The sequence below is a fragment of the Bos indicus x Bos taurus genome, chromosome 6 (assembly GCF_003369695.1).
Source record: "Bos indicus x Bos taurus breed Angus x Brahman F1 hybrid chromosome 6, Bos_hybrid_MaternalHap_v2.0, whole genome shotgun sequence".
In the NCBI taxonomy this organism is placed as follows: Eukaryota; Metazoa; Chordata; class Mammalia; order Artiodactyla; family Bovidae; genus Bos; species Bos indicus x Bos taurus.
Window position 1 is genome coordinate 5,538,456 of NC_040081.1, and position 72,089 is coordinate 5,610,544.

At 38.1% G+C, this 72,089-nt stretch overlaps 1 pseudogene; it reads left to right on the plus strand.

The window, feature by feature from the left end:
- The first annotated feature begins 14,201 nt into the window (after nucleotides 1-14,201).
- Nucleotides 14,202-45,932, plus strand: LOC113894776 (annotated as a pseudogene).
- Nucleotides 45,933-72,089: the final 26,157 nt, after the last annotated feature.

Genomic DNA, 72,089 nt, shown 5'->3' on the forward strand with positions numbered 1-72,089 from the left:
AAAAGACTACAAGCAATAAATGCTGGAGTGGTTGTGGAGAAAAGGGAACCCTCTTACACTGTTGGTGGGAATGCAAACTAGTACAGCCACTATGGAGAACAGTGTGGAGATTCCTTAAAAAACTGGAAATAGAACTGCCTTATGACCCAGCAATCCCACTGCTGGGCATACACACCGAGGAAACCAGAAGGGAAAGAGACACGTGTACCCCAATGTTCATCGCAGCACTGTTTATAATAGCCAGGACATGGAAGCAACCTAGATGCCCATCAGCAGATGAATGGATAAGAAAGCTGTGGTACATATACACAATGGAGTATTATTCACCCATTAAAAAGAATACATTTGAATCAGTTCTAATGAGGTGGATGAAACTGGAGCCTATTATACAGAGTGAAGTAAGCCAGAAAGAAAAACACCAATGCAGTATACTAACGCATATATATGGAATTTAGAAAGATGGTGACGATAACCCTGTATGTGAGACAGCAAAAGAGACATAGATGTATAGAACAGTCTTTTGGACTCTGTGGGAGAGGGAGAGGGTGGGATGATTTGGGAGAATGGCATTGAAACATGTATAACATCATATGTGAAATGAATCGCCAGTCCAGGTTCGATGCAGGATACAGGATGCTCGGGGCTGGTGCACTGGGATGACCCAGAGGGATGGTACGGGGAGGGAGGTGGGAGGGGCGTTCAGGATGGGGAACAGTGTACACCCATGGTGGATTCATGTTGATGTATGGCAAAACCATACAATATTGTAAAGTAATTAGCCTCCAATTAAAATAAATAAATTTAAATTAAAAAAAAGAAAAAAAACCCAAATAAACCAAAAAAAAAAGTCAAAGCTATGGTTTTTCCACTAGTCATGCATGGATGTGAGAGTTGGACTATAAAGAAAGCTGAGCACAGAAGAATTGAGGCTTTTGAACTGTGGTGTTGGAGAAGACTCTTGAGAGTCCCTTGGACATCAAAGAGATCAAACCAATCAATCCTAAAGGAAATCAGTCCTGAATATTCATTGGAAGGACTGATGCTGAAGCTAAAACTCCAATACTTTGGCCACCTGATGCGAAGAACTGACTTATTGGAAAAGACCCTGATGCTGGGAAAGACTGAAGGCAGGAGGAGAAGGGGACAACAAAGGATGAGATGGTTAAATGGCATCTCTTACTCAATGGACATGAGTTTGAGCAAGCTCTGGGAGTTGGTGATGGACAGGGAGGCCTGGCATGCTGCAGTCCATGGGGTTTCAAAGAGTCAGACATGACTGAGCGACTGCACTGAACTGAGTTTCAACCCATGTAATAGGCACATTAGGTGCTTTTATGTATAATACTTAATCTTTCCAGCAGAGCTGTCAGTTATACATTTTATTGTTCTTTTTCAGATGAGGCAATTGAGATTTAGAGAAAGCAAGAAAGCACCTGAGGCCAATGAGCTAGCAAATGATACAGCTGGTAATCAAACCCCATCTTTCAGTAGCCAAAGCTACTATAAACCCTTAAAATGTATCAGCCCATTTTGGGTGATTGTAGATCCACTGAATCTCTGTAAAGTCCTCAGAAAATCTTTAGAACATTTTCTCAAAATGTCACTTCATATATGGCACCATTCATGGATAGCACATAACTGAGACCATAGTGGCCTCTGGAGCTTTGTGGCTAAGTTCACTGTGAGAAGATGCACCAATGGTAAGAAACAACCATATTTGAGAAGGCTCAACCTAGTAAATCCAATTCCAGAAAATATATTTTTCTGCAAGAAAATAATAAAGTAGTTTCATGGGAAAATTTTGCAGTAGAAATTGAAAAGTCTCTGGAAAATTTTAGGTTTCTTCATTTTTGAATTAAGCATGTAGTATAACGTCCATACTTTATACTGACATGTCAAAGATAAGCAGAATTCTTTGCTATGATTTCACTCCACCAAAAACGTTTAACCTGCATACCAGATGAATCAAAGTTATGTAAGACTTCTAAAAATCTTTTTATGGGTTCATGCCCTACTGGTATTACATACTAATTTTCCAAATCTGTAATTCTGAAAAGACATATTTCCAAGAAGACCCACAAATTCCCAGAAAATAATATCTTGAACTTTAGATTATAACAAAAGATAAGTGGTAATTCTTATTGGCATTAGCATCTTCAGTATTTAACCTCCAATTAGTTTGAATATGGTCAAATATTACAAAGATCTTCATCAAGGCAGAATAGTAAAAATTTCACTCAAGATTGCCTCTGAATATCGATGCCTTTTTATTGTGCCTGGAAATATAAATATGTGTGTGTGTGTGTATACATACATATTCCCTTTAAAACTAGATTTTTATGAGCATGGAAATATTTTCTTCTACGACTCTCTAACAACATGGCATTTGTTTTCCCAAATTTGTAAGTTTTTCCTAACAATTTCAAGCCGTCTTGAATATTTAAAATATATATACAGTATCATCTTAATGATGTATGCTTATTACTATTATTATAAAACTATACATTAATAATAATGCTGTATTACATTAGAATCATAGTATCATTTTCCTGAATAAAACAAGCTTTATTATTTGAATGAAAGGTTTAATTTTTTAAAGATTCACATTATGAATTATATATTTGTTTTAGTATATATTATGTTTGATTGTATAATACAAGTGAAGGGTTAACCTTAAGCCAAATAAAAATTTTCAAGATTATCTGACAAGTATTTTAAAAGTTGCAACTTGGTTGATATCACAAAATACATGTTAGAAATATGAAGAAAAATAAAACTAAAAAGTGCTTGGATTTTTGAAACACAAAGCAAAATATTAAAATTATAAATGATTAGCTGTTATCTCTTTTCTTTGCTTATCCCAAGTAAATACACTGTTTATTACTCATTGACTTCCACTCTGTGTCTATCTCCCACATTTGTTTCTTCATATCTTTTTATTCTTGTATCTCTCCTGAGCAGTTAGTCAGAGATTTTAAAGAGAGCAAAGGAGACAGAAGCAATTTGAAGTTTCTAGGTGGACTTCATCAGTGACATTCTGTACCTCTTACTACAACTCAGTGAGAGCGCCTGGAGATGCTAAACGGCCTTAGACAGTCTGACATTTAACATCAACCAAAGCATGTAGGATAGCCATTCTGACCATAAGACTGTATTTTACCCTTAGAAACAATGTTCTGCATATAGGCCGTCAATATTCATTGCTAGTGAAGTCAAGGTATTTTCTTAGTCTTTGTATGTCTCTCTTTTAGATCTCAATAATCAGGATTTAAATTCCCATGTGACACTAGTGCTAAAGAACTGGTCTGCCAATGCAGGAGACATAGGAGACGCGGGTCTGATCTCTGTATTGGGAAGATCCCCCTGCAGGAAGGCATGGCAGTCCACTGGAGTATTCCTGCCTGGAGAATCCCATGGACAGAGGAGCCTGGCGCCCGCCTACAGCCCAAAAGTTCGCAGAGTCGGACAAGATAGAAGTAACTTAGCACACACACACAGGAGACATGGTTTAAATAAATATATAAATAAATATTTATATGATATACTATAATATAATTATATTAATTATGTTAGTAATTATAAGTAATTATATATAACTATATATAATGTTATATATAGTAATAATGATATATATTATATATAATATATATAATAAATATAATATATGAATATAATTATATATTTGGATATATAATTATACTATATTAGAATACTGTATAACATATATATAACATGTTTTATATATATACATATGCATAATATGTATTATATAATATACATAACATATGCAATAATATGATATATTATATATTTATATTAAGATATTATTATGTTAATGTGATATTATGTTATTTATTATATAATTATTCATATATTTGAATCGATATATAATAATTATATGATATTATTAACATTAATAATTAAGTATATTAGAATAATAATTAATAATACTAATAAGTAATGCTGATAATTTTAATATAATATATTATAATTAATATACTATATTATGTATTTATAATTACATATTTATATTTTAAATATATATTTATATTTAAATATTGATATATATTTATATACATTATATAATTATAATTTATAATTATATTATATTATATCATATTATTATTATATTCATTATTATTATCATTATCATTCTTATTATATTATATAATGATATAATTATAATTTATATTATATATAGTATATATTTAATGTTAAAGTATGCATTTAACTAATATTAAGAATATATTCGAATTATATATATTTAATATATAAATAAATATTTATAGTTATGTATTTATATTTAAATATATATTTGTATTTATATTCATATTTAAATATGTCTATAGTCATTATATTTATAAAAATTATAAATATAAATATATTTATAATCTAACCTAATATAAATAATATAATTAATAACAATATTGATAATATTAATTATTTATATGATATATAATGTATAATATAATATATGATATATAATACAATTATATAATATATATTATTTTTATATATTATATACTATGTATTATATATTGCATATTAAAAAGCAGAGACATCACTTTGCTGACAAATCTCCATATAGTCAAAGCTATGGTTTTTTCAGTAGTCATGTACAGATGTGAGAGTTGAACCACAGAGAAGGTTGAGTGCAGAATTGATGCTTTCAATCTGTGCTTCTGAAGAAGGCTCTTTAGAGTCCCTTACACAGGAGATCAAACCAGTCAATGCTAAAGGAAATCAACCCTGAATACTCACTGGAAGGACTGATGCTGAAGCTGAAGCTCCAATACTTTGGCCTCCTGATGCGAAGAGCCTACTCACTGGAAAAGAAGATCAGGGTCTTCTACTCATGAAAGACTGAGGGCATGAGTAGAAAGGGGTGACAGAGGATGAGATGGTTGGATGACATCATCGACTCATTGCCCATGAGTCTGAACAAACTCCAGGCGGGAGTGAAGTACAGGGAAGCCTGACCTGCTGCAGTCCACGGGGTTGCAAAGAGTCAGACACGACTAAGGGACTGAACAACATGAATTTTCTCCAGCACTATTGGCTACCACCTCTTCTTTCCCTTTTCCTTTGCCTTCCTTGACCACACCTGAACAGAACATTTGAAAACATGCCCTCCCTGGAGCTGAGCAGCACTTTTGGCCTGCTTAATTCCCAGAGAAAGGCTGCTTCATTCTCAGAGAAAGCTGGAGGTCCACATGTCAGTTTAAGATATAAAAAAAGCCACTCAACTGCTATATCAGGCTGGAGATACTCTGCAGTAAAACTCGTCTCAATTTTTTTGTATCTTTTCTTTTCTTCTATTTATTTCATCTATTCTGCTCCATATATTAAAAGACATGTTCACTATTCTTTTACCAATCTGTTTCTCTCTAAACTGAAGCACACATATTGGCTTCAAGAGATCATTCCTTTGGTTTCTTTTTCCTGAACCATTTTTTCCAGTTGAAAGGATTTACTGAGGGACATCTTAATCCAGTCAAAAGCTTTTGTGCACATGCCAATAATTTGGGCTTTGTCCCTAAACTGAGTCTTAATCTGAGTCTTAATTAGCCTTTGTGACTCAAAGTGTTTCTATTTTAACCAGTTAGAGATGAGAAAGAGTTTGATTTTCTAACTCTGTGAATCCTGTAGCTTCTCATTTTAATTTCCTGTTCATCCTAAACAAGTCACTTATGCTTGAGATCGTTTTCCTTCTTGTGTTATCGTATCAAACACAGCTTCTAACAATCGAGTAATATTAGCAATATTTCAAATCTTCTTTATAGAAAGCCTTGAGAACATGATATTCATGTTTGCCTTCCAAGTTACCTCAGGTAACGTTTTACCAAATATTTATTTATTGAATAAAAAGTGTCACCGATTTTCCAGCCTCCATCAAGTTTCCTCATGGCTAGGTCTCCTGCTCCCAGAATCAGGGCCACATATTTTAAGTTTTTATATGGGAATACTCCTTGTCTAAGTATCAGATTCTGTACTTTTCAACTTTTCTGCATAACAGCTGTAAAATCTCATGAGCTTACAAAAACAAGCATCTCGTTCTTCTTAATGATTCAAAGAGGCAGCGGCTGGATGGATGCAGCTGCAGTGGCTCTGCTTGCTTGGCTCTGTGGGTCTTGTTGGAAGGTTTGGGCCTGAGATTGAAACCTTTATGTGGAGCATACCATTTTTCAAACTAACATTTTGAAAAGCAAAAGGCTTTTTCCTTAGAATTTCATTTAAAGCTTCTAACTGTATATAGTGTAGTCATATCTGTTCACATTCCAACGACCAGAGAAAATTGCATGGCTAAATTCAAAATCAGTGGAGAAGGAAGGAAAATATATATTCCCCACAATAGGAAGTATGCAAGCCCCATGGCAACAGGTTGGAAGACATAAACTGATATGAGGAAGGGGTACATTGTATAACTGTGCATAGAAATACAACCTACCAAATGCAGTTTCAGTTCAGTTCAGTCGCTCAGTTGTGTCCGACTCTTTGCAACCCCATGAATCGCAGCACGCCAGGCCTCCCTGTCCATCACCAACTCCCGGAGTTCATTCAAACTCATGTCCATTGAGACGGTGATGCCATCCAGCTATCTCATCCTCTGTCATCCCCTTCTCCTCCTGCCCCAATCCCTACAGCATCAGGGTCTTTTCCAATGAGTCAACTCTTTGCATGAGGTGGCCAAAGTATTGGAGTTTCAGCTTCAACATCAGTCCTTCCAATGAACACCCAGGACTTATCTCCTTTAGATTTCCTTGCAGTCCAAGGGACTCTCAAGAGTCTTCTCCAACACCACAGTTCAAAAGCATCAATTCTTCAGCGCTCAGCTTTCTTCACAGTCCAACTCTCACATCCATACATGACCACTGGAAAAACCATAGCCTTGACTCGACGGACCTTTGTTGGCAAAGTAATGTCTCTGCTTTTGAATATGCTATCTAGGTTGGTCATAACTTTCCTTCCAAGGAGTAAGCGTCTTTTAATTTCATGGCTGCAGTCACCATCTGCAGTGATTTATAGTTTAGCAGTTTCTTAACATGGTCTATCAGAGAAGGCAATGGCAACCCACTCCAGTACTCTTGCCTGGAGAATCCCAGGGATGGGGGAGCCTGGTGGGCTGCCATCTCTGGGGTCGCATAGAGTCAGACACAACTGAAGCGACTTAGCAGCAGCAGCAGCAGCAGCAGCAGCAACATGGTCTATGATGTAAACACCCCCAGTAAAAATAAGACTCATTCCACTTTCCCAGAAAATCAAATCATTTATGGAGCTTCAAACATAACCTCTGCTTTAAAAAATGGTATTGAACCTCGTTTTAGATTTCTCTCATTGGTAGGAACTGTTTAGGAAGTTATTTCACTGCTCAAGAAAACCTCCCATTCTACCTCAATTGGGCCAGATCAGAACAGCTGCAACTACAATTACCTTATTTACAATAATCTCTGGCACACTCCTGGAAGACGAGGGCCAACCAGCAGGAAAGAGAAAGGTGTTCAGGGGTCGTAACTTTGTCGTTCCTGTTCATTCAAATCTTTATGGCTATCACTGTCATTACCAATACGGGCACTGCAGTGAGACACGCCAGGACCTCGAGGCCAGCCAGTGGCCGGGGCATAACAGGCATTCTATCACCATTTGTTGAATGCTGTTAAATTATCTAACATTACCGGATAGAAATAGCACGTAAAACACTGACCAGCTTAAACTGGTTCTGCCTCTTTAAACAGGTGGATCTATTAATTAAACCTTCAGATATCTTACAGAGAAAGCACTGCACACGTGCAGGATAGGAACTGTATCTCCAGGATATCTTAAAGCCAAGAATTTTCTATCAGTCTATGGAACTCAAAGAAAAGAAATATTGCCATCAGAGCTCTTTAAGAACATTTGGCTTACAGCAGCAAAATTAGCTTATATGAACTGATTTCAGACTAGCTAATCAGTTTCCAAATTTGAAACTCCTCTAACTACTAAAAATTTCCCCCAAATCCTGGACCCAGAAGACAGATTTGAGACCCTTGCCTCTGTCTCCCAATAAAGCTCTTTCTTTTCTCAAAAGCTGATGCCATGGTTTTAGCTTCTATGCAGGTCAGATAAGATTACTGGCATAGAATCTTTACATGGTCCCCACCATTAGGCCTATCTGCTGAGTCTGAGCATACAAGCAACATAATTCCACTGTGGCCTCACTACCTTCTCTCTGGAACAACTGCCTTGGAACCTAATTATATATTGATGCTGTTTACTTTCAAAAATAATTTGTGTGAAGATGGACTTGATTTCATCCTTTCAAAAGATATTTTATTTTCAAAGAGGAAACATTTTTATTCAAAAGTTTTTTCTGGTAAGGGAAAACATGTTGAGAGAAAGCTGCTTTTCCCTCTCGGTTTCAGAGTTTTGTCCTGACAGCTTGCTACCTGCTCAGGGTATTCTTTTCTATCCCAGGGACACTGCACATGAGGTTCCTCCTAGAGCTTTTTCTTCCACACTCCACCCTTCCTTAAATAACTAATTCTTAATTATCTTATAAAGCTAAGCCGAGGAAAGATTTTCATGACCCTCTAGATTAGTCTTATCACCTTCTGATGTAGACTTTTCTAGAAACACATGCTTCTTGTTCCTAACACTGACCATATTTGAACATTTTAAATTATCCCTGTAATTGGTTAGTGATTGATTGTTTCTCCAGCTAGTTTTTATCTCCATAAGGGCAGAGACCACATCTGACTTCTTCACAACTGTATACCAGATGGTTATCCTATGTGGTTACCATCACATATCTGTCAAATATATGGCTGTGTGACTGAAAATATAAATGGGAATTTTATTATAAATTCTTGCTACACAATTCATTTTAGAAAGAGCAGCATCTTTCTACATAGCCTCCTGAAGGAGGAAAAATGGCAGAAAAGCTCCTAAGTGCTTTCTCACTTCCCCTCTGAATTCATCTACCCACTCTTGGTGGCCTCTTCCTGTTGGCTTACCTTAAATATTCCTTAGTATTTCCTGAACCTGTAGTACTTCATGACCACCCACAACCAAACATGTCTCAGAAATTCCGCTAGTTGCACAATTTCAAGGGGCACTGTTTGTATGTGTGAGTGTGCGTGCACATGTGTGTGATTTAGGAACTATGTCTTGCTTAAGACATGATTATGTAAGAGACACAAATTTTTTTTTAAAGCTATTGCATTTTTTTTTTTAATTGCAAGCTGGGAGGTACTGAAAATGATGTCATTCCCTAATGACCTCATTCATGATAGAATTGTGAAGTGGGTTATGACAATGAAAGCCTTACTGGGAGAGCTTCCAAACCCATCTGGCAAGCACAGGACATATATTTTAAAAGTGATCACTCAGTTTCCAAACATAATGTGCCAGGATTCAATGTTAACTCAGTGGGAAACTAAACATAAAAGACAGCAAGCATAAATGATTAGTATAGGCCCAAAGCAAGAGGAAATTTTACATTTTGTAAGGTGGTTATCAAGGTTTTTATATAGGAATATCATGAACACACATTTACTGGGTATTTCTGAATTATGCTTCAGGAACTTACATTATTCTACTCTAATAACTTTCAACCAGTTTTTCCAGATAATACATTTTTAATCAGCTTTATTAAAATATAAATCATATATAGTAAAATTCACCCAATTTTAAATATGTAATTCAATTATTTATAATGCAATTTTGACATATTTTTCCTTCAAAATAGAATTGTAAATTTTATGGAAAAGAAAAATTATATGAACTGTAATTTCACATATCAAAAATTTCTATTTAAAGTGACTTTTGAAAAGCACATAGGTCTTTTGCCCATTAAGAGCTTTACCTTAGAGAAATAGAAGATAAGACACATGGGGGAATTAAAAAAGAATTAAGCTAAAAAATTAAAATTAAAAACATTAATAAAGTGAACTTTCTGTATTGCTAAGCAATGAATGTGATATCATTCATTATGAAATCATTAATTTTTAAATCACTTTAGAAAAAAAATTATTTACTAACTCCAAGTCATCCAGGACATACAATTTATTAAACTTAATTTCTCATCCACTGAATTTCTCAGGTAAAGGTCAGAACCCAGTTCACTATGCCCAGCATATATCCAGTACTGAAATGTCTTTTCAAGGGGCTGTTCTCTCTCTCAAATGGGTATAAAAGGAAAAATCTCCATTCTTCCTACCCGCCAAGTTGGAAGAGTTATTACAGCATTTGGATACTTTCCTTTCAAATATTCCTCTTAATCTTTAACTCTCCTAAATATTTAATATTTTTGATAGAGGTGAGAAAACATTAAAATGGTTGATGACACATCCTTTGAAAATTTGGCATCAAGATTCTTCTGACTTCACTTGGAAAACAGTGTGTTCTCCAGTGCCTAAGCCAAAAATTTCAATCTAACTTTAATTGTTTTTGTACACAGTTGCAGCAAAACAACTTACTAAAGACTTCACTAGTAGGTTTTCTCCTAAGGACTTGACTTAAACTTTGTTTTTCAAAGGTACACAAGAAATTTCCCCTGACTATTTCTGGGATACCTGTAGTAAATTACTAATTGTTAACTCAAGGAGGTAGGAATGCAGGGGATTGGAGATTTCTACTTCCTTCCTATCCATATGTCTACATTTTTGTATTTTTCATGTGCCTCCAGGAACATACATTACTTCCGTAATTTAAAACATGTTGAATATTTGAAATACCAGTAAAACATAGATATAAAAAGTCTAAAAATAATACAGCAGAAAGTAAAAATTTTCCTAATAAGCATGGAATAAGGAGACAATTAGTAGAAGGGATATCTTTCTTCAGTCAAAATGACTGCATCAAAATGAATTTTTTAAATGGTTACATAGGATTTCCCTGGCGGTCCAGTGGTTTAAACTCCATGCTTCCACTGTAGTGGACACAGGTTCAATCCCTGGTCAAGGAACTAAGATCCTGCATGCTGTGGCATGGCCAGTAAAAAAAAAAAAAAATGGTTACAGTAGTTCCTCCTTATTCACAGTTTTTTTTATGATGTAGAGTTTCATCTTTATTCTTTTGCATTGAATATACAGTTATCCCACCACCATTTGTTACAAATTTTACAAAATGTTACAAAAATTACTTTTCACAATGGAACTATCTCCACGTCCTTGTTTAACAAGAATTGACCATATTTAGTTAAGCAGGATAAACAAGTCCTTCACAGTTTTGCTTTCTGAGGTTCCAGTACCCCACCCCCTGCCAATACACACACACACACACACACACACACACACACACACACACACGCCTGGAAATATTAACTGTAAAATTCCAGAAACAAACAATTCATTTTTAGCACCATTCGCATTGCAGGATCAACCATCCCACTCTGTTCTGCCCTGGATGCAAATCATTCCTTTGTCCAGTGTATCCCACGCATTAGTCACCCATTAGCTTCTCCGTTATCAGCTTGATCAATCAACAGTTGTGGTATCACAGTGCTTGTGTTCAAGTGGCCTTTATTTTACTTAATAATTGCACCAAAGCACAAGAGTAATGAGGCTGGCCATTCAGATATACCAAAGAGCTTCCTTAAAATGAAATGTCAAAGTTCTCAACATAATCAGGAAAGAAAATAATGTTAGTAGTAGGCTGAAGTTACTGAGATCTATGTAGGCATGAATCTTCCCCTGTGCAGGAAACTGTAAAGGGGAAAGAAACCTGCACTAGTTTTGATGTCTCAACTCAAACTGCAAAATTTACAGCCACGTTGCATGGTGAATGCTTAATGAGGACAGAAAAGACATTAAGGCTCTGGGTGAAGGACATAAACAGAAACATAGCCCAACTGACAGCAACATGTTGTTCCAGAAAGCACGGAAACTCTACAGAAACTTCAGCGAGGAATCCCCTGAAGTGAGTGACACCAAGCCATTAACTGCAAGTTACACAGATTCAGGAATAGGTTTAGACAAAGAAACACAAAAATTACTAGAGCGGCTACATCTGCAGATGAAGAAATCACCATGTCTGCAACAGAGTAGAAGAAGCTGATTGAGGAGAGAAAGGACTGTCACATAACTTTCATTATAGTACACAGTTATAATTTTTCTATTATATTACTGTGTATATGTGTGCTCAGTCATGTCCGACTCTTTGCAACCCCATGGGCTCTAGCCCTCCAGGCTCCTCTGTCTGTGGAATTTTCCAGGCAAGAATACTGGAGCAGATTGCCATTTCCTCCTCCAGAGGATCATCTTGACTCAGGGATCAAACCCACATCTCTTGCATTTCCTGCATTGGCAGGCAGATTCTTCACCATTGCCCCACCTGGGAAGCCCATGTTGTATTTTAGGTAGTTGTTAATCTCTTATATTGCCTAATTTATAAATTAAACTATATCAGTTCAGTTCAGTTCAGTCGCTCAGTCTTGTCCGACTCTTTGCAACCCCATGAATCACAGCACAGCAGGCCTCCCTGTCCATCACCAACTCCTGGAGTTCACCCAAACTCATGTCCATTGTGTCCGTAATGCCATCCAACCCTCTCACCCTCAGTTGTCCCCTTCTCCTCCTGCCCTCAATCTTTCCCAGCATCAGGGTCTTTTCAAATGAGTCAGCTCTTTGCATGAGGTGGCCGAAGAACTGGAGTTTCAGCTTCAACATCAGTCCCTCCAATGAGCACCCAGGACTGATCTCCTTTAGGATGGACTGGTTGGATCTTCTTGCAGTCCAAGGGACTCTCAAGAGTCTCCTCCAACACCACAGTTCAAAAGCATCAATTCTTCAGCACTCAGCTTTCTTCACAGTCCAACTCTCACATCCATACATGACCACTTGAAAAACCATAGCCTTGACTAGACAGACCTTTGTTGGCAAGTAATGCCTCTGCTTTTTAATATGCTATCTAGGTTGGTCATAACTTTCCTTCCAAGGTGCAAGCATCTTTTAATTTCATGTCTTCAATTACCATCTGCAGTGATTTTGGAGCCCCCAAAAATAAAGTCAGCCACTATTTCCCCATCTATTTCCCATGAAGTGATGGGACCAGATGCCATGATATTTGTTTTCTGAATGTTGAGCTTTAACCTAACTTTTTCACTCTCCTCTTTCACTTTCAAGAGGCTCTTTAGTTCTTCTTCACTTTCTGCCATAAGGGTGGTGTCATCTGCATATCTGAGGTTATTGATATTTCTCCTGGCAATCTGGATTCCAGCTTGTGCTTCCTCCAGCCCAGCATTTCTCATGATGTACTCTGCATATAAGTTAAAAAGCAGGGTGACAATATACAGCCTTGACGTACTCCCTTTCCTATTTGGAACCAGTCTGTTGTTCCATGTTCAGTTCTAACTGTTGCTTCCTCACCTGCATACAGATTTCTCAAGAGGCAGGTCAGGTGGTCTGGTATTCCCATCTCTTTCAGAATTTTCCACAGTTTATTGTGATCCACACAGTCAAAGGCTTTGGCATAGCCAAGAAAACAGAAATAGATGTTTTTCTGGAACTCTCTTACTTTTTCGATGATCCAGCTGATGTTGGCAATTTGATCTCTGGTTCCTTTGCCTTTTCTAAAACCAGCTTGAACATCTGGAAGTTCACGGTTAAACTGTATTAAACTGTATAACAGGTATGAATACAGAGGAAAAAATAATATATGTCCATATATAAATATAATAATATGTGTCAGTACTATCCGAGGTTTCAGAATCCACTGCGGATCTTCAAAGCTCCCTGTGGATGAGGGGGAACTACTGTAATCAGTGTCCTGCTTCCCTCACCATGGAGACCACGCATCACTTCCCGACTGGGAAAGTAGCACACACTTTGACTAGATTCTCAGAGCCATCCTTAACTACATAGCCTGCATCTCATAGTACCCACTCTGTTCCTTGATACAGATTTCACTTACCTCGTTAGGATTTGGTCTTGTCTGGTACCTAGCTACTCTTTCTGGAAACATATTTAGCTTGACCCTGATGCCAAAAAATCTATAATGTTGCTTCTCTATGAAAGTACTTCATGGTGTTCATCAAACTATCTCCTGAATCTTGAAATGTGAGCTTCCTCACCTGCTCCTTCGACTGTAAATAAATGGTCCCAGTCTTTCTAAAATTGCATCAGTCACTTTTCCAATTTTCCTCTACCTAGGTCAGGGTACCTTAAACGCTGTGCAAATTCCAGTGTCTTTTTCACAAAGCTACTAGTGCCACTAACATAGCATGCATGGTATGGGCCCCAAGTGCTGAAATAGCATTGCCCAGCATTGCCGCTTTCTGGCAGTTTACTGCTGTTAACACAGAAAGCATCATGGTGCTGGCAACCAGTGAAGACATTTCAGGTTAGACTTCAAATGCAAAGTGACCCCCACCAAAGGGGACTTTAAGTATCTCTCCCCTCACCATGGCTCTGCCACATATGAATCCTGACAGAGATCCACAACCTTCAAAGGTAACAGGCCATAATTAGAAACACAGGTGAGAGATCAAGAGCTCTCCTAACTGAACCACCGCAGAATTTACACATAAAAAGAGAACAACCAGACTGACAAAGGGTACTGGAAAAAAACACCACTCTCCTAGAAACAATTGATGAAGCTCAGAACTTAAAGCGGGAGAAGTCTATTCATAAAAATAACTGATGGGGTTCTATAACTTGAGACTTTACCAAGAATGTATAAACTTATGGTCTAATCTGAGAACTCCACTCAGTTAACTACACAAATGTGTATATACCACAAACTCTGCTGTAGTAGCCACTGTGCAGGGGAAAATATACCTTCTATTGCATTTTGTTAGGAAGTAAGACTTTTATGAAGAACAATCAAGTGCACAGGAGAATAAGTTGTGTTTTCTGATGACAATCACAAGTTGCTTTTTTACACTGAGAAGTTGGACTTTGTGTTGTTGTTGTTCAGTTGCTAAGTCATGTCCAACTCTGTGACCCCATGGACTGCATCACGGCAGGCTCCCCTGTCCTTTACTATCTCCTGGGCTCCCCTGGTGGCTCAGATGGTAAAGAATCCATCTGCAATGCAGGAGACCCTGGTTTGATCCCTGGGTCAGGAAGATCCCCTGGAGAAGGGAATGGAAATCTACTCCAGTATTCTTGCCTGGAGAATCCCATGGACAGAGGGGCCTGGTGGGCTACAGTCAATGGGTTTGCAAAGAGTTGGACATGACTGAGCAACTAACACTGATGGAGTCTGCTCAAACTCATGTCCAGTTGAGTCAGTGATGCCATCCAAACATCTCATCCTCTCCCACTCCCTTCTCCTCCTACCCTCAATCTTTCCCAGCATCACGGTCTTTTCCAGTGAGTTAGCTCTTTGCATCAAGTGGTCAAAGTACTGGAGCTTCAGCTTCATCCTCAGTGAGTTGTCAGTTAAATGAGATTAGAATTTCCATCTCATCCACACTTATTTCAGTGTGTTTCCTACTGAAGCCAGTTAGTACAAATACAGGTACACACACCACCCATTAGACTGCTTGCTGAGTCTCCAGAGTATCGTATTTCTCCAGTAGAATTGAAAGGGAAAAAAATTAATCTTAATCCAAGTATAGGAGTGAGGAGACTAATTAAAAAAAAAAAAGAGTCATTTACAAGGCTGAGTTAATTGAGTCCATTAAGCAGAATCCTAAACATACTCTTTATTTTCTCAAATATTTAAGATAAATCCAGAATGTTCAACTTGTCATCTTAGGAAGCCTAACTGCCTCCATATTCTGCAAACCATAACAACCAAAATTCTCCTTCAGTTCCATCTTCGACAGTTCCATCCGTTTGCCATTCCAGAGGAACATAGATGCATCACAGTATCACTTTAAGTCTACCAGGCTTTTTCAGCCAATAAAAATACCCAAGAATTTGGAAGCATCTGCTTTGGTGTCAATCCTGGACTCAATACCTATACCTCTCTCTCTCTTTCTCTCTAGGTATATATCTCACATAATCACCATAACCACCAGTGATATTTGGCCACTGTCGCTTTTAATTTTTAAATGTAAAATAAGATGAGAATAATAATGACTATGATGTAGATTTGTTGATCATCTGAGACATCATTTGATGCCAGTCAAGGTTTCATTTCCTACCTAGACAGCCTACTCTATTTGAAAGTGGAGTCTGGATTCATAATGAGGAGGGGGACATATATCTGGTGTGAGTCAGAGCATTTGATTTCCCCACTACTTCATGAGAAAGTAAATGTAAGTTAGCAGGGTCCCACCGGGGACTCTTCTGTTTGGTAAATATTTTCTGTTAGTGGCAAATGGCACTGTGTGTGTGATTTTTACTGCTTTGCTTTTATTTTATCTAGATATCCTTATTACTTGAGAACAATGTAACAAAACCTTTGTTTTCCTAAGAGCAGTTCGATCCTTCACTTTCAACAGCACTTAAGGGTCCTTCAAACATTTCAAAGGAAAATGTGCAGCCCAACAAATTATTCAGCTCACACATCCCACATAACACAGTGATCACAAAAGACAAATATTTCCTGGTATGATTAAATCCAGCAATTTATTTACAACAGCATGTCTAACAAGGCAAAACAGTCAATGTAAATAAAGAAAAGTGGTTCAATATAAATTATTCCTCTTTACAATCCACTGATAACACGTAAGTAACATGGCATCCAGTCCCATCACTTCATGGAAATAGATGGGGAAAAGTGGAAACAGTGACATATTTTATTTTCTTGGTCTCCAAAATCTCTGCAGACGGTGATCACAGCCATGAAATTAAAAGACGCTTGCTCCTTGAAAGAAAATCTATGACAAATCTAGACAGCATATTAAAAAGCAGAAACCTCACTTTGCCGACAAAGGTGCATGTAATCAAGGCTGTGGTTTTTCCAGTAATCAGGTATGTGTGTGAGAGTTGGACCATAAAGAAGGCTGAGCGCCAAAGAATTGATGCTTTCAAACTGTGGTACTGGAGAAAACTCTTGAGAGTCCCTTGGACAGCAAAGAGATCAAACCAGTCAATCCTAAAGGAAATCAACTCTGAATATTCATTGGGAGGACTGGTGCTGAAGCTGAAGTTTCCATATTTTGGCCACCTGATGCAAAGAGGTGACTCATTGGAAAATACCCTGATGCTGGGAAACATTGAGGCAGAAGGAGAAGAGGGTGACAGAGGATGAGATGGTTGGATGGTGTCACTGACCTAATGGACATGAGTTTGAGCAAGCTCCAGGAGACAGTGAAGAACAGAAAAGACTGGTGTGCTGTAGTTCACGGGGTCACAGAGTCAGATACGACTTAGCAACTGAACAGTAACAACTCCTCTATCACAAAGTAAACAAAGCCGAAACATTACATTTCAGAAATTTCATAAAAATGAAAAGTCACAATATCATAACTTAACAAAGAGTCAACCAAAAGGAGGAACTAACAGGGATATTTCTGTATTCTTTTTTTTTTTTTTAGTTAGCGAGGACTGAAAGTAGCACTTTTATAGATGAGTGGATATATGCCTTTAAAAAGGACCCTCTTTGAAATGATTATCAGTCAGTTCTCTCCTGATCTGAACTACTGGTTAAAATCCATAATGAAACATTGAAGCTGAAATAGCATGTATAATATACATGCCTAGTGGACATGAGTTTGAGCTGTAATATGCAGCTCATCTGTAATACACTACATAAGAAAAAAAGTAAGAAAAAAGAAGCAAAACTAAAGAAATAGTAATAAAAATGAGACAAAATATTTTACTATAGTTGGCTAAGCACTTGAGTTTGCAGTTTCAGGTTTTCTAAAGCTAATACTCAGTGTCAGTCTAAAACATCTGTGTATTGCCGTTTTTCCAGCTCATAGGGAATCATAAATTAGTTGTCTTCAACAGCACATTTGCCATAACAAGATTCCATAGACTGGGTAACAAAGAAAAGAAACCTATTTTCTCACAGCTTTGGAAGCTGGGGAGTCCAAGATCGAGGTGTGGGCCAAATGAGTTCTTGGTAAGAGCTCCCTTCCTGGCTTGCAGATGGTCTCTTTCTCACTGTCTCATGGTAGAGAGAGGGGGAAAGCAGGCTCTCTGCTGCCCCTTCTTATAAGGGTGCTAATCCCATCATGAAGGCCCCACCCTCATGACTTCATCTAAACTTAAGAAACTTCCCAAAGGCCTTATCTCCAAATACTATCACATTGGGGAGGGAGTGGTTAGGACTGTAGCATATGAATTAGGATTCTTGGGGGGTGGGGGGTGAGGGGGGAATGTCACCATTTAGTCTATAGCAAGCAGCCCACTCCATCTCTCCTCCAATCACACACACAGACATGCAGAAGGGTACAGCCCCAAGAGAGAGGACTAGAGTCAATGTCCCCCACCGTCATCATCCAGCAAGGTATACAGGCCCTTACCTTCCTTCTCCTGTCTTTACAGTGTCCTAGCTTGCTCTAAGAGGGTATGTTGGAATAGACTGTGGAAGATCTTCAGGTGCAGATGGGCAACACTCCATCTGGTCATCAAAAAAGGCCTAAAAATCATTAAGTGAAAAGTATATTCACTGGACATAGATTGAAAAAACAGTCCATCTACATAGTCCCTGGGCACAAGAAATGGACAGTATTTGGAGGCTGGAGAACAGCATAAGGAAATAATCAGAAATGCAGGCAAAGAATTATGTACCAGGATGTTCACAGAAGCATTACTTAAAATTGTAAAACAAGCCAAAAAAAGAAAAAAATATTGGACACAAACCAAATAGCACAAAATAGGGGATGGTTAAATAAGATTGACTGTTAAACAGACATTAAATAACATGTTTTCAGAATATACTTAATTAAATGGAAAAATACATATAATATATTGTAAAGTAAAAAAAAAAATACACAGCTATACATACAATATGTTTTACATCAGTGTCAAAAGTGCTATGTTCAAAATGAACTGAGGATTGTGAAAAATACTTAGGACAATATAAAGTACTTTTCCATCATATTTTAGGCAATGAGGAAAGAAAAGGCAGGAAAAGAGAGCAATTTGCTAACATTCAATAGAATTTCATTTTCCTCCAGCAACAAAAATGATCTTCAAGTTCTAAAAACAGAATATACAATGGAAGTATGTAGATTTCAGCTCCAAATGGTGAAAAAAGCTAGTTTATAAGCTGCTGCTGCTAAGTCACTTCAGTCGTGTCCGACTCTGTGCGACCCCATAGATGGCAGCCCACCAGGCTCCCCCGTCCCTAGGATTCTCCAGGCAAGAACACTGGAGTGGGCTGCCATTTCCCTCTCTGATGCATGAAAAGTGAAAAGTGAAAATGAAGTCTCTCAGTCGTGTCTGACTCCTAGCGATCCCATGGACTACAGCCTACCAGGCTCCTCCATCCATGGGATTTCCAGCAAGAGGACTGGAGTGGGGTGTCATTGCCTTCTCTGAGTTTATAAGCTAGGTAAGGATAAAACCCATATCCACTTCTGTGTACCACCATGTCTATAGCACCTGGCACGTCAGCACATCATGGTATCTCAGCTAAGGTAGTGACAAACATACGCATTTAGAAATGAATACACAATAATAAAGATAAGAGTGCTACCCGCGACTCGGTGAGACGGCCGGTGGGGGAATGGGGAGATACTGGTCAAAGCATACAAATGCCAGCTGTAAGATGAACTTAGAGGAGTTAAAGTACAGCACAGTGATTGTAACTAATTCTGTATGATACCCTGGAAAGTTTCTAAGAGCCTAGACCTTAAATGTTCTCACCACAAAAAAGAAATGGTAACTCTGTGACAGGATGGATGTGCTAGCCAAAGTTACGGTGGCAATCATTTTGCAATACATAAACATATTAAATCAACACACGCACCCCTTAAACTTACACCGTGTTATATGTCAATTATAGCTCAACGAAATTGGAAAAGAAATTAAAGCAGGATCAAGTACTTTAAAAGGACTCAGTGGCATCTCAAGCTGCTGACCAAATGTACAAGTATGTCCTTGAAGTATCTGTAGATAAGTTTAAAATAGTCAATGAGTGTTTTCAGAAGAGTGTGTAGAGATTTCCCAAGAATTGACTGGGGACACATCAAGATGGATATACTGATACATTCAATCCTGATGCTCAAGGAGAGTTTAAAGTAGACTGTCATACAAATGACTGGTGGGAAAGGAAATGTGATTCTTAAAGTCAAAATAATTTGATATCCTTTCATCAATCTGTGACACAGAACTAAGCTTCTGTTGGCAATTGCATTTTAATAGTTGGCAAAAAAAAATTAATTAAAAAAATAGGGAACCACTGGAGATTTTTAAACAGGGAAACTGTCAATTCTGTATCTAATACAATGGATATTGAAGAAACTGGAGGCCTAAAGATCAAGCATATGGCAAACTAAAATTTTCTAGGCTGAATGTGAAAGTGTTAGTTGCTCAGCTGTGTCTGACTTTTGCAACCCCATGGACTATAGCCCTCCAGGCTCCTCTGTCCATGGAATTCTCCAGGCAAGAATACTGCAGCGTGTTGCCATGCCCTCCTCCAAGGGATCTTCCTGACCCCAGTCTCCTGCATGGATCAAACACTGCTCTCCTGCACAGCAGGCAGATTTTTTACCATCTGAGCCACCAGGGAAGCCCCAAGAATATTAGGGTGGGTAAAGAATCTTCCCAACCCAGGGTATCTAGCAAGGTGATGCATATTGAAATTCTGTCAAAAACAGTGCAGTGACTCTCAGGGAGAGATGGAAAAAATAAAGGTGGGTCTGGCTTTCAGTATGATGCTGGGAAAGACTGGAGAACCAAGAGCTTAGAATCCCAGCTCATCTAGCAACAGAAGTCCACTGTTATTATTGCCGTGTTGATTTATATTACACTAAATATCTGATACACACACACAATAGTGCATGAGATAATGAAACCACCTGTCTGGAAAAAGCAAAATACATATCTGAGAGTCCCGTTTCTGGGGTCATAACAGACCCCTGGAGACCGAGGCCTCTGCGTTGGGCACACAGCCCAAGGGGCCAAAACACATCATCTGCTGTAACTGATATCCAGAATACCAAGTCTACAAAGAGCGAATGTTCATTCAGTGTTGAGTATAGTCCACTCTCAAGCTTCCCTTGTGGCTCAGCTGGTAAAGAATCCGCCCATTCCTCTTATCTCATTGTTCACTGTGTGCTAAAGACCCATCAACAAATAAGGTGGTTTCCCTCCTGTGATTGCCATGTGTGTGTGCTAGTCACTCAGTCATCTCCAACTCTTTGTGACCCCATGAACTATAGCTGCCAGGCTCTTATGTCCATGGAATTCTTCAGGCAAGAACACTGGAGTGGGTTGCCATTCCCTTCTCCAGGTGATCTTCCCAATCCAGGGGTCGAACCCCAGGTCTCCTGCATTGCAGGAAGATTCTTTACCATCTGAGCCACCAGGAAAGCCCAAGATTGCCATATAACACATATGTTTAAGGCTTCAATTTCCAGTACTCTTTGAAATAATACAAAGGTGTTTTGCAGAAATAGTTCTATCAGAAATAGTAAATTAAAATGTTAGGTTTGGCATTTACTTGTCTATGCCTCCACTATTTGAGAAGTTCACTGACATAAAATGATCTTTCTTGGACAATGCTAGGAAGATCAGGTGTCTCCTCATTGGTTTAGTGATATTAAATCATAGATTACATATAGATGGGCTTCCCAAGTGGTGCTAGTGACAAAGAAACCACCTGCCAATGCAGAACATGTAAGAGACACAGGGTTGTCCCTGGGTCAGGAAGATCCCCTGGAGAAGGAAATGGCAACCCATCCCAGTATTCTTGCCTGAAAAATCCCATGGACAGAGGAGCCTGGCGGGCTACAGTCCATGTCATCATAAAGAGTCAGATATGACTGAGCAACGTAGCATGCGTGCACATACATAGACAGTGAAGTGACTGAAAGGTAATTTTGATTTCCTCTTCAGGAAAAGGGATCAGAGAGATTTTTAAAAAAAAATAATCATCATCAAGTACCACAATGGCAAACATTCTCAAAATACTGAGTGTTGCAAGCTATTTATGATGTCTATTTCCTTTTAGGAAAGATAGTCAGTTGATACTGCAACCTCAAATATAAACATGCAGAGTGCTAAATCCTCTTCCAAAACAAACTTCAAAACCCTCAAAGATGATTGTCCACAATAAACAAGCCAAAATAGTTTACTTAGGACTCAGAATTAGATTTTTAAGTTTGCCTTTAAAGAACATATTTGGAAGTAGTTCTCAAAAAGAATGTTACTTATGAGAATGAAAAGCTATATTAAATCCTTTAAAAAATTTATTTTTAATTATCTTTGAGAAATGCTTTAATGACTCTTTTGATATGATATGATTCATAACACCCCTTTTAAAACACAGCAACAACAAAAACTTCTTTAAAATCAGCAATTCACAAACAAAATTTAGTAATTCAAAAATTCTATAATCCCACAATTAATATACATCTCAGAAACATAATACCAAATTGATTGTAAGGATGCTCTTACTTTATGTACCACAGAGATAAGAAAACAAATACTGCTATATAAGTAACAATACAAAGTTTTTGGTAACTCAGAACTTTCACTGCATACTTATTGATAAGGCTTTTTAATATTTATTAAGGTGTAGGTTTTTAATCTTATGTCATTCTTAAGCCTACATAAAAATGAAAATGCAAGAAAAACTAGTTGGTTAAAGAATTTCTACTGGAATGGACCTAACAGAAACAGAAGATATTAAGAAGAGGTGGCAAGAATACACAGAAGAACTATACAAAAAATATCTTCATGACCCAGATAGTCATGATAGTATGATCACTCACCTGGAGCCAGATATCCTGGAATGCAAAGTCAAGTGGGCTTTAGGAAGTGTCACTACGAACAAAGCTAGTGGAGGTGATGGAATTCCAGTTGAGCTATTTCAAACCCTGAAAGATGATGCTGTGAAAGTGCTGCATCAATATGCCAGCAAATTTGGAAAACTCAGCAGTGGCCACAGGACTAGAAAAAGTCAGTTTTCATTCCAATCCCAAAGAAAGGCAATGCCAAAGAATGCTCAAACTACCACACAATTGCACTCATCTCACCTGCTAGTAAAGTAATGCTCAAAATTCTCCAAGCCAGGCTTCAGCAATACGTGAACCGTGAACTTCCAGATGTTCAAGCTGGTTTTAGAAAAGGCAGAGGAACCAGAGATCAAATTGCCAATATATGTTGGATCATTGAAAAGCAAGAGAGTTCCAGAAAAACATCTATTTCTGCTTTATTGACTATGCCAAAACCTTTGACAGTGTGGATCACCACAAACTGTGGAAAATTCTTCAAGAGATGGGAATACCAGACCACCTGACCTGCCTCTTGTGAAATCTGTATGCAGGTCAGGAAGCCACAGTTAGAACAGGACATGGAACAACAGACTGCTTCCAAATAGGGAAAGGAGTACATCAAGGCTGTATATTGTCATCCTGCTTATTTAACTTTTATGCAGAGTACATCATGAGAAATGCTTGGCTGGATGAAGCACAAGCTGGAATCCAGATTGCCAGGAGAAATACCAATAACCTCAGATATGCAGATGACACCACCCTTATGGCAGAAAGCGAAGAACTAAAGAGCCTCTTGATGAAAGTGAGAGGAGAGTAAAAGAGTTGGCTTAAAGCTCAACATTCAGAAAACTAAGATCATGGCATCTGGTCCCATCACTTCGTGGCAAATAGATGGGTAAACAGTGGCAGACTTTATTTTCTTTGGCTCCAAAATCACTACAGATGGTGGCTGCAGCCATGAAACTAAAAGATGCTTGCTCCTTGGAAGAAAAGGAATATGCTCCATAGACAGCATATTAAAAAGCAGAGACATCACTTTGCCAACAAAGGTCCACCTAGTCAAAGCTATGGTTTTTCCAGTGGCATGTATGGATGTGAGAGTTGGACTATAAAGAAAGCTGAGTGCCGAAGAATTGATGCTTTTGAACTGTGGTGTTGGAGAAGACTCTTGAGAGTCCCTTGGACTGCAAGGAGATCCAACCAGTCCATCCCAAAGGAAATCAGTCCTGAATATTCATTGGAAGGACTAATGCTGAAGCTGAAACGCCAATACTTTGGCCACCTGATGTGAAGAACTGACTCATTTGAAAAGACCCTGATGCTGGGAAAGATTAAGGCAGGAGGAAAAGGGAATGACAGAGGATGACATGCTTGGATAGCATCACCAACTCAATGGACATGAATTTGAGTGAACTCCAGCAGTTGGTGATGGACAGGGAGGCCTGGCGTGCTGCAGTCCATTGGGTTGCAAAGCGTCGGACATGACTGAGTGACTGAACTGAAATGAAAGCTCACTCCCATTCGAAGTCCAGTCTTTCAAAATACATATAATTGAAAGTCACGGGGCACACGGGTGACCATGTTTTTCTGCACATACTGTCATCTATGCCATCAAATGTGCTGGTGATGCTGTACTCTCTCTAGAATTATATTGCAAGTTGCTGACACTCATTCTGCATGTTTTCGTGCACACAAACAAGCAAGGACAAATCCATCAGGACTACCACAAGATATACAACCTGTTTCCAGAGCTGTTAAAGCATGAGGAAAAAAATGTACATGTTAGAATCTTAGAATTGTGGTGTATCTTAAGTGCCGAGATTTGTAAAGAAATTTGGTGTACAGCTCCAGGTTCTTACAGGCATCTTGGAATTTCTTCACTGTTCATCTGAGCATGTAAATCTGGAATTTGAAAAACTTATCTTCACCTTAAAAGGGTTAAGTTAGAGCTTAAAAAAGTAAACAGCAGCCGTTCTACTGCTCCTGTTCCTGTAGTGATGATGTCAGCACTGGCACTTTTACCAGCTGAAGCAGAGCCATCGTTTTATCTGGGCTTCCATCTGAGGGGCTATGACGTCTACACAGAACTGAAATCATCCTATTCCCACACGCCCAAGATTCAAAAAAGTCCTTGCTTCTCAGTGGTTATAAGTAAATCTAAAAGAGATGGCTTTATTTTGAGAAAATATTGTCTTCTCATTTCAAATCAAGTTTATAGGCTGATTTCTGGAAATTAGGTTCAAATTTTCTGAAGCTATAAACACTGGGCCAAGCACATACTCCTGAAGTAAACATCCTAGGAGTCAGACTAGTATGATACATATGATTAAGGCACTGCTGTGTTCATTTTTGGAAGTTTATACTTAAACCAGAGAAAATCAGCTACAAGATGAATCTAAATAAATATTATGCCTGAATATATTACATACACTGAAGTTTTAATCTTTCAGCTTTCATAATAGCAGTAACAACACAGATCAACTTAGACATTTTTTTTAACTTACCAAAAATCCCATATAGCAGAAAACAGTGAAATAGTGAAATGTTTTCTAGAATTTACAGGTTAAAATGTGTTTAAAAGCTAAATTCTGATCTACGTACCACTGGGAAAATCACATATAACTGCATCTACATTTTGAGGTAAGGAGATTAGGAAAAAAGCAAACAGAAAATAATATGCTTTGCTAGACACTTTTCTTTATAAGTATATCATTTCTTTAAGATATCATCAATCTTTGATTAAAAGCATGAAAGGAAAGTAATCTGAAATGGGTCAACCAAAAAAAGAGAATCATAATAACTATAAAACATTAAAATAAAACTACATTAATGGTCTCCTTTATTTCGAATAGGAAAGCAGACATAGTTAGGAGTGATATTCAAAGTGTCTAATATCTACTGGGCACATACGTGCATGCTCAGTCACTTCAGTCGTGTCCAACTCTATGCGACCCTATGGACTGCAGCCCACCAGGCTCCTCTGTGCATGGGATTCTCCAGGCAAATACTGGAGCGGGTAGCCATGCCCTCCTCCAGGGGGTCATCCTGATCAGGGACTGAGCCCACGTCTCTTACGTCTCCTGCACTGGCAGGCAGGTTTTCACCTCTAGCGCCGCCTGGGAAGCCCACTACTCGGCACAGGCACCAGTTAATGACAGTGGCACTGCTGCCAAGAACCAAAACAAGCTTACCAGTGGCATCAACTGACACCAAGCCCACACCCACAGAGATGCTGCGCTGCGCTGAGTTGCTCAGTCGTGTCTGACTCTTTGTGACCCCAGCACTGTAGCCCGTGAGGCTCCTCTGTCCATGGGATTCTCCAGGTAAGAATACTGTAGTGGTTGCCATGCCCTCCTCCAGGGGGTCTTCCCAACGCAGGGATGCAACCCAGGTCTCCTGCACTGCAGGCAGATTCTTTACCATCTGAACCACCAAGGAAGCCCAAGAATACTGGAGAGGGTAGCCTGTGCCTTCTCCAGTGGATCTTCCCAACCCAGGAATTGAACCAGGTCTTCCACATTGCAGGTGGATTCTTTACCAGCTGAGCCACCAGGGAAGCCCTGACATGAGATATTCTCCACAAAATTACTCAGTATCTTAATATACAAAATAAATAAATGAAACATTTAAGTTATTTATTGTTTGTTTACTTTACCAGAAGATATTTTTTTAAATTCCTTTGGACTGATCAGTTAATGTAGGGGGAAAATTCTGATTTTATTTGTTCACAAAAAAATTGTGAACCTTTTTCATTAATGGGCAAAGGATGATGCAGATATGGTGACCAGGTACTTGAATTACTAGGGAGGGCAGAAAAATCTGGTAGAGGGAGAGAAAAGGAACTCAGAAAAATGACAACAAAGACAAATGGCCAATGAAGAATTCCAGCCAGCATGAGCAGAGGACGTTTAGTTCTAATTTAACTTGCTTTTTTTGCTTTCTGTATCAACCATCAATCCTCCTGTATCAACCATATAATCTAACACACATGGCAGCCTTCTTGTTGTATAATTTGGGGAAATGCGGGAAAAAAAGCATGGCTGAGTTTATATCTAAGAAAGGAGCAGAGCAGGAAAATGACAGAAGCTAGAGAAAATGAAAAATAGGAGTTGAGAAATCTACAGAGGCCGGAGTTTAGACTAAAAATGACCCACCTTAAACCAAGAATCAGTAGAAGTAATGGGCAAAACAGTATGCCTCTCACAATATTTAAGATAGAAGTTAGTCTACTAAGATTGAATATATACCAAAAAAAAAAAAAAAAAAAAAGAGGTAATACCAGAAAGCTAGAATAATTGGGACATCTTTGCTTTACTATATAATATTTTACTCTATAAGAATTCTTGTCATTAGTTTTAAAATTCTCAGGTCAAAGAATATGAAAGCTATTTTAAAATAGGCATAGAGTTATGTTTATCTGATATATGTTACTTTTCTCATTTTTATTTTTTAGAAATATACACTTCTAAATTATTCAAACCTTTGACTCAGTATTTTCTAACACATTGCAACTTTTTAAAATATTAAATGTTTCCATCAAATAAACCAAAATCTTTGTCTCTTATCCTAAAAACTATAGTCATTTAGTGTTATTCTCACTCAAATGCACGGATAATCTGTCACATATTTTTTAACCATTTGGATGGAAATACAGAAAAAAGAATATTTTTGATGTCAGTTAAGCATAATCACCTGTGTGGACCGTAACCGACACTGCAACCAATTTCTTCGTCAATGTTTATATAGGAGATGGCTTGGAAATGGGCCAACTCTTTAAGCCCCACCTGTGTCAAATCAAACCCTGGGAACCAGTGCAGTGGTAGGAATTATGTGATGCAGCTAAAATTGTTATTTACTTCTTGGAATTTTATTTTAGGTTTCAATATCTAACATAGAAATTCCTTGAATATGGCTATTTAGAACATTTGAGTAAAGTAAGCTAATTAGACAAAAGACTGAAAAATGAAGAACATCATGAATCTCTACATGAGATAACAATTCTTGATTTCTGTGGGGTCATATATTTGCCAATACAATAGCATGGAATGCAAGAATTAGGTAGGACAAATGAACAGAATTAAATAGAATAAAAAGTTGAAGAGTTTCAGAGTCCTAAGTGTAACTCCAATCCTTGCTGCTTCAGAGGACATACTTAATAGTCTGAAGGTAGAAAACGAAGCATTTTTCATCCTCTGAGGCTATCAACAACATGGTATCCATGAAAGAGTGACACACACTCATAGAGCAGTTATCAACAGGGTCTTTATCTTTCTTTTGTTAATCCTAATACGATTCAATTCAACAAAACTGCTGATAGAGGCCATTTCACAATTGATTTTTTTTTTTTTTTGGTATATTGATTTTGTGTCTTGCAAACTTGCAAAATTCACTTAATACATTTTGAATTAGTGTAAATAAGTTTTATTTTTATTATTTCACTGGATTTTGTACAGAGACAATCCTGCCATCAGTCAATAAAGACAGTTTTACTTCTTCCTTAGTAATTTGTATGCCTTTGGGTTTTTTTCCTCCCTCCATGTCTAGAACCTATAATATTGAATGGAAGTGGTAAAAGCAGAAAACCTTCTCTTGTTCATGATCTTAGTGAGGAAAATACTCAACTCTTCATCATGGAGTATAATTTTAATTGTAGTTTTTTCTTATAACTCTTTATCAAGTTAAGAAAGTATCTCTTTACTTCTACTTTTCTGCAAGATTTCAATCAGGAATTGATACTAGATTTTGTCAAATGCTTTTGTCTCCATATATTGAGCTGATCATGGTGTATTAAATTGACACATTTTCAAATGTTAAAACTATCCCTGCATTCCTGGGTTTATCTTGGTCATTATGTATTATCACTTCTACACATTGTTGTATTTGATTTTTGAAAATTTTGTTAAACTTTTTGCATTTACATTAAAGACAGATATTGGTCTGTGATTTTCTTTCCATGTAATGTCTTTGTCTGCTTTTGATATCAGGGAATTCCTGCCTTATAGAATCATCTGGCAAGCAGTATCTCCTCTTTAAATTTTGAAATAATTTATACAAATTTGGTATTATTTCTTTTTACATTAGAATTAACCAGTGAAACCACCTGGGCACATTTTTTTCTGTTTTTTTTTTTTTTTTTTTTTTTTTTGTGGGTTTTTTTGGAGCGGGGGAGGTTCCTAGCTAAAAATTCAATTACTTTAATATATAGGGCTGAATTTTTGAATGGGGGTTGATCGCTTTTAGGGACTTGGTCTGTGTCATTTATCTAAATTACTAGTATGAAAATGTATATAATATTCCCCTACTATCTTTCTTTATTGAGATATAACTGACATATAGCATTGAATTAGTTTTAAGTGTACAACACAATGATTTTATATATATATATATACACACACATACATTGCAAAACGATCACCACAATAATTTAGCCAACCACATGTAGGTATAGGCTTCCCAGGAGGCGCTAGTGATAAAAAACTTTTTCTACTGATGATGAATTTTATGATCTGCTATCTTAGCTTTCGGCCTTCCCTGGTGGCTTAGATGGTAAAGCGTCTTCCTCCAACGTGGGAGACCCGGGTTTGATCCCTGGGTCAGGAAGATCCCCTGGAGAAGGAAATGGCAACCCACTCCAGTACTCTTGCCTGGAAAATCCCATGGACGGAGGAGATTGGTTGGCTACTGTCCATGGGGTCGCAAAGAGTCGGACACAACTGAGCGAGCGACTTCACTTTCACTATCTTAGCTTTCACAGTATTGCTAACCATAGTCACAATATTGTACATTACATCCCCACGACTTATTATCTTATACTGGAAGTTTGTACCTTTTGACCATCTTCTCTCATATCACCACTCTAATACCTCCCACTCCCTAATTCTGGTAACCACCAATCTGTATTCTCTATCAGTTCAGTTTTTTTTTTTTTTTTTTCTTTTTAGATTCCACATATAAGTGAAATCATTCAATACTTGTATTTCTCTATTTGACTATTTCACTTAGGTCTATCTATGTTGTCAAAAATGGTAAGATTTCATCCTTTTTATAGCTGAATGATAGTTCATTGTATGTGAAGAAGATATATTACATCTTTCTTCATCCGTCAATGGACTTAGATTGTTCCCATGTCTAAGCTGTTTAAAATAATGCTGCAATGAAAATGGAGGTGCAGCTATCTTTTCAAGTTAGGGTTTTTATTTCCTTTGGCTATATACCCAAAAGTGGAGCTGTTGAATCATATGATTGTTCTATTTTTAATTTTTGAGGAAATCTCCATACTGTTTTCCAAAAATGACTGCACCAATTTACACTCCCCACCCCCTGCCAGCAATACACAAGGGTTGCATTTTCTCCACATGCTTGCCCACACACTTCTTATCATTCTGATAATAGCCATCTTACAGATGTGAGGTCATTGTGGTTTTGACTCACATTTCCCTGATGACTAAGGATGTTGAGTATCTCTCCATGTATCTGCTGGCCATGTGTATGCTTCTCTCATCTCTTTAACATATTTGTATAACTTGCAGTGATGTCATCTATCTTATTCCTGATTTTTGCAATATGCATCTCGTCTTTTTTTTTCCTGATCAAAATATTGAATTTTGTCAATATTATTGATATTCTCAAGAAATCAGCTTTGAGTTTCATTGATTTTTATGTTATTTTGTATTATAATTCATGGATTTTTGCTAGCATTTTCATTATTCTTTTTCTTCTGCTAACTCTGGGTTTCATCTTCTCCTTTTCTAACTTCTTAAGGTTAAAGCTTGGGTCATTGGTGATCTTTCTTCTTTCCTAAAATGTGAAATCAGTGTTACAAAATTTTTTCTACGTACTGTTTAGCTGCATTCCATAAATTTTAACTGCTATGTTTTTGTTTCATTCAAGCCAAAATACTTGTTAATTAACCTTTTAATTTCTTCTGTGAGAAATGATTTAACAGTGTGTTTAATTTTTGATGATTTATCTGATTTCTAATAAAATTCCTTTGTGGTCAGATAACATGTTTAATATGACTTTAACATTTATTGTATTTAAATCTATTTTTTGACTCAGCATACAGTCTATCTTGATAAACACTTCCTGTGCACTAAAGAAGAATGTGTATTCTGCTATTATTAGTTGGAGGGTGCTATAAATGTCAATTAGATCAAGCTGGTTGATGATACTGTTCAAGTCTATAATTTCCCTAATATTCTGTCTTCTTCTTCTATTAATTATTGAAAATGAATGTTGAAATCTCCAACTATGATTGTGAATTTATCTACTTCTCCTTACAGTTCTGTTTTTGTTGCATGTATTTGGAAGTTCAGTTATTAAGTACATAAACATTTGGAATTGTTATGTGCCAGTGGCACCAGAAAGTAGGATGCTGCTTTAGTGAAAAGTGAAAGAGTTAGTTGCTAAGTTGTGTCCAACTCTTTGTGACCCCAAAGGACTCTAGTCCACTAGGCTCCTCTCCCCATGGAATTCTCCAGGCAGTACTGGAGTAGGTTTCCATTCCCTTCTCCAGGGTACTTTCCCAACCTAGGGATCGAACTCCAGTCTCCTACATTGCAAGCAGATTCCTTACTGTCTGAGCCACTAGGGTTTAACAGCTACCTAAAAATGTGTAAGTGACTTTAGAACTGAGTAATGGGAAAAGGCTAGAGGAATTTTGAGGTACATGATACAAATATGGACATTAAGGGTGATTCTGATGAAAGCTCAGAAAGAAAAGATTCTTCTTGAAGAATACATAAATAATCATGACTAGAACCTTGGTAGAAACATGGATGGCCAAGGACATTCTGCCAAGATCTCAGACGGAAAGGAGGAACACATTGAAAACTGAAGGAAAGGCAATCCTTGCTATAAAGTGGCAAGGAACTTGTATAAATTGTATTCATGTTCTAGTGCTCTATAGAAGATAGAACTTGCAAGCAATGGAATTGGATATGTAGCAGAAGAGATTTCTAAGCAAAGTATTGAAGGAGTAGCTTGGTCACCTACAGTAAAATGCCAAAGGAAGAAATAAATTGAAGCATAATTGTTAAGTAAGAAGGAACCAGAACTTGGAGCTGTGGAAAAAAAAAAATCACAGCCTATGCATATTGCAAAAGTGAGAAAGCTTGTTCTGAAGAGAACACCCAGTGTTTCTGAGCAATCATTTGATAAAGAGATCATGCGTATGGCTCATGAAATTATCAGCCATCTCAGCAGAGATCAGAGATATCAATACGATTAAATCAGCAAAGGCACTGTCAACTGAAGTAAAAGGGGACAAAGAAAGTGGGAAAGGATGAAGGAAGGCTGTCAAACATCTTGAATTTTACACTGTGAATATTTTTCAAGAAAAGCTAAGGGAAGAAGGACCTCAAAGATGATTCAGAGATCGTCATGCCTGCCCACTCCCGCCACAGGCCCAGTGCACAGGCCCTGGGAAAAGGCAGGACAAAGGTGCCTCCATTGAGGTTTCAGAGGAGGGGACCACTGCCTCCACATACAGCCCCAGTGTGGTTAGGGCCTCTGCAGAAAGCCTTGGCCCTGCCTAACCCAAGGGGTGGGGTCAACCAGATGAACTGGAAAGGTGACTTTTGCACCCCAGTGGGCTTGGAGGTTAAAGCATTGAACCAAGAAGGATTATTCCTGCAGCATCATAGCTAATGGATTTTCTCTGATAGGTTTTAGAACCTTGGGACCTATCACCCCTCCCTCCTTTCCTCTTTCTCCCAGTTGGAATGGGAATGTCTATCCTTTAGTATGTCCTACTACTGTAGTTTGGAAAAGAATAACTCGTCTGATTTTACAGGTTCACAGCGAGAGGAGAATTTGGCCTCAGGATGAATTGTACCTTGAGTTTCATTTATATCTGATTTAGATGATACTTAGATGAAACTGGACTTTAGACTTTAGAGTTGATGCTAGAACAAGTTGAGAGTTCTAGGGATGCTGGGATGGAATACACTTTGCATGCAAGAAGGACACAAATTGTGGGAGGCCTGCGGTAGAATGTTATGGGCTGAATATTTGTGTTCCCCCCCCCAAATCCATATATTGAATCCCCAAAGTGATGGTATGAGGGGTTGGTGGTCTTTGGGAGGTAATTAGGTTTAGGTGAAGTCATGAGGGTGAAGCTCCCATGATGGAATTAGTGCCCTTCTAAGAAGAGGAAGAGACATCTCAGTTTCCTCTCTCTACAGTGTGTGAGCACAGCAAAAGGACAGCCATCTGCAAGCCAGGACAAGGGCACCCTGATCTTGAACTTGCTGGTCTCTCCAACTCCAATAAATGAATTTCTCTTGTTTAAGCCTCCCCAGTCTATGATAAACTGAGCAGAGTAATATACCCAGTGATATATTTTGACAGAGATTAGGAATTCCAAAGGTTGGAACTTGTTACAAAGGCTACATAGTAGACTCTCAATAAATTGGCAATAATAAATATGGATTAAGAAGAATCAAGAATTAAGAATTCTCACAGGAATGAAGGATAAGCAAACATTTTATGGATAAGATTGATGTTGGGAGAGAAGTTACTTTGTGCTGAAATAAACAAAAGCTACACAAAAAGACTGTCTTGGATCTTACACAATTTTGTAGTAGAGAAAACCTTTAAAAAGGATGTTCCAGGAAGAAAGAACTGTAAAAAATGAAGTGGAAATGAGAAGCATGACATACATGAAGATAGTGTGTAAATTAGGTTGCTTGCAATGGAAACTCAATGTAGGGAATGGTAAGAGATAACATAGGACAGAGGCATTTAATTTGTATTGGATGGGGACTTGAGTAACAGATCATTGCATCTGAACATTGTCATAAACCCCATTAAAGAGTTTTCCAGAGGGGACAGACATTAAATGAAACATCTGCTACACCCTGATTCATTTTCTCTGCTTCTTCCCCAAAGTTGATTCAATGACTGTAGGTTCATCCCCACAGCAGTTTACAACGTCAATACCACGGTTGGATTGGATATGATGATCCAGCGCTAACAGCTGGACTTCCTCAAGCTGATCGCCTCCATCACTAAGCAAAACTAAGGTCCAGGGAACTAGGTATAAGCCTGGGGAAATCATGTAGACAGATACGGTTGGCCTTATTCACAGACTGAGGGTCTGGCTCTATCTTCCTCTCTATCTCCTGCCAGATTAATTAGTCTAAAATCCCAGCTCCTATATTCCCCATATTCCATCCCACCACACACAAAGAAACTATAAAATTGAAATCCTGTTTTGAACCTCAGTGAGTAACAAGGATTCCCTAATTCTCTGCCTCAATTATGATAAACCCTTTTTTCACCTGATTACTGCACTCTGAACTTATCCCCCACTTGCAAGGGAGCTTCCAAACGGGAGGCTTTTGTGACATGCATGTCACCTCCCTGACTTCCAAAATTTCTGATTAGTGTTCTCTATTGCTATTTCCCAGTAAAAGGCATGATTCCTGTTACTGTGTGAAAGTGAAAGTGTGAGTTGCTTAGTCGTGTTCAACTCTTTGCAGCCCCCATGTACTGTAGCCCACAGGCTCCTCTGTCCATGGAATTTTCCAGGTAAGAACACTGGAATGGGTTTCCATCCCCTTCTCCAAGGGATTGTCCTGACCCTGGGATCAAACCCAGGACTCCTGCATTACAGGCAAATTCTCTACTGTCTGAGCCACAAGGGAAGCGCTCCTGTTACGAAAATTGCCCATTTACTGCTTAAGTTTGTGAGCTTGCCGTGGACAAGATCATATATGCAGGTCAGTTTGCCAAAACCCAGTTTCATCTATTATATTTTTCCCCTTTTCCTAATTAGTTGAGAATTACTTGTAGTCCCAGGATATCTCTTAACTATGCCCATCCAAATTTAATATGGCCATCATCCTGGAAGTAAAAAAAAAATACTTTAATAGCTTATCAATATGTACTTTATAAAGTCCAATATGTACCAAATTCATGCTCCAAATTGAAGTTTCTCAAAAATCTCTCTCAATTTTCCTTTTTAAAATATCTATTATTATCCAACAAAGCTGGTTACTGAGCTACCTCCAGAATGTTACTGACCTTCTCCCTGTATATGGGCTTCAGCTGACAATTCTTTCTAAATAAGTGAAAGTGTTAGTCGCTCAGTTGTGCCCAACTCTTTGTGACCCCATGGATTGTAGCCCGCCAGGCTCCCATGGGATTCTCCAGACAAGAATACTGGAATGGGTTGTCATTCCCTTCTCTGGGGAGTCTTCCTGACCCAGGGTCTGAACCTGGGTCTCCTACAAATAAAGCATAATCAACTAGCTTTTCTCCTAATACTATAATCATATTCCTATTTCAAGTCTCAGTTGAAATCCTACCTTTCTTCCAAAGATATTTGCTTAAGGGCACCCTCCCTGGGCTGAGGTCGCAGGACAGAATACTAAGTAGTAGAAATTACCCAGGAAGAAAGTTTCACAAAGGACGTGAGCTCAAACATTACGGACTATAAGGCTTCTTGAGAGTCAAGCCATGAAGAGTACATCCTTACCCTTTGTTCAAGAGACCTTGTATCCTTTTCTTCTTTACCAGACAAGAAAAATAGCTTTATTATAGCCAAAAAAAAAACACACCATTGTTTATATTACCTTAAATTCCCCTTTAATTAGTTATGGCAAGATCAGAAGCAGTGCAAATGAAAATGGCATAAAAACACAGCCTATCACTTTTAGAAGTGTTAATGAATGCCCCGTGGATTTTTTTTTAATTGCATGAGAACAACAAGGAAATGTCTCCATAAAACTGGTGCTTCTCAGGGAAAAGTGTTAATGCTATGCAAATTAAAATTTGAAAGTCTACTTAACAGAAATCAGCAACACCAAGAGTTGTGCATGTGGAAAACACAATTGATCAGTCCTGAGAATAGAGCCGTCCAAGTTCTGATAGCTGCACATATCTCTAGCTTAGCCATTTTAGGGGATGCTCTCATTTTATGATGCAAAGTAAGCAAGGAGTTCTAACACATTTCAAAGAGATTTTCCCTGGTTGAGGTGAGGAGGGAAGGCTAACCTGATTTCTTTCTTTGAGAAAATTTTACAAAGGCTAAAGACTTGTTAAGAAGTTGACGCAACTGCACATGCCCTTAAGAAACTTCTCATCCAATGTGATCCTTAAGTTTCTCCATTAGACAACTGTTATTTCTAAAAAAATTTGAAATGAAAATTTGGGGGTTTGGCTATAGATATTAAAACATACATTAAGTAGTTTTCCTATTCTTCTCTTTATATACTTTGAATGTTAGAAAAGCAGTTATATTCTCACTCTTTTTCTCATTCCTTATCAGATTCAGGCAAAAAACTTTAATCATGTTACTCTCTGATAGCACAGTTAAGACAAATCCTTAGTCACAGTGTGCATAATTTTATAAATTTTAGCTTGGCATTAGCTAAGAGAAAGCCTAAGGCTTTACAACCTCGAAAAGATACACTTCTCTGTTAAGAACTAATAGATATACATTATGGCTTTCTAATGCTTTGGGTGATTAGCTAGAACACTGAAGAAAATTTAAGAAGTATAGAAGTATTTTACATAAAGAAATGCAAAATCAATACTTTAAGCTTAAAAAACGCTTTTTAATTTACCTGAAGTAACATTTGCTATATAGAGTGATCCACCGCTTTTCAAAAGTATATATCAGCTTCATTTATTCACGAAGTATTTACTGGGCACTGCCAGGTGCCCTCTGTGCAAGGAGCCACGCAACTTACGGAAGAAAGAGAGACACGTGCTTGACCCCCAAGGAGCACCGTACAATAAGGAAAATCATGGATCTAAGTATCAGTGGCAGTGCAAAACGGTGTATGCTGTAATAAGAACTATTACAAAATACTATGGGGACTGGAGAAAGCAAACATTTGGGAAGTTGCAGTGATAAATAAAACGGACACTTGAAGACAGTTTTATAGAGAATATGATCTTTGAGCTAGAGAGACCTTGAAAGATGAGAATGATTTCATTAAGCAGAGAAATAAGGCACAGTCAGTCTGGACAATGAGATCAGACTGATGGGAAGAGCCAAAGTAACAGGGACACCATATAACCTCTCAGGGACTTAAAGTACTCTAGGACCATGCTTCTCATAGTGTGGTCCAGAGACCAGAAGAAACACCATCCCCTGGAGGCTTGTTAGGAATGCAGAACCTCAAACCTTCTGATTTAGGGCCTGCATTTTAAGAAGATCCCTGGTGAGCTATGGGCACATTAAAATTGATTAAGTACCAGTCCGAAGTCTGTGGTAAATGGGAGAAGATTGATGTAAGAGGTGAAGATGCAGTGATATGTGTGCGTCCTTGGTATACGACATTACGTTTATACTGATTTGAAGGACTTAAAGGGTTCCTGAAACAAGTAAATTGTATAATCTGTAACTTAAAAGATAATTCTAGTGGCAATATGGAGATATATTTGTGGAAGAGAGAACTGGACCCAGGAATATCGGTTATGAGACTACGATAACATAAGAATGATAATCACTATTTATTAAGGGACTATTACGCGTCAGACATCATGGCATAAAGCTTATATTTTATATGTGTTACTTTAATATTCCCATAATCTCCACTCTGCAGATGAGAAGAAATGTAGGAAAGGTTTTAAAAACTTGTCCAAAATCATATGATAAGTAAGCCACAGGATAATTTTAATTTCAGATTTTGATACATTCCAAATCTATCAACTTATCTCCACCCTAGCATATAATACCACCATTTTATGAATTACAATAGTCTATCAGTTCATTCTTGCTTGCTCCAGTCTATTTTTTAATGCAGCAGTCCAAGTGATCTTTAAAAACAGAAATCCTCTCTTTAGTATCAAACAAATAATAAAATGTAATTTTTTAAACCATAGTCCACAAATCCCTAATAATTTGGATCCTGTCTTATATCGGAGATCTCATCTTGTGACATTCACTATTACTATATTCTGTCACATTATACATTGAATAACATTAAGCATTTTCCCTCTCAGATTTCACACTTATGGTGCTTTGCCTGTGACACTCTTGTCCCACGTCTCTGCATGATGACTGGCTCCAAATCAGAGATAATTTGTTGATCTCAGTCAGCAGGGTCACCTCTCATCTCATGTCCCCTCTATAACTGTTTCCATCCCAGCTGCTGAGACTTCTTCCTTTTCTAAGGCCATTAGAGCATCTCGCTGGTTCCATTCAGTGGTTATTTTCACAACAGAGTAAAAATTATCAACATAATTTTCTATTTCCCATTTCAGAAACAAACTATCAACTGGCCAACTGATGGGAGAGTAAGTGGGGAACCAAGGGACAGTAATAACATATTAAAACATCTCCCCTTTCAACTACAATAATTCTCATTTGGGATTAAGCCTGAAGATCAAGAGTTACCTAGCAGCTTGTTTTTTCCAAGCTGGTGGAGAAGCTCTTGACTATCCAGTAATCTGCCTTGATGAAGAATGCAAGGAAGAAAAGCTTAAGAAAAATATGTACTAGATTCATGGTAAAACTCTCTTTGCATACCATTCTACAGTTTAAAATCAGTTTGTGTACCTTTTATCTTATTTGATAAAATAATCATATGAATTAAACATTGGGCAACCAGAATTTTCTACTGGGTTACTCTCATCAGCATATATTCTATTGTTCCTATTTATATTTAAATAATTAAAAAAAAAAAAAAAAAACCTTCTTTGGAACGCACTTCTCTTCAGAAACTACCACATCCTGTGCACCAGAACTCCTCTAAAGACCTCTTAAATCCATTCCAGCCTGGCTTTTGCATGCATCATTCCACAGAAATTGCTCTTAGCAACTCTGTTGAAATTCATCAATTCCTTAAAAGACCCAAAGTATCACATTTCACTCAAAAGGAAAAAGGGAATCTTAACAGTCTTATATCTATCACAGGGATTGAATTTGTCCTTAAAACCTTCCAACAAAGACAACTCCAGCTCCAAATATTTTCACTGGGAAATTCTACTCAACATTTGTTTAATAAAGAAAAATTATAAATTATGCACAGCTTGTTGCAGACACTAGAAGATTAGAAAACATTTCCCAACTCATTTTATGAAGGTCTCATTTATTTTGGTCTCAATTACCTGAGACCAAAAGCAGATGAAGACATTATGAGGAAATAAAAGTACAGACTGATATCCATCATGGACACAGATGTAAAATTCTTCAGCAAACTACTAGCAAACCCAATCCAGCCATAAAAAGATTGGTTCATCATGACCAAGTGGAGTTTATACCAGCATGTTAGGCTGGTGCAAGATTTAAAAAAATCAAGCAAGAGGACTTCTACTTCATTTAAGACTGAATAAGAGGGGTTAAATTTACATTCCCTCTTAAAACAACTGGGAAAAAAACAGACAAAATATATGAAAAAACAGTATTCAAAACATTGGATATCAGGAAATGAAAGACAGGGAAAAGTTAAAGTTCAAGTGAGCCCTTTGATTACTAGTTTACTGCCTGAAGAACATTTCTGGCGTATTGCACAGGGAAGGGAATGTCAGATGGAGCCCAGGTATCTCCTTAAGTTATGAGACAGAGCTAGGTGTCCAGGAAAATTAAGATACTAAACTTTTCATCACAGAGTACTGGAAGGGACAAAGAGAGAACACTTGAGATGTGCAGACTGAGATCTGCAGAAGTCTTTGTTGTGTATTAGTGGAGTCCTGATCAGTACATACATAGTGAGGAAACTACCTGAGGTCAAGCAAAGAAAGATTAGTGGGACCAGTGTGAGCAGCCAAGCAGGGTCAGGAATGTCCGTCTCAGCCATCAGGGCTTCCCTGGTGGCTCAGGTGGTAAAGAATCTGCCTGCAGTGCAGGAGACCAAGGTTCAATCTCTGGGTTGGGAAGATCCCCTGGAGAAGGAAATGGCATCCCACACCAGTACTCTTGCCTGGAAATCCTATGGACAGAGGACCCTGGTGGGCTATAGTCCATGGGGTCACAAAAAGTCAGACATGACTTAGCAACTAAACCACCACAGCCATCAAAGTGTAAAATTTCATTATACTCTTAGTTCAGAGTACTAAGAAGGATCCTGCCTCACCAGTGGGGGTGAGTTAGCTCTAGACTAAATACAACTCTAGTTTCACCTAACAAAGCTTGAAAGCAAGATAGGATCAAATATTTTCCAGCTAACTCTACCCTAAAACAAGCTCAAAAATACCTTAATAGAAAACAAAACATTAAACATTAAACACCCAGGGTAAAATTCATAATGTCTTCTATCAAACTGAAAAATTACTAGGCATACAAAGAGGTAGGAAAATATAATCTATAATGATAAAAAATCAATCGTAACCAACACAGATGATAAAATTAGTAGACAAGGACATTAAACCAGTTACAACTGTATTCCATATGTTCAAGCAGTAAGAGAAAAGTTTGAAAATAAGTAAAATATAGAAGATATAAATGTAACCCAAATGGAATGTCTAGAGATTAAGATTACAATGTCTAAGAGGAAAAATATATGAGATGAAATTAATAAATTACAAACTGAAAATAAAGTAAAAATAAACTTGAAGCTACCACAACAGAAACTACCTAAAATGAAACATATAGAGAAAAAAGGATGGAAAACAGTAGAGTATCCATTAACTGTGAGATGACTAAAGGCAGCCAAATATGCATGTAACTGGAGTCTCCAAAAGGGTGGGTGGGAGGTGGGAATATTTATAAAGCAGTAGCAGCTGAAAAGGGAGAAGGCAATGGCATCCCACTCCAGTACTCTTGCCTGGAGAATCCCATGGATGGAGTAGCCTGGTGGGCTGCAGTCCATGGGGTTGCTAAGAGACATGACTGAGCGACTTCACTTTCACTTTTCACTTTCCTGCACTGGAGAAGGAAATAGCAACCCACTCCAGTGTTCTTGCTTAGAGAATCCCAGGGGCAGGGGAGCCTGGTGGGCTGACATCTATGGGGTCACATAGAGTCGGACACGACTGAAGTGACTTAGCAGCAGCAGCAGCAGCTGAAAATGTACTAAATTTGATTAAAATCATAAACTCACAGATCCAAGAAACTTAGAAAACCCCAAGAACAAGGAATATGGAAGAAAAAAAGAAAAAAATACATCAAGGCACACTATAACAAAATTATTTAAAACTAGTGCTAAAGAGAAAAATCTTAAAAGGAACCTGAGTATAAAGATAATATATAAACATAAAGATAGTGACAGATTTCTTGCAGAAAACAATGCAAGCTAGAAGATAAGTGCAGCAACATCTTCAAAGTACAAAAAGAAAAGCATGATAAACTCAAGGTTTATCTCAACATAAGAAAGAAGAATATTGTGTGTGTGTGTGTGTGTGTGTGTGTATAAAACAAATCTTAGAATTTCATAATACTAACTTCTTGCTCTTAATACCCCGACTTGTATTTACAGCAATAAAATTTTCTATCTGCTTATACAATAATCATTTCACAATCAGTTATTTAAACATGTATAACAACACATTTTTATGGACTACATTATATTTTAAATTATAATATTTGTTTCCAAATCAAACCAAAGATTCTTCTTTTTTCATTATTCTCAAACATTCTCAAGCAATTCTCAGATTGTTATCTCTATAGAAAACTTTAAAAATTAAGAAATATATGTCAGTGCCTATAAAATGAAGTGAAAACATGTACTCTACAACTACCCTCACGTAATTTGGTTGGAACATGAAGAATGCTAACAAATGGTCATTCCCACTTCCTGTTCTATAATTCAAACTGGAGTGGAAAAATCACTCAGACTCCAACATCTTGGTACATGGACAGGGAACCTTGAGAAATAAATAAGAAATGGATGAAGGAGGGAACAAAATAGCAGGGGAAATCAGTGTTTGGGTCAAGGCTGGGGCTTTATGGGTTTTGTGGGCTGTGTGGACTTTCAAGCTTGAGTGGGGTACACAGTCAGTTAACATAGGACTCCTGATGGCTTTGGCTAACCCTGAAAGTGTGGGAGGTAGGGATTAGATGTTTTTAGACCGTCCTGCATGGAATATTTGTAGCTTTTATTGTGTTTCTGAGCCAATTCTTCAGGCCTACACTTTGAAGACCAAGAACAGATGTGTGATATGGCCTTGAAATGTGCTATCTGGGCTTTGTCCACTTCCAAGCTGTGTCACCTGCTCTGGGACCCTCAGGTCACTGTTCTTGATATTAGCCCCACACTGCAACAGAATGGGGGCAAAAAGTCCTTTACAGAGAGGAAAAGTATGTATTTTTCACATGGTCCATTCAAGTCAGAGTCTTTAGCAAACAGATGTAAAATCACCCCAGAGGGTTCTGTTGCCTCAAAAGAAAATAAATGATGAAGAATGTGAACAAAACAGAGGAAGTTATGAAGACTGCTTTGATGATGATTATGACCACCTACAGCATTTGAAAGAAGCATCTGGGCCCTACATGCTTAAATCCAAATTACCTTCAGTACACATAACAAGAGAGAGGAGAAAGAGGAGACTTGGATAATTCTAGGCCCTGGAATTAATTTGCCTTCATCAGAGTTTAAAACAGAATATAAGGAAGTTACTGACTGGTAACTAAATCAGCTCCTATTTTGGGCCCTCATCTGGATTTGGATCCTGACATTGTTGCAGCTTTTGGTGATGATTTCGACTCGGGTACCCAGAAAGTCTATGTGAAGGTGACTTTATCCTTCAGATTAATGAGGAACAAGAGAAGAAGAGGGAATGAATAGAAAGAAATATGAAGATGACAATGTCAGCAAGCAGAAATATATGGATGGGAAGAAAAGTGATAGGGAGAAATGATGACTGATTTATAAATGCCAATCTCAAATGAAGATGATCTGGCTGCCAGGACAAACCTCGTGAAGTCAAAGGATGCTGGTTTTTTTCCTTTTTTTTTTTTTTTAAAGAAGACAAAATAAAAAGTCATCTTGTAGAGAATTCTATGACTTTCTCAGTCATGAGAAGAAATAGGCAGCATGAGCAGTTTGAGTATTATGAGCAGTTATGATGGTAAGACTGGAGCTCTCAGATCAGTTCAGTCACTCAGTACTGTCCAACTCTTTGCCACCCCATGGACTGCAGCACGCCCGGCCTCCCTGTCCATCACCAACTCCCAGAGTTTACTCAAACCCATGTCCATCGAGTCAGTGATGCCATCCAGCCATCTCATCCTCTGTCATCCCCTTCTCCTCCTGCCCCCAATCCCTCCCAGCATCAGGGTCTTTACAAATGAGTTAATTCTTCATATCAGGTGGCCAAAGTATTGGAATTTCTGCTTCAACATCAGTCCTTCCAATGAATATTCAGGACTGATTTCCTTTGGGATGGACTGGTTGGATCTCCTTGCAGTCCAAGGGACTCTCAAGAGTCTTCTCCAACACCACAGTTCAAAACCATCAATTCTTCGGTGCTCAGCTTTCTTTATAGTCCAACTCTCACATCCATACATGACTACTGGAAAAACCATAGCTTTGAATAGACAGACAAAGTAATGTCTCCACTTTTTAATATGCTGTCTAGGTTGGTCATGGGAGAAGGCAATGGCACCCCACTCCAGTACTCTTGCCTGGAAAATCCCATGGACGGAGCCTGGTGGGCTGCAGTCCATGGAGTCGCACAGAGTCGGACACGACTGAACGACTTCACTTTCACTTTTCATTTTTCACTTTCATGCATTGGAGAAGGAAATGGCAACTCACTCCAGTGTTCTTGCCTGGAGAATCCCAGGGACGGTGGAGCCTGGTGGGCTGCTGTCCATGGGGTCACACAGAGTCGGACATGACTAGCAACTTAGCAGCAGCAGCAGATTGGTCATATCTTTTCTTTCAAGGAGCAAGCATCTTTTAATTCCATGGCTGCAATCACCATCTGCAGTGATTTTGGAGCCCCCAGAAACAAAGTCTTTCACTGTTTCCACTATTTCCCTACCTATTTGCCATGAGGTGATGGGGCCAGATGCCATGATCTTAGTTTTCTGAATGTTGAGCTTTAAGCCAACATTTCATTTTCACTCTCCTCTTTCACTTTCATAAAGAGGCTCTTTCATTCTTCTTTGCTTTCTGTCAAAAGGGTGGTGTCATCCACATATCTGAGGTTATTGATATTTTTCCTGGAAATCTTGATTTCAGCTTGTGATTCATCCAGCCCGGCATTTCTCATGATGTACTCTGCATATCATTTATAAATGCATGGTGTAATATACAGCCTTGGTGTACTCCTTTCCCTATTTGGAACCAGTCTTGTTCCATATCCAGTTCTAACTATTGCTCCCTGACCTGCATACAGATTTCTCAAGAGGCAGGTCAGGTGGTCTGGTATTCCCACCTCTTTAAGAATTTTCCACAGTTTGTGGTAATTCACACTGTCAAAAGCTTTGGCATAGTCAATAAAGCAGAAATAGATGTTTTTCTGGAACTCTCTAGCTTTTTCGATGATCCAGCGGATGCTGGCAATTTGATCTCCGTTCCTCTGCCTTTTCTAAAACCAGTTTGAACATCTGGAAGTTCATGGTTCACACACTGCTGAAGCCTGGCTTGGAGAATTTTGAGCATTACTTTATTAGTGTGTGAGATGAGTGCAACTGTGCTTTAGTTTGAGCATTCTCTGGCATTACCTTTCTTTGGGATCGGAATGAAAACTGAACTTTTCCAGTCCTGTGGCCACTGCTGAGTTTTCCAAATTTGCTGACATATTGAATGCAACACTTTCACAGCATCATTTTTTAGGATTTGAAATAGCTCAACTGGAATTCCATCACCTCCACTAGCTTTATTCGTAGTGATGCTTCCTAAGCCCACTTGACTTCACATTCCAGAATGTCTGGCTCTAGGTGAGTGATCACACCATTGTGATTTTCTGGGTCGTGAAGATCTTTTTTGTATAGTTTTTCTGTGTATTCTTGCTATCTCTTCTTAATATCTTCTGCTTCTGTTAGGTCCATACCATTTCTGTCCTTTATTGTGCCCACCTTTGCATGAAATGTTCCCTTGGTATCTCGAATTTTCTTGAAGAGATCTCTAGTAGTTCCCATTCTATTGTTTTCCTCTATTTCTTTGCATTGATTGCTGAGGAAGGCTTTCTTTTCTCTTCTTGCTATTCTTTGGAACTCTAAATTCAAATGGGTATATCTTTCCTTTTCTCTTTTGCCTTTCACTTCTCTTCTTTTCACAGCTATTTGTAAGGCCTCCACAGACAACCATTTTGTCTTTTTGCATTTCTTTTTCTTGGGGATGGTCTTGACCCCTGCCTCGTGTACAGTGTCACAAACCTCCATCCATGGTTCCTCAGGCACTCCCTCTATCAGATCTAATCCCTTGAATCTATTTCTCACTTCTACTGAATAATCGTAAGGGATTTTATTTAGGTCATACCTGAATGGTTCAGTGATTTTCCCCACTTTCTTCAATTTAAGTCTGAATTTGGCAATAAGGATTTCATAATCTGAGCCACAGTCAGCTCCTGGTCTTGTTTTTGCTGACTATATAGAGATTCTCCATCTTTGGCTACAAAGAATGTAATCAGTCTGATTTCAGTATCGACCATCTGGTGATGTCCATGTGTAGAATATTCTCTTGTGTTGTTGGAAGAGGGTCTTTGCTATGACCAGTGCGTTCTCTTGGCAAAACTCTATTAGCCTTTGCCCTGCTTCATTCCGTACTCCAAGAACGGTTGGAGCTCTGGATCATGCCAGTTTGGAGGGTCCCATTCGTGTAGAAAGCAAATGGTTACATGAAAGAGAAGGTAGAGAATTGTGTAAAGCTGAATACACCTAAGACTCTGAGGATGAAGGTCTGCCAGTAAATGAGATTGATGAGTCTGAGAAGGAAGAAATGTTTTCTGTAGTTTACCAGCATAAAGAGAAGCAGGACTGTGAATTCATTTGTAGCATATGCTCACATTTAACCATTCTTAGTTTGTCAAATAACCAAAGCCCAAACAAATTCAAATATTTAATAAAGTAGAAATACCTCTCGATGCTTTATCAAAGAAAAGACTCAGAGCAAAGCAAGTTAATAAGTGCAGACGATTAATGGCAGTTATCTGCCTGAGGTACCAACCCACCCACATTCTGAAAATAAAAGCAAAGCAAATAAAAGAACAAGAAATCAAGTTATGAAAGAACAGAGATTGGAGAAACTAGCTAACAAATCATCCTGCAAACTGGAGAAGGCAGGAAAAGGAGCTGGTGCAGTTAAACAGTAAGGGCCCAAAGTTATGAAAATGGGACTTTTAGGAAAAAGCACATCCCTCATTAGGGACACCTCATTATGTTCAATGATGAACTGCAACGTTCAAATGACAATACTCTGCCATTTTTATTGACAGGTACTGATAAAACAAGTATAGTATTTGAACTAATTTTATAGCTCAATTATAAAACTGTTGAACAAGTTTCCCCTGCAGACCATCACATACATAGTGTCAAATTTTTAATGTTTATTTAATGTTTATTCTTATTGTTTTTAATGTTTAATTAAATTTAATGTTGTGCTATAAATTTACATCAGTGCTACAATGACTTCATGAATGTGAAATGTGTTGATAAATTATCGGAAAATATCATCATGGCTTGCCAAAAAACCCAAAGGCCACAAAGTTCGATAGAGGCTCAATAGTAACGCATGGAGTTCTAGTTTTAGATTCCTAGTTCAGGCCCTTGGTGGGCAGCTTAGATCAGCTGCCCTGAATACTTTTCATTCTTATTCTGCTTTAAACTATGTTCAGGGCCAAGGAGAAATCTCTGAAAGAGATCTGTGAAAGGGTTCACTTCAGGAGCCATACAGCTTTGCCTATGGCCTCAAGCATTGCCCTCTCACCACTATAACACAGCCTGTTTTGGTGCATAGAATCTGATCATAGGTTTAGACACCAGTGACCCAAACTATTATTTCACCAAGGGAAGAGTGATAGATTTTATTAATGAACAACTAAAACTGGAGGAAGCTGTCATAAAAGAACATTTCACCTTCTTAAGGTGAAGAAACAATTCTGAATATAAACAACAAAATCTGAGAAAAATAACTTAACAGGGCTGCCTGTGGAACAATCTAATTCTAGAAATTGGATATACTTTAGAAATCTTCAGAATGGGAGAAAATAATAGCAAATGAAGCAACTGACAAACAACTAATCTCAAAAATATACAAGCAACTCCTACAGCTCAACTCCAGAAAAATAAATGACCCAATCAAAAAATGGGCCAAAGAACCAAATAGACATTTCTCCAAAGAAGACATACAGATGGCTAACAAACACATGAAGAGATGCTCAACATGACTCATTATCAGAGAAATGCAAATCAAAACCACTGTGAGGTACCATTTCATGCCAGTCAGAATGGCTGCGATCCAAAAGTCTACAAGCAATAATTGCTGGAGAGGGTGTGGAGAAAAGGGAACCCTCTTACACTGTTGGTGGGAATGCAAACTAGTACACCCACTACGGAGAATAGTGTGGAGGTTCCTTAAAAGCTGGAAATAGAACTGCCTTATGATCCAGCAATCCCACTGCTGGGCATATACACCGAGGAAACCAGAACTGAAAGAGACACGTGTACCCCAATGTTCATCGCAGCACTGTTTATAATAGCCAGGACATGGAAGCAACCTAGATGCCCATCAGCAGATGAATGGATAAGAAAGCTATGGTAGATATACACAATGGAGTATTACTCAGCCATTAAAAAGAATGCATTTGAGTCAGTTTAATGAGGTGGATGAAACTGGAGCCTATTATACAGAGTGAAGTAAGCCAGAAAGAAAAACACCAATGCAGTATACTAACGCATACATATGGAATTTAAAAAGATGGAAACAATAACCCTGTATATGAGACAGCAAAAGAGACACAGATGTATAGAACAGTCTTTTGGACTCTGTGGGAGAGGGAGAGGGTGGGATGATTTGGGAGAATGGCATTGAAACATGTATAATATCATATATGAAACGAGTCGCCAGTCCAGGTTCGATGCACGATACTGGATGCTTGGGGCTGGTGCACTGGGACGACCCAGAGGGATGGTATGGGGAGGGAGGTGGGAGGAGGGTTCAGGATGGGGAACACATGTATACCTGTGGTGGATTCATTTTGATATATGGCAAAACCAATACAATATTGTAGGGTTAAAAAATTAAATTAAATTTAAAAAATATATAATATAGACTTAAAATAAAATTTGACTTAGTTGTATATGTTCTAAAGCCAAGATGAAACAATCTATTAAACTTTTCAAAATGCAAAGTAATACATAGCTTACACTGTAAATTAATTATAAATCTGGAAATATAAAAGGTACTGTATTCCTTCAGTAAATAGATGTGTTTATGTATTGAACTTTTTGTGTTTATTTCAAGGAATAATTAAATAAAATATAAAAATAAAAATATCATTTGACTGTTAAAAAAAAAGAAATTAGGAATAAACGGGAGTGGCTTAAAAAATATATTTGAGTCTTATTTGCAGAATTAGAGACAAAGAAAAAAGAACAATAGCATTAAAATAGAACTTGAAGAAAGCCTACGATCTTAAAAAGGCAGGTGAGACACAGTGACAAGGGAAATAAGATGATTTCTCTTCAGACACCAGGCCAGAAAGGCATAAAAAAGAGGCGCACTAAAGGCAGTCTTTGAAAACTCCCCAAATAGCTCCAAATTCCAAACTACCTCTGCTCCTCAAAGATGCCCTCAATAATTCCAGCCTCATGACATTCACCCCCTATATAGTTTCCTCCTACTTTTTACCTGGGTTCATCAATGTATGACCAATAAAATATAGAAGAAGTGGTATGTTACTTTCAAGGTTAAGTCATGATAAGATGCTGTGGCTCTCTTAGATCACTTCCCCTGCTGGAACCAGATGCCATCTCCTATGAACACTCAGGATACACTGTAAGACCGATATGTAAGGAACTAAAACCTTCTGCCCAAGTCACTAAGGAGCCAGGGGTCCTGCCAAGAACCATGTGGATGAGCCATCTTGGAAGTGATCTTCAAGCCCCAGTAAAGAGGTCAGATGTTTACAGATACACACACAAAAAAAAGACTAAAGGAAATGTTCATTTCTGGGATGTTGTAATCATGGACTTTTTTTTTTCTCTGAAATGTTTTTATGCTCAAAGTTTTCTAAATTTGGCACTGTTTTAAAATTTAAGCCCGAAAACGACAATGATGGGGTGTTGTAAACATGGATTTTTTTTTTCTCTGTAATGTTTTTATGTTCAAAGTTTTCTAAAATTGGCACTGTTTAAAATTTAAGACTGAAAACAACAATAATGTAAGTAACAGTTGGGAAGTGGGGGGACATGCATGGCCAAGATACAGGCTTGAACAGAACCAGAAAAGGCACAGAACCAGAAAAGGATGAGTTTACGGCTCAATAAGTTTGGCAACCCTCAGAAGAAGCGCCTGAAATTAGGACTTGATGCAACTTGTTCCCAAAAGCTCTAGTACAAAAGTGGACTGATGAGACCAAGAAGGAAAGGAAAGCAATACTGATGTGCTCAAGTCAGATACCAATGTGGGCAACTGGAGCTCAAGTCCATTGGAGGCTTCTGGGAGACCCAAGCAAAAGAGAAAAAAGCTGGGGAATTTAATCACCAAACCTCTGTCATTTGTTGGGGGCTTTACAGCGATGACAGATCTTGCAAACTACCTTATACCTAAAGGCAAACCTGCAGTCAAGATGCTCCTGATAAGAAATGCACAGGAATGCAGAAAACTGGGGAAAGATGGTCACATGCACACACTGAGGAGTCTGCTGAGCTGCTATGTCAGCAAAGGATACACGTAGGAAACACGGGCCGATGACACTGGGAAGACAGGCTGAGACTGACCTGTGGCTTTTAATTCTTAAAGAGCTTGGACTTCATTTTATGAGCACTTAAGGAACTAAACAGTTGACTTAATTTTTATTATGCAGAACTTCAAACATTCATAAGATTATAAAGAACAGTTAGCATCAACTCTGGCCTATCTGTCTATGCTGCCATTCATGCTTTCTCACTCGATATGACTTGAATCAAATCCCAGGCATCATATCAATTATTCATAAACATTTTAGTATGTGTGTATTAAATATAAAAGATAAGGACCTCTTCTCCTTTTTAATACAACCTCAATACCACTATCAAATCTAAAAATAATTAATAATTCCTTCATACCATCAAATGCCCAGGCAACATTCAAATTATCGAGTGAGAATTTTAGGAGGAAACTTACGTGGGAAAAGTTACCCTCGTACCAGCAAACACGATGTTTTACTGCCATGAGAACTGGAACAGAGGAGGGAGACTGTGAATGCCATGACCACAGGATGGGCATGAGACAGCCAAGGTGTGAGCCAGTGTGCTGGTAACTGAGATGGAAACATGGACCCTTCATGAGAGGGAGACCTGACGGGGCTCAGTGAAAGCAAAGATGAGGCAGCACAGAAGTCACCAGGTCACAGAGAAGCCACAAGGAATAACGACATAGGATGGGAGGCGATGGATTTAGCCCTGGATCTATTGGCTTTAAAGACTAATCTCTGGTTGGAAACGTAGCGAGAATACCTGGAAGATACGGAACCGTGGTGTAAGGGAGAGACTGGAATTAGAGACTTAGATCTGAGAATCACAGAGGTTACGCGTAATTGAGAGAAAGTGTACAAAAGAGAAAAAAACAAAGGGCAAGGCAGAACTTCATCCTCGCCTTAAGGAACTAGAAATTAAAACAAAGGCCACGAAAGCAGACAAAAATGGAACAGTCAAGAAGGCGAGAAAGAAAGAAGAACTGAGATTTATCACAAAAGCAACTTTCAAGAAGGATGAAGAATCCCCAAGTACAAAAGATACAGGAAAATATTCTGAGGACACCCAAGTACATTAAATGCTCCATGGTATTCTATCATATGTGTGGTTGGTGGTCTAATCGCTAAGTCGTGTCTGACTCTGCAACTCCATGGACTGTAGCCTGCCAGACTCCTCTGTCCATGCGATTTTCCAGGCAAGAATACTGGAGTGGGTTGCATTTTCTTCTCCAATCTATCATATACTACCCTGCAAATCTTAAAGAGTTCCCATTGTGTGCCAAGGACCGTGCTGAAGGTCCTGGGCACGAGATGGAAAATTCAGTTCAGACCTTTCCGTCTAGGAGCTAACCCTGTAGTGAGAGAAGTTATTCAGCTGACTGTGCAAAGAGATAATTACCAGCTGCGATGACTGCGATGTGGGGAAGCCCAAGGTTGCAGGACTTCAGGACTTGCAGAGAGTGCACATTAGGAGAATCAGGTCTGTTCTGGGAGAGTAGGGAGGATAACACATGGTTTCCTTGGAATCTGGACTAGATTGGACAGCCACATCCACAGGAATTCTCTGGCATTCCTCCTGGACTTGTTAGTAAAGAATGACAACATTGTTTTTGTCATTCAAAAAAAGAACATGAAAACATGTCATCCACATTTCCAAGTCAACTAGACCTTTATTTTGAAATAAAGAAGGATTTTAGGAAATTTTGATAATGGATTCCTTGTTGAGATATTTTGTACAAATGTTTACAAAGAAAAGAGATAGCATCAAAAGCATGGTGTGGGAACTTCTCAATTATTTTTAGTAGGATCTGACATATGAGTGTCATAGAAGAAAACGCATATTTTGGCTTCAGTTTCTGCCATAAAAACTCATGACTGAAACAGTATTTTCTTCTGGAAATCAGTATTTGGGTCTCAGGGCTAAGCAGTCATTTTGTTTGATCTTTTCATGCTTACAGCGAGGACAGAACTCTGCAAAAGTGCCACACCATGCCAACAAGCACCGATCAAGTTTTTACTGTATTCCCACACTGCTCACATTTGGTAAATTCATATATATAAAACTACCTCCAAAGAGGTGATGAGTAAAGGCTTTAAGACATTATCCATGCAACAAATAGTAAACTCTAAAGTTGATCCATCTAAGAATTAAGAAATTTAGCTCAAAAAAAAAAATGAAATTTAGCTCAGAGATTTGAGTGGTGCTCAAATGTTTTAGAAAGCAATTTGGATGCAAATTAACCCTTAAAATATCCTCAAAATATTCTTGGGATTGTTTTTTTATTATTGTAATATTATACTTTATTATTTTTAAAATAAAAATTCAGATTCCATTTAGAAACCTTCCTTGAGAAATAGGTCAAGTTCAAAAGTATTAAAAGTTTACTGACATGGTTTCAGATTTCACATGACAACTTGTCTTAAACTATTACTTGTTGAGATTTGATGTAATATTAAAAAGAATATCCAGAACTATCTGGAAAAGTTATTAAAATTGTCCTCCCTTTCCAACTACATATTTGCATGAAGTCAACTTTTCTTCATATATGTCAACTTAAATACTATAATGCAACAAACTGAGTGCAGAAGCAGATTGTAAGAGTCCAGCGGTCTATTAAGATATATATTCAAGACATTTCCTGAATGTAAAACAGTGTCACTCTTCTCACTACTTCTTGTTGTTCTGAAAAATCTATATCATGTATTTTAACATGTGAAGTGGTTGTTTAGTCGCTGTCATGCCTCTTTTGCCACTTCATGGACTGTAGCCCATCAGGCTCCTCTGTCCACGGGATTCTCCAGGCAAGAATACTGGAGTGGGTTGCCGTTTCCTTCTCCAGAGGATTTTATTGACCAGGGATGGAACCCACATCTCCCACATTGGCAGGTGGATTCTTTACCACTGAGCCACCAGGGAAGCCCCAACATGTAATGATTATTCATTATTATCTTAAAGTATAATAATAAAATTTTTCAAAGATTTCTCAGCTTTAAAATCTAATGTGATAAATACTCAGATATAACCTATGTCAATAAAGCTCTTTAATGATTTTTCATAGTGTAAAAGTGTTGAGAAATCCTCAATAGATAAAATTTCTGCTTACCATGTTTACTCTTTGTTATTTTGGATCATTCCTGGGTTGCTTTCATCTATTCCAAGTACACCTTCCATTGAAAGTTTGATTTCAACAGTACGGCCAAATCAGCACTGCCAAGGAAAGAACAGGGTATTTGCCCCAACAGGCTTTACAAGGTTCAAGAGGAAAGTAAAAAGTTATTGTCAAACTATATTATAAAATTATTGTCCAATTATATATCACCTATGCTGGAACTGTATGTTTTTTGAAACTAAAAATATTTATATCTATCCTAATTATAAAAGAATCAAAAGCCTATGTAATTCAGTACATAAGATTTAAGAAATCACCCCCAAATCACCCAAAGATATCCATTTTACTATATTTTCTTTCAGACTTCTTTTTTCATACTATAGTTAATGTGTGTGTGTTAATGTGTGTGCCTGGCAAGGATGAAATAATCCATACATAAATTTAGCTATAAGAGTTCTAGGATAATAAAGGATTTCAGATTGGAAAAATTAAGCACGTTTGAAACAATTTTTAAGAGGGGAGAAAAATTGATAGAACTGACCATTGTATAAAAGTTGAAAGGTAACATACAAAATATGTTCGAGAATGCTTTTTTATTAACGACCTTGCAAATGTTTCAACGCCATATTTTCAAGCATGCTTAAAGTATGCTTTCCTAAAACAGGCAGTTTGTGGCTTCCTGAGTTACTTTTGTATCACTTTCAAGCATCACTGATAAGTTCCAGCAATCACATATTGAACAATAATTATCTAAAATAACTTATGAAAACCCTATAATTTTTGTTATACTATGTTGAAAAGTACTTCACTACATTTTAGTATCTTGGGTGAAATGAGCTGAGTTGTGAGCAAAATTAAGTCTATAATTTTAACTTAATACACATTGTTTATAAACTTTAATTTTTATTTTTAAATTAATATTTATTGGAGTATAGTTGCTTTGAACTGTATTAGTTTCTGCTGTACAACAAAGCGTATGCACATATCCCCTCGGGTACATGTATGGGAGGACTTCCTGCCCATTTAGGTCACCACACAGCACTGAGTGGAGCACACAGCATCAACAGTGTACATACGTCGAGCCCAGTCTCCCAATTCATCCTGCCACCACTTTCCTCTTTATAAACTTCAATTTTTAATTATTTCCTCTTGGTTTCAAAGTTGTCTCACATGACCTATTTGCACGTAGCATGAATATGGACTGAAAGGCATCAGATATAAAAATAAAGGCTAACTCACAAACTAATATAAATGTGATCCAAACAACAAATATAAGAATCACGTTAATCTGTCATTGTATTTTCAGTCTGATGTGGTTTAATGTAATAATTACATTACTGTCACTAATGAACATAATAAATATGAAGAGCATCTACTAAAAACATATACACTGCTGTTAGATATTATCAAAATCACAGTGTAATTCAAATGGGTATTAAAAATCTGGCCTTAAAATAATTTCATTTCTATGCATGTAGACATTCTCACAGGCTGTTGAAAGCCCCCACCATATTCGTTTTAAGATGGATATATACAGCATTTACTTCAGTTCACAAAGTGTGGGCATAAAACAATCTACAGAAGCTTTTTACAGGGTTTAAAAGAGTTCTAATCACCCATGCCAACTGCACTTCTTTCTCAACACAAAACTGCTTTTGAAACCAAGCATTCATTTGCTGAAACAAGGAATCTGCTGTTAAAGAGATTGATTATCCTAGGGCCTGACCTAATTGGGAGATTAGATATGGTTCTCTATTCTGGGTGGCATGGTTTATAGAGGGAAAAAAACAACAGAAAAAGAGCAAACTTCTTTTGAACTCCAATGTACTTTTACTTACTTCTAATTTTCTTTAAATAGAAACAGTATTGCAATTGTCAGATTGGTGAAACTGGTGTGTTATAAATTAAGAATTCATTGAGTTTATCACATCATTTTGTTAGTAACAGGTACTTTCATCACATAATCCCACTTACATCACATAACCCAAACATTATCCAAAAAATGACTCTTTTTGGTCATATCCCACTGAGTTAAAATCACTATATAATGCACACAAACACACACACACACACAAATCAGGACTTTTACCAATGTATCATTTCAGTGTTTTCTATAGCCAGCTAGATACCAGGTTTTTCCCCCAAACACAGACATCACCTCATTGCTGTGGCTAATTGCATTTTTCTTCCTAGCCTTTGATAATCAGACCTTTGTTAATGCTATTCACCAATATATCAGACTCAGGTCATCCATCCAAAACACGACAAAAGACCCAGATGCTCATGTAAATTGCACTCCCCCAAAGCACTGCCCTCTTCCTGCATAAAGATACAGATCCAGGACCCCCTCCCATTTCTGTTCACTCTCTGTATTCATTTAATCTGTCATGGTTGGAAAAAAGTATTCAGAGGCTGTAAGAAACATTATGCTTTGTTTACTCTATAAATCAAATAATCAGATAATTATGAAGTGAGATACAATTTTCTATACAAAATTTTACAATTTCTTATTCCAATTGAACTTCAAAATTATGTGCGTTTTTCAGAATAGACTCTTTTTGACTCGTTTTTCACCCCTTCTTGCACTCTCAAGATAAAACCAAATTTGACTGCCCTCTTTCACTGAAGAAAAAAGGTTTCAAGAAGGTGGACTGAATCATTCATAAACTATCTCAGAATTAAATAGCTAATTTAACTACATGATGTGTTCCTGTTGTCTTCAGTTAAAATCTGTATTAAGTATTAATTACTCAGAATCTCTACTTTCTAAAGCCTTCAGTAGCTTCAAATTGAATAATTTCAAGAGACTTAAAAACTACTATAATGATGCTTTTAAATGGAAATTATTATAGACTCAAATCACATCAGGATCATAATATGTGTGTAGATGAATCCATATTCCAGGATTAAAACTTCTTTCTGCTCATTTCACACTTTACGTTCGTCCCATATATTCTAATATCCACTATGATGTGGATACTAAAGTAGAAACAGATAGTTGTTATTTTAGAAACCCTTGAGTGCTCATTGATTTATTTTTTGGCTGTGCTGGGTCTTCATTGCTGCGCTTGGGCTTTCCCTAGCGGCAGCAAGTGGGGGTCCTCTTCCTTGGTGAGCGGGCTTCTCACTGTAGTGGCTTCTCCTTTCAGAGCATGGGCTCTAGGCATGCAGGCTTCAGTGTGTGCAGCATGCGGGCTCCAGAGCATTGGGCTTGAATAGTTGTGGCACGTGGGGTTTAACAGCCCTGTGGCATGTAGGATGTTTCCAGAGCAGGAATCAAACCCACGTCCCCTGCATTGGCAGGTGGGTTCTTAACCACTGGACCACCAGGGAAGCCGGTTTTAAACAGAAAACAATTAATCCAAATAGAAACCAACAACAACATTTTGGTATTTCAAAGAGAGCATAAAGACCAAATTAATGTATACGAATTTCGGATCTCAATTCTAGAGGCTTTCAAATTTAATTAAAATTGAGTGAAAACTCAGTAAAATGGTAAGAAACTTCTAGGGTTCCCAGGGCTACTATCCAGTCACAAATACAACCACACTAAATTTAATACACTCAACAGTTGATCATAGTACCAAAAAATCAGAAATATTTTATTGCACTTTCATAATAATATGATATCAAACATTAGTAGCCATGAAGTTCAATAAATATTACAGAATATACCATTGATCTTAGAAATTGAATGGAAGAGGCCATCAGTTTATTAGGACTCTCTGTGATTGAGGCTGAATAAAGTCAGGACAGAGAGAGAGCAGCACAACTCATACAAAAAGAACAGTCAAGGCAGAGCAAACAAGGTCAAGAGGAAAGGACAGACTTCTAAGTGACTGGAAATTTAGGGGAGTTAAAGAACCGTAACCAGAATACACCAATGATACCTTTAGAAAGGGGAAAGGGGGAAAATTGATGAATCTGTGATAATGAGGCAAATCCTGGGGTTCTCCTGGTAATCACAGCACTCACCAGACTTTACACACTGAAGAAGTACTCAAGTACTCTTGCTTTGCTTGTTTCTATAACTCTGCAGTCTGTCCTGTAGGCCACGCTCCTCCATCCATAGGATTTCCCAGGCAAGAACACTGGAATGCGTTGCCATTCCATTCTCCAGGGATGTTCCGGACCCAGGGATTGAACCTGGGCTCTGCATTGCAGGCAGTTGCTTCACCGTCTGAGCCACCCAGGAAGCCCACAACTCTATAATCTGTACATCAGCTATGCTAATGCTACTAAATATCACTCTATATTCCCAAGTCCAAAATCTTCAATGGCTCTCTAAAGTCTCAGAAGAGGACAACGTTTCCAGCCTGTTACAAAAGCAAAAAAGAAAGAAGACCCAGATGTGACCTGATTACATGAGAACTGTGTCCCAGGTAAAAGCAAGCTAGTTTGGTGTTTAAACCTTGGGTCTGTTGATTTTCAGTTCTGTGCCTGTAATATCCTACTTTTATGTTTCAGTTCAGTTCAGTCGCTCAGTCGTGTCCGACTCTTTGCAGCCCCATGGACTGCAGCACTCCAGGCCTCCCTGTCCATCACCAACTCTCAGAGCTTACTCAAACTCATCCAGTGAGTCAGTGATGCCATCCAGCCATCTCATCCTCTGTCGTTCCCTTCTCCTCCCACCTTCAATCTTTCCCAGCATCAGGGTCTTTTCAAATGAGTCAGTTCTTCGCATCAAGTGACCAAACTATTGGAGTTTCAGGTTCAACATTGGTCCTTCCAATGAATATTCAGGACTGATTTCCTTTGGGATAGACTGGTGGGATCTCCTTGCAGTGCAAGGGACTCTCAAGAGTCTTCTCCAACACAGTTCAAAAGCATCAATTCTTCAGCGCTCAGCTTTCTTTGCAGTTCAACTCTCACATCCATACATGACTACTGGAAAAACCATAGCCTTGACTAGATGGACCTTTGTTGGCAAAGTAATGTCTCTGCTTTTGAATATGCTGTGTAGGTTGGTCATAACTTTGCTTCCAAGAAGTAAGCGTCTTTTAATTTCATGGCTGCAATTACCATCTGCAGTGATTTTGGAGCCCCCCCCAAAATAAATCGTGTCACGTTTCCACTGTTTCCCCATCTATTTGCCATGAAGTGATGGGACCAGATGCCATGATCTTAGTTTTCTGAATGTTGAGCTTTAAGCCAACTTTTTCACTCTCCTCATTCACTTTCATCAAGGCTCTTTAGTTCTTTGCTTTCTGCCAAAAGGGTGGTGTCATCTGCATATCTGAGGTTATTGATATTTCTCCTGGCAATCTTGATTCCAGCTTGTGCTTCATCCAGCCCAGCGTTTCTCATGATGTACTCTGCATAGAAGTTAAATAAGCAGGGTGACAATATACAGCCTTGACGTACTCCTTTCCCTATTTGGAGCCAGTCTGTTGTTCCATATCCAATTCTGTTACTTCCCGACCTGCATACAGATTTCTCAGGAGGCAGGTCAGGTGGTCTGGTATTCTCATCTCTTTCAGAATTTTCAAGTTTGTGGTGATCCACACAGCCAAAGGCTTTGGCATAGTCAATAAAGCAGAAGTAGATGTTTTTCTGGAACTCTCTCGCTTTTTCGATAATCCAACGGATGTTGGCAATTTGATCTCTCGTTCCTCTGCCTTTTCTAAAACCAGCTTGAACATCTGGAAGTTCACATCTAAAAAAGGTTATTTCCCTACTTTATGACTCAAATTGAACTTAGTATTCACCATTAAACCTTCCCTAACCACCACCCATCTTGCCAACCAGTTCGAAGCACTCTTAAACTTGTCTTCCAATAAACACTACCATAGTTATCTTGGAAATCATTGTGCATTTGCTGCATATATTCACTTGGTTCTCATCTGATACCTCCTTATTTGCAGGTATTTTTGTGTATTGGCTTCCCAATTAGATTTCCCTGGCAAAGCAAGGTTATTTTTTCTCTCTTGCAGCTACACAGTATCACATCACAAGATAAATATTACTCAATAAATATCTACAGAGAAAAAAAATCTCTTGAGAAAAAATGTTCTGTATTGTTACTCATATTTTGGCCACCTGATGCGAAGAGCTGACTCATTTGAAAAGACCCTGATGTTGGGAAAGATTGAAGGCAGGAAGAGAAGGGGACGACAGAGGATGAGATGGTTGGATGGCATCACCAACTCAATGGACATGAGTTTGAGTGAACTCTGAGAGTTGGTGATGGACAGGGAGGCCTGGCGTGCTGTGGTTCATGTGGTCACAAATAGTCATATAGGACTGAGTGACTGAACTGAACTGAACTGATTGTTACTTCTCTTTGGTTGACTTTTCTTCCCATTCGCCACAATGGCTGCGCCAAAAAACCTTGTCTGCCTATCTCTGCCTACTTCCCTACCTGCCACTCCCTCTGCTGAGAACTGAAAGTTACTGCAATACTGTGATTCATAGGAAATTTATATATTTGTTCATGACCAAGTATATGTGAGAAACACACACACACACACACATGTGAAGGTGTTTGTGTGTGTACGTTAGGTAGCAAGTGAGGCGTACACCCCCACAGTGTGGCCCAGGAGAGCTCACAGATACGCTGCAAAATCACCAGAGACTTTTCCACCTCCTGCCATCGCACCCCAGGCACACAGCAGATGCAAACTGAACACAAGGGCTTCTCCAGCCCTGGCACCTGCCCCTTGATGCACAGCTGTGTCCTCAAGAGACTGCAGGAGCCCATAAAAGGTTCATAAATATTCTACACATACAGACATCTGATTATAACGGACTCAATTATGGGAAAGACATGCACAGGAGAGCCTGCTGTTATGTAGCTTGCAACTGTAAATCAAAACCGTTAGCTCATGTCCACCTAAGTATGTAAGAGTCCAGTCTTAAAAAACCCCATATCTCGTGTCTTGGGCACCAGTGCCTCTCCTGGCTTGGCCCACCTCTCCCTTGAGGTGTTTTGTTCTTTCCTTAATAAACTTGTTTTTGCCATGGGTAAGACCTCGGATTCTTCTCCTCGTCCTTAGCGAGAACTGAGGCCCACGAGAGAGGGTCCTCTTCAACCCTCCCTTACCAGCAACACATATAACATACATACAGAGTGGCCAAATACATACATAACGATAGACATTTGGTCTTCATTCACGGTTTCTGGCTCAAAACCCTTGAAATGTCCTGATTGATAAGGGCAAAAAAGGTAACATTTGGTCCCTTAACCTTCAGTTGCAGATAGAGCTCCAGGGAAGGTGACATTTGGCTCCCATCCAAGGGCGGGGGTTGGCTGCCAGGAAAACCAACCCTGTGATTAGACACAACTTTCAGTCCCATCCCTGGAGACTGGAAGTGGAACCCATCAATCAATCAAGACTATGTAATGAAGCCTCTTTAAAAACCCAAAAGGACCACGCTTGCCCTTTTTCAGAAAGTTTCTGTGTAGGGAAACCAGAATACCTCGCATGCCACACAGAGCTTCTTTGTCCAGGACCTCACGCTACGCATCTCTTCATCTGGCGATTTATTCATATCCTTTAATAGTCTTTTATAATAAGTGGGTAATTAGTGAGTAAACATGCTTTCCTGAGTTCTATTAGTTGTTCCAGCAAATTAATCAAAACCAAGAAGGGGGCTGTGAGAACCTCTGGTTTGCAGCCAGTAAGTCAGCAGCACAGGGAAACAACTTGGGCTTGAAACTGGTGTTGGAAATGAAGGGTGGCCTTATATGAGAGACTGAGCCTTCACCTATGGAATCTGACGTTATTTCTGGGAAGGTATTGTCAGAATTGAGTTGAATTCTAGGATACTGTTGGCATCACAAAATTGCTTGTTGCTGTACTGAAGCCCACACACACACACACACACACACACACATGCACACACGCTGATACTTGGTCCAGGAACCCTTTGCAGCTATCCTCACTTAATGTTTCATTAAAAAAATAAGAATTCTATACTCTCACTTCTCCTGTCTTGCATATTTTTATTTCCCAAGAAGAAATGGTCTCTTTTAAGGCTTTTTCAATCTAGGTCCTTGACGCTGCTATTTTCTGTGGTCTTGGACTCTGTTAGTTACACCTTTCCAACTTCCAACCACAGTTTATATATTTCTTCTGGCTCTCTTTCCTCTATATTCCTAAAAATAAAATGTCCAAGTTCCAGCAATTGCTCATGTTATCACCCCACTCTCCATTTCTCTTACAAAACGTTCTGTCTCCCTTCCCCTCACTTCCAAACTCTTTGGAAAAGACGTCCATCACCTCTGCATGACCCAAATTGCTTCCACTTAGTCCACCAAAGATCTTTTAAGTGCAAAATCTCATGATGTTTTCCCATTCTTATTTGTACTGAATTGTAAACTGAACTACTAAAATATTCTACCACTCAAATTCATTAAGTAGGTTTTTAGGACATTCATCTCATGATTTGCCTCCTACTTCTTCATTTCTTCTAAGTTTCCATCATTGTGTCTTCTTCAACCATGTGTCATTTTTATTAGTTATTACCCCCAGATCCTTCCAAGTCTTTTCCTGACCCAAACTCACTTGAAGGAAAATTAATCCAATTCCACAAATTTAGTTATTATGATCTCCATGTATACAATTCCATGATGACCTCTAAGATACCAGACTTAATTCTTCAGAGTTCAAACACTTGAGCACATTTTGAAAATGTCTCAGAGATCTGTCATCCCTTTATATTCTCATTTCCTTTTGTTGGAACTATCCAGAGTTGGCAAGCTGAGAAGGCTGGATTTCAATCACCAACCTGTTTCTTAGCCAAAGCATTTATACAGTGCATAAAATAAAACCACTTCTGTTGTTCCAGTCCCACTCAGGTACCCTTTCTGGTTGCCCACTCTCAACCTAAGAGTCACTACTTCAACCGAGACAACCCCTAAGCCCAGGCTCTTCTCTCTATGCTGAGTCTCCACTAGGTTTCCAGCCATCCCGCTTTGTTGTATTCCACTGCTGGGTGGGTTCCAGGAGTTTCACATCAAGAATAGAGGGAAGGACAGAGCATAAAGGGTCCCTCAAGCTAGATTATTAAAAATAGAGTCAGACCTTCCACACTTTCAGGATTCATATCCTGCTATCATCTAGATTTTCCTGAACTTGATCTCTGTTCTTTTAGCTGGGTGACCTTGGGTAAATTAATCCAGCCTCCTTCTTCAACTTAGTTTCCTCCATTGTAAAAAATGCAGGTAATAACAGTACATAACTCATGGGTTTGTGAAGGGATTAAATACATTGATTCACATAAAGCACTTAGAAGTGTGCCTGGCAGAAGATAAGTGCTTAATTAAGTGGTAGTTAGTAGTATTATTGGGAGAAGGCAATGGCACCCCACTCCAGTACTCTTGCCTGGAAAATCCCATGGACTGAGGAGCCTGGTAGGCTGCAGTCCATGGGGTCGCTAAGAGTCAGACACCACTGAGCGACTTCACTTTCACTTTCCACTTTCATGCACTGGAGAAGGAAATGGAACCCACTCCAGTGTTCTTGCCTGGAGAATCCCATGGATGGAGAAGCCTGGTAGGCTGCAGTCCATGGGGTCGCACAGAGTCGGACACGACTGAAGCGACTTAGCAGCAGTAGCAGCAGCAGTAGTAGTAGTATTTCATCTTTGTCATAATGTTAAGAGAGTGTGTCCCCATCTTCGCTTTAAGTTGCTTTACCTAAGGACTCCTTTAGTTATCCTCTACTAAACATGTACCTGACCCAGGAAAGTTGCATGGGAAAATGGAGGAAAAGCTACCTAAACAATAATAACAACAAGAGTAATACAATACATTAATAGTAAATCAAAGCTTCACTTGCAGTATCTAATGGAATCCTCACCAAAATTTTATGTGGCAAATACTATTACCACTTCCATTTTACATATGAGGGGAAAAGGTCCTTAGATAATTTTTCTTAAATTGTTCAGATAGTCTGCCTCTAAAAAGTTTCTGGAACATGCTATTTTGGCAACCCTTTCTTGCACATTTGCCTATGATGTCTGCTTCTGATAGACTGCTTGGAGATTCCTGCTTCTTCAGACAATGCCATGACACTGTACCCTTATGCTACCAGCAGTAAAGCTTTTTCTTGTGATCCAAGTGGGTTTTTACCACATAAGAATTTGTCAAAACTCCTAAGAGGGTATTTATTCTATGCCTTCAGCACATTTAAGTGGAAAAGTCTGGGGCACTCTTTCCCAATAAAGATCATGTATTTTCCTCACAGGATTGCCCTGGCAGAAGCCAGCAAGGAGAACAGTAACTCAGATTTCTACACAAAAATGCAAGTTGACCATCCTAGCTACATCCATTCCATGTCTGCCTTGGAGAGGGGGACAAGCAAGGACCACAACCATCCCCAATTCCAGGTGATATGTCCTGTAACCAGTTGGGTTTCTGCATATACTATCCAAACCAACTATTTCCAGAGTGGGATGTGCACAAACGGATTCACTGGGGTACAGGAAGAAATGTGGAATTCCCATTTAAGCTGATTCTTTTATCCAAGAACATAAACTAAACTGTATTAAAATGTAACAAATGGATCAACACCGACATCCTCACAATCTGCACGTCAGAAAGTCACTGATCATGACTGGTGTCCTAAATGAAAGGCAACAGTTGTAAATCTACTGGTGCTTCCTCTGTGAAGCTAACAATAGATACTGTGCGGTCTAACAAGAATTTCAGAAAAATTAACATGTATGTTCTTTCGAAGAAAAAATGACTTAAAATGAGGAATTTTTTTTTTCAAAAGACACTTGTGTTGCTGAAAGAGCATGTCTGTGTCAATTATTTTTTAAAAAAAACTTCATCTGTGCATTAAAAAACTTGGAAACAAGTTTTTCTAATCTACTTATAATACTTCTAAATTACAATTTAGTTCCAAAGGCAATTAAGATGAAAGCAATTACTTCCAAACTAATAGGCATTATGTTCTTATAATTTAAATAAATGGGCCAAAAATACTTAAACTTTTGTTTTTAGACCCATTCATTAAAACTATAAAGATGCAATATTTTTAAATTAGTTTGCAAGAATATTTGATTGGTACCAAGAAAATGGGGAATTCAGTAGTTTTTCAAGACTCTGTATAATTGCTGCTGCTAAGTCGCTTCAGTCATGTCCCATTCTGTGCAACCCCATAGACGGCAGTACACCAGGCTCCCATCCCTGGGATTCTCCAGGCAAGAACACTGGAGTAGGTTGCCATTTCACTGCTAAATACTGATAAATAAAAATAAGAAGTCAACAATGTACTTTCACTTGCATCTTCATATCTCTGTGATGTATCTTTTTTGGCTATGATGGCCAAAAAAATAAAACAAAACTCAAATAACAAATTTAAAAAACCCAAGTATTAAATTAAGCTGAAGTATCTGACTTTTAAATCACTCTTTGTAAGTATTTAAACCAAGATTTTTAAGAATAGGGAAGCATGCTAACCACATAAGTCTTAATATAGTTAATATATTTAGTGATAGTAAAAATATTCTAGTGATATAAGAATCATCTTTAAATACTTCCTTACATCTTTCTTAATTTCCTACATACATATACACACATGCACACACTGTACCTAATACTGTGGAAAATGTCTATCATTAGAGAGAAATAAATCTATATTGTGGAGAAGGAAATGGCAGCCCACTCCAGTATTCTCGCTTGGGATATCCCATGGACAGAGGAGCCTGGCAGGCTACACAAAAGTCAGACACAACTTAGTGACTAAATCACCAAACCTATATTGGGGTGTATTCATTATTTTCTCTGTTATTGATGAGATACATTATTTTAAACAAGATCTTTGAGAAAGAGAAGAGGAAGGAATGTTTACATTTCCAGAGTCCTTTGAATAACCTTCCTTCAAGTTCCAGTCTCCCTGGAGGCACAAGCAAGCTCACCTGGGGTACTAAAGGCCTGCGCTTCCCACCCTGCCCATCTTTTTCCTAAGGCAGGCAGCCATCCTAGGAATAGCAACACATACCTTCTTAAGACCCTAAAATGTTCATCTTCTATGTCAGCAGTGGTATTTTGGACTGCTCTTGGAAAGTAAATGTTACAATTTCTTATTAATTTAATAGAGATTAGTGATAACTCAAAATTAACAAGAATCTTGACTCAGATCAGGAAGATCCCCTGGAGAAGGGAATGGTTACCCACTCTTAGTATTTTTGCCAGAAAAAATGCCATGAACAGAGGAGCCTGGCAGGCTATAGTTCATGGGTTACAAAGAGTCAGATATGACTGAGCAACTGTCTCAATAAGAATCTTAATGTAAAATTCCAAAACCAAAATGCTGTGCTGTGCTTACTTATTTGCTCAGTCAGTCCGACTTTTTGCGACCCCATGGACTGTAGCTCACCAGGTTCCTCCATCCATGGGATTTGCCAGGCAAGAATACTGGAATGGGCTGCCATTCCCTTCTCCAACGGATCTTCCCTACCCAGGCATCCAACCGAGGTCTCCCTCATTGCAGGTGGATTCTTGACCAGCTGAGCTACTAGGGAAGCCCTGAAATCTATCTTATTAATACCTTTTTAGTTATACAAAAAAACCCACACATTTCTTTTAATAATAAAATTCTGTGAATAAATTTAAAACCATATATATGCTGCATTCTGTTGTTTCTTACACTAGAGTCTGCAAGAATATTCTTGGAGATACCCTAATTAAATGAAATTTGATTTCAAGTTTTCTTTTGATAATAGCATGACACAGGTTTAAAGAGGTATATTCTAGATCACCCAAACAACTGCAATCTATTGAGAAGTAAAATGTTTCCATCTATATTTACAACCATACTGGGACTTAGCAATCATAAAAAGACACTATTTAATATTTAATCCACTTGATCTTCAACATTAAACCAAAATCTTTGGGATTCAGTAAGTCTTTGTGCTGTTGATGTTTACAGGTTATATACATCATTCAAGAATTTAAAATGCTGTCATATTCAATTAATAAGTAGAAAAGCTCAGCAAATAGAATTAATGTGCATGACTGATCTGTAACTTGATAAATATGGCTTGACTACTATATTGTTTGATTGAGGTATAAACACAAGGCAAGTTGTAAGAAAACTGCTCCAGTTGAAAAAACCAAGCTTATATAAATAGAAAAATATAAACAAATTTAAAATGAAGTGACTTTTCATATTTTCAAAAGCTTTTTCTTCCCATAAATGTTTTATAAAATGATACTTACAAATATTTGAGAAACACTCAACTTATGGCTTATTTATTTTGTCTATGGAATGTCTCAAAAAATATTTTCCACTCACTCAACTAACATCTTAATTTTATTATTAGTTGGTAGATTTAACAAAACTAATTCATTTATATTTACATATTAAGAATAATAAAAATGATTTTATCTACAAAAATTCAGAAGCAACATGCTTAAAAGGTACTACAGGCATAAAATAACTACATTTAATATGTAAGTATAATGTCATTAAACACTTTAAATCTGTTTTTATTAATTTAATTGCAACCATGGCTTTTAATTTTTCATAGCGTCTTTGTGTTTTTAGTTTCCATATCAGACCCTGTTCTGACTTGTTTGAAATGTCCCTTGTATTTTAAAATATACTCTGCTGTCAGAGGCAACTGATTACAGGACCCATTTTTCATATATATATCACATACCCTATTTGTTGATATATGTAAATATATAAATGCTCCATCAAACAATCTCTGAAAATCAAATATGAATAAGATTTTCATTTTACTTTCCAACTATACCTTTTGGTGCCTAATTATGGTTGAGCTACGGAAGACTCTAAGTCTCCATATGTATCCTATAACAGAATTATAATAAACAATACAACATGGTAATAATTTCTGGTAAGAACAGCCCATATTTTTCATTGCAAGAACTTATGGAATTATTATGATGTTTTCAATAATTTTTGTACCTAGTTTTTACTAAGGTAAAATTTTAATATCCGATGTATGCAACTGGATCATTAAAAATTATGAATTATGCAAGTACAGAAATACATTTGTTAAGTTTATTAAGCCACTGTTTATTAATAAAATTCCATGATTTAAAATTGTTCTATTATTTTGAACATGTGGAACAACAATCAAACAGTCCTCAGGAGGAAAGTATTTGGGGAAAATGGATCTTTAGGAGATTTACATTATGTAACTTAATCTTTAAGCTTATGAATAAATGTAAACATTCATTCTACCTACAGAGTAATCTGAGTAGAAAATTTCTGATTTTAATTCTTGCTCTTCAAATCATATGAGAAAAGATCTATATAAGAAATAGAGTAACAAAGATTCATGACAGCATCCTTGCTGTTCAAGAAGGCAAATTTCTCATATTAAAAAAATACAAATGCCTATGTGCACAGAATTTTTACCTAAATTTAGTAAATAAATGTCTTATTAAATTTATTATAAAGATAAATATTCTTGCCTTACCCATTTTCGAACAAAATGCTCCATTTAAAGATACTGGACTCAAGAATAAAATAACATCTGGAAATTTGATGGAAAACTGTCCTAAGTCTATCAGAATAGTGATTCAACTATCCAAAATGTTTTCTCTCTCCATGTGAAAACAAATATGCAACTTAAATGTAAATAAATATGCTTTAGGGCCTGAGTGTGTGCATACACACCACATAGTTAAAAGAAGGATACCAGGTCTGTATTATCTTATGATCCAACATTTCATTCTGATGTGTTCCGCATATACAAATACCTTAGAAATCACTCAATTCTTTTTCCTTCATTTCACTTTGAACTAAAGCACACAAACAGGGACTGAATTTTTTAAAGGTATTATTTCACATATAAACACTGACATCTTGTGGCAGCTGCAGCTATTTGCATTCTGCCGTAAAACTGATTGTGGATTTTAACTGCCATGATTCCTGGATTGGGAAGATCCCCTGGAGAAGGGATAGGCTACCCACTCCAGTATTTTTGGGCTTCCCTTGTGGCTCAGCTGGTAAAGAATCTGCCTGCAAGGCAGGAGACCTAGGTTCCATCCCTGGGCTGGGAAGATTCCCTGGAGAAGGGAAAGGCTACCCACCCCAGTATTCTGGCCTGGGGAATTCCATGGACTGTGTAGTCGATGGGGTCGCAAAGAGTCGGACAGGACTGAGCGACTTCACTAACACACTGACAGCTGTGAGGCTACTGAAAGTTCACAGGATTTCCTCAGTGGCTCAGTGCTAAAGAACCCACCTGCCAATGCCGGAGACGTGGGTTCGATCCCTGGGTGGGGAAGATCCGCTGGTGAAGGAAATGGCAACCCGCTCTAGTATTCTTGCTTGGGAAATCCCATGGACAGAGGAGCCTGGAGGCCTACAGCCCATGGGGCTGCAAGAGTTGGACACAACTTAGCAACAACTCAACAACCTAAGGTTACTCAACATGCTTAGTCTAAAAGCAGTTAATATTTTAAAAACAAGCATCTTCCAGAGTATCTTCAAACAGAAATACTTTTAAAAGAAACGAAATCAGGAACCCTAGATTCTATTACTAAATTTTCTACTAAACAGATACGGGGTTAATAGACAGGAAGCCTAGCATGATGCAGTCCATGGGGTTGCAAAGAGTCAGACACAACTGAGAGACTGAACCACAAAAACCAGATACTGAACAGACTATATAACTACTCTGGACCTCATTTTCTTCATCTCTAAGATTGTCCAGCTAAGTTATTGTCACTTTCTCTCTAAAATTCCATTTGACTCTAGCTTTAGAAATTTGCATAAGTATTTCTTATTTTAGCATCCTAATATGGAATACAGGCCTGTTTATGATATACGTTTTCATATATATCTCTTTTATTAATTCTAATTGCTTGGTTATGCAGTCTGCTTGAATTTTCTTCATAAATAAATCTTAATTTATACTTCTCCCTGTCCAAAAAACCTTCAAAACACATTAGAAAGATGTCACCAAATTGTGAATAAAAGTCAACTCAAGTAACTGAAAACAAGTTTTTAAAAAACTTTTTGTAAGGATAAGAGTGTATGCTTTAGATAAGATGGAGTCAACATCAAACAAAGCACCCAAAAGTTAATGGGAAAGGAGTTCCACCAAAGCTTCTAGAATCACGTGTTATCATGATAAACAAGAAACAGAACAGGCCCAGAGTTAAGCAGCCTTGACCAACACCAGAATATACTACATGCTTGCCACCTTGGATTCTGTACTACCATTTCATTCTTCCTCCACATCAGTCATCAAAACTCAATTCTTTTTTCAAAACATCTTGCTCTGATGTACATCTTCTTATTTAAGCTCTGGCATCCACTTTGTCCAAGAATTCAAGCTCCTAGGCCGGCATTACTAAAATCACCATCACAGTTTACTGCTTTTCAAAGAGTGACTTAAGAACTTGCATCAAAATCATTTGGGATTCTGGTTAAAACAAGTTATCTCTTAGATTCCATAAAAAAGACCAGCACTATCCAGTATACATAGAATACAAGTTACATACGTTACTGTAAAATGTTCTAGTAGATTAAAAACCTAAAAAGAAAAAAAAGTGAAATTATTTAAATGTTTTATTTAACCCAATGCACATATAGTATCACTGCAATAAGTAATCAATTAAAGACATATCAATATACTTTACAGGGCTTCCCTGGTGGCTCAGAAGGTAAATAGCCAGCCTGCAATGTGGGAGACCCAGATAGGATCCCTGGGTCGGCAAGATTGTCTGGAGAAAGAAATGGTAACACACTCTAGTATTCTTGCCTGGAAAATCCCATGGACTGAGGAGTCTGGTGGGCTATAGTCCATGGGCCCCAAAGAGTTGGACACGACTGAACACCTAACTAAATATATATATATATATATATATATATATATATATATATATACACACACACACACACACACACATAAATTTGTTACATATATATATATATTTGTTTCTCATACTAATACTTCAAAATCTGGTACTTCATTCTTGTAGCATATCTCAATTCAAACCCGCATATTTCAAGTTCTTAAGTCACATGAACTTAAGTTCTTAAGAACACAAAGAAAGTACTAACAAATACTTCCTCTATAGATGGAAACCTCATATATTTCACCAGCCTTCTAGAATTCCCAAATTATACTGATACTAATGATTACTTGTATCATTTTCTTCAAAAAATTTACAACCTATAGTATTGTGAAACTGAAGGATGTCTTTCCTGAAGTGCTAAGCAGTAAGCTCCTTAGAAAGAGAGACAGTTTCTACACGGAGAAAGGTGGGCATCATGCTCTACCAGCGTGGCTCTAACCCAAAATTCTGGTGGCAGAAATGAAAAGGAGGTGATTTAAAGACACACAAACACACTTGTACCACAGAGACTAAAAGATGTAAGGAAAGTATTACTGGATCAAGTCAGCTTATTACCTATATACCTGTTTCACTCTTCAAACGGATTAAATTCTGATATATAACACTGTGTATAGGCAGAGTTCTAAGATGGCCCCCCAAATTTGTGGTATCTAGGGAACATATCCTATATAATCCCTCCCCTTGAGTGTGGCCAGACATGTATTTATGAGGCAAAATCATTCTGAAGATTCAGTTCAGTTCAGTCACTCAGTCATGTCCAACTCTTTGCGACCCCATGAATCGCAGCACGCCAGGCCTCCCTGTCCATCACCAACTCCTGGAGTTCACTCAAATTCACGTCCATTGAGTCGGTGATGCCATCCAGCCATTTCATCCTCTGTCATCCCCTTCTCCTCCTACCCCCAATCCCTCCCAGCATCAGACTCTTTTCCAATGAGTCAACTCTTCGCATGAGGTGGCCAAAGTACTGGAGTTTCAGCTTTAGCATCATTCCTTCCAAAGAAATCCCAGGGCTGATCTCCTTCAAAATGGACTGGTTGGATCTCCTTGCAGTCCAAGGGACTCTCAAGAGTATTCTCCAACACCACAGTTCAAAAGGATCAATTCTTCAGCACTCAGCTTTCTTCACAGTCCAACTCTCACATCCATACATGACTACTGGAAAAACCATAACCTTGACTAGACGGACCTTTGTTAGCAAAGTAATGTCTCTGCTTTTCAATATGCTATCTAGGTTGGTCATAACTTTCCTTCCAAGGAGTAAACGTCTTTTAATTTCATGGCTGCAATCACCATCTTTGGTGAGTTTGGAGCCCCCAAAAATAAAGTCTGACACTGTTTCCACTGTTTCCCCATCTATTTCCCATGAAGTGATGGGACCAGATGCCATGATCTTCATTTTCTGAATGTTGAGCTTTAAGCCAACTTTTTCACTCTCCTCTTTCACTTTCATCAAGAGGCTTTTTAGATCCTCTTCACTTTCTGCCTTAAGGGTGGTGTCATTTGCATATCTGAGGTTATTCATATTTTTCCCAGCAATCTTGATTCTAGCTTGTGCTTCCTCCAGCCCAGCGTTTCTCATGATGTACTCTGCATGTAAGTTAAATAAGCAGGGTGACAATATACAGCCTTGATGTACTCCTTTTCCTATTTGGAACCAGTCTCTTGTTCCATGTCCAGTTCTAACTGTTGCTTCCTGACCTGCATACAGGTTTCTCAAGAGGCAGGTCAGGTGGTCTGGTATTCCCACATCTTTCAGGTTTTTCCACAGTTAATTGTGATCCACACAGTCAAAGGCTTTGGCATAGTCAATAAAGCAAAAACAGATGTTTTTCTGGAACTCTCTTGCTTTTTCCATGATCCAGCGGATGTTGGCAATTTGATCTCTGGTTTCTCTGCCTTTTCTAAAACCAGCTTGAGCATCTGGAAGTTCATGGTTCATGTATTGCTGAAGCCTGGCTTGGAGAATTTTGAGCATTACTTTATTAGCGTGTGAGATGAGTGCAACTGTGTGGTAGTTTGAAGATTAGGTTTAACAAAGAGGAAATCACCTGCCTGCGTCTGACTTAATCACATGAGCTGTTAAAAAGGACCTCCTTGGAAAGACAGAGAGGGTGGAAGTGTGACAAGGGCTCAAGACTGGCCTCTGGCCAAAAGCTAGCAACCCAATGAGGACCTCAATTTAAGAACAAAGATATTAATTCTGCCAGGAACCAAGGACCTCAAACCCGGAGTTTAGGTGAGATCTCTCGTGCAGCCAGGTGCCTTTACTTCAAACTTACCAGGCTACATAGAGCACCCAGCCATGCCATGCCCAGACTCTCGATCTAAGGACTGAGATAATAAATGGGTGTTGTTTTTTTTTAAACCACTAATGTGTCACACACTAATTTGTTCCACATCAATAGAAAACTAATACACTCAGGCACTTTCTTATATAATTAAATAACTACATCTGGGCAGGTTTCTCAGACTTCATTTCACAAATAATTTCTCCACCTGCTGTAGGAATACAATTGCTTCACAATTGACATGACATTAGTAGTGCACTATCTGCTTAATTGGGTTTCCCTGGTGGCTCAGTGGTAAAGAATCCGCCTGCCAATGCAGGAGGAGCCGGTTTGATTCTTGGGTGGGGGAAGACCCCCTGGAGGAGGAGGAAATGGAAACCTAATCCAGTATTATTGCA